The sequence below is a fragment of the Chenopodium album genome, chromosome 16 (genome assembly GCF_948465745.1).
Source record: "Chenopodium album chromosome 16, dcCheAlbu1.1, whole genome shotgun sequence".
Classification (NCBI taxonomy): Eukaryota; Viridiplantae; Streptophyta; class Magnoliopsida; order Caryophyllales; family Amaranthaceae; genus Chenopodium; species Chenopodium album.
The window spans coordinates 46,794,783-46,861,774 of NC_137849.1; the positions used below are offsets into that span (position 1 = coordinate 46,794,783).

The 66,992-nt window shown below is 35.6% G+C and overlaps 5 protein-coding genes across 5 annotated transcripts; 3 read left to right on the plus strand and 2 right to left on the minus strand.

Annotated features, from left to right (window-relative positions):
• Nucleotides 1-3,668: 3,668 nt before the first annotated feature.
• LOC145584433 (cytochrome P450 704C1-like) lies at nucleotides 3,669-6,347 on the plus strand. The gene is made up of 3 exons (XM_081641275.1): nucleotides 3,669-3,836; nucleotides 5,769-6,059; nucleotides 6,159-6,347. The coding sequence occupies exons 1-3, from the start codon at nucleotides 3,669-3,671 to the stop codon at nucleotides 6,345-6,347; spliced, it is 648 nt and encodes a 215-aa protein (XP_081497401.1).
• Nucleotides 6,348-11,908: 5,561 nt separating this feature from the next.
• LOC145584435 (cytochrome P450 704C1-like) lies at nucleotides 11,909-12,701 on the plus strand. The gene is made up of 3 exons (XM_081641276.1): nucleotides 11,909-11,968; nucleotides 12,209-12,412; nucleotides 12,519-12,701. The coding sequence occupies exons 1-3, from the start codon at nucleotides 11,909-11,911 to the stop codon at nucleotides 12,699-12,701; spliced, it is 447 nt and encodes a 148-aa protein (XP_081497402.1).
• Nucleotides 12,702-13,906: 1,205 nt separating this feature from the next.
• LOC145585651 (cytochrome P450 704C1-like) lies at nucleotides 13,907-16,240 on the plus strand. Its single transcript, XM_081642360.1, has 6 exons — nucleotides 13,907-14,221; nucleotides 14,461-14,676; nucleotides 14,754-15,044; nucleotides 15,250-15,579; nucleotides 15,723-15,926; nucleotides 16,022-16,240. The coding sequence occupies exons 1-6, from the start codon at nucleotides 13,907-13,909 to the stop codon at nucleotides 16,202-16,204; spliced, it is 1,539 nt and encodes a 512-aa protein (XP_081498486.1). The 3' UTR covers nucleotides 16,205-16,240.
• A 327-nt stretch (nucleotides 16,241-16,567) lies between these two features.
• On the minus strand, nucleotides 16,568-19,378 carry LOC145585652 (uncharacterized). The gene is made up of 5 exons (XM_081642361.1): nucleotides 19,188-19,378; nucleotides 19,006-19,067; nucleotides 17,484-17,698; nucleotides 16,929-17,055; nucleotides 16,568-16,847 (listed from the first exon to the last, which is right to left on the minus strand). Exons 1-5 carry the CDS (start codon nucleotides 19,348-19,350, stop codon nucleotides 16,710-16,712), a joined length of 705 nt encoding a protein of 234 aa, XP_081498487.1. The 5' UTR covers nucleotides 19,351-19,378; the 3' UTR covers nucleotides 16,568-16,709.
• A 1,052-nt stretch (nucleotides 19,379-20,430) lies between these two features.
• On the minus strand, nucleotides 20,431-44,964 carry LOC145586743 (BEACH domain-containing protein C2-like). The gene is made up of 32 exons (XM_081643651.1): nucleotides 44,755-44,964; nucleotides 42,352-44,389; nucleotides 41,011-41,798; nucleotides 40,177-40,908; nucleotides 39,609-39,743; nucleotides 37,571-37,675; nucleotides 36,232-36,345; nucleotides 35,751-35,827; nucleotides 33,347-33,428; nucleotides 32,218-32,535; nucleotides 31,424-32,043; nucleotides 30,784-30,868; nucleotides 30,436-30,630; nucleotides 29,154-29,699; nucleotides 28,915-29,058; nucleotides 28,313-28,792; nucleotides 26,898-27,043; nucleotides 26,361-26,430; nucleotides 26,165-26,248; nucleotides 25,976-26,032; nucleotides 25,811-25,879; nucleotides 25,622-25,708; nucleotides 25,422-25,538; nucleotides 24,966-25,115; nucleotides 24,393-24,477; nucleotides 24,186-24,306; nucleotides 23,959-24,055; nucleotides 23,734-23,847; nucleotides 23,027-23,396; nucleotides 22,089-22,873; nucleotides 21,844-21,966; nucleotides 20,431-20,868 (listed from the first exon to the last, which is right to left on the minus strand). The coding sequence occupies exons 2-32, from the start codon at nucleotides 44,330-44,332 to the stop codon at nucleotides 20,794-20,796; spliced, it is 8,952 nt and encodes a 2,983-aa protein (XP_081499777.1). The 5' UTR covers nucleotides 44,333-44,389; nucleotides 44,755-44,964; the 3' UTR covers nucleotides 20,431-20,793.
• Between the last annotated feature and the right edge of the window lie 22,028 nt (nucleotides 44,965-66,992).

Below are 66,992 nucleotides of genomic sequence, written 5' to 3' on the forward strand. Positions count from 1 at the left end.
GTCCGGACAATAACTATTATATGGACACTGGAGCCACATCTCATATGACGGCCGATCAAGGTATTCTATCTTCCTATATTAATTCGAGCATTAAAAATCAAAACATTGTTGTTGGTAGTGGTGATTTAGTTCCAATTATCGGTCATGGTAGTGCTACTTTGCCTTCCCCGTACCCTCCATTTACCCTTAAACATGTATTGCATGCTCCAAAAATAATAAAGAACTTGATATCCGTCCGTAAATTCACAACTGACAATATGGTTTCTATTGCTTTTGACCCTTATGGATTTTCCGTGTATGATTTACAGACGGGGGCCCACCTAATGAGATGTGACAGTTCTGGTGACCTATATCCTATCTTTCCAACCAATCAAGCCAACTCTTCAGTCCAACATTCTAATTTCACTGCTCTTTCTTCCGATCTATGGCATAATCGACTTGGTCACCCGGGAGATGTTGTTCTTAGCTCATTAAGTAGTCAAAATTTCATTGAATGTAATAAGGCTTGTAATTCTTTTTGTTCTTCGTGTCCATTAGGGAAACACGTTAAGTTACCTTTTTATGATTCTATGTCGCACACTGCTTTACCTTTTGATATAATTCATAGTGATCTTTGGACTTCCCCTATTGTTAGTTCTTCTGGTCATTGTTATTATCTCTTGTTTCTTGATGATTACAGCAAATTCTTATGGACATTCCCTATTGCAAAAAAATCCGAAGTCAAACATTTGTTTCAATCTTTTCATAAAATTGTCCAAACTCAATTTGAACGTAACATTAAGACCTTTCAATGTGATAATGGCACCGAGTATGTTAATGGCACTCTTAAAACTTTTTTTGATAACCTTGGCATGCTCTATCGTCTCTCTTGTCCTCACACTTCTCCTCAAAATGGTAAAGCTGAACGGCACATAAAATCCATAAATAATATCATTCGGACCCTTCTTGCCCATGCATCATTGCCCCTTTCCTTTTGGCACCATGCTCTAGCCATGGCTACCTATCTTCTAAACATCTTGCCAACTAAAGTCTTAGGTTATAAATCTCCAACACAAGTTTAATACCAACGTGATCCAATTTATTCGGCATTACGAGTCTTTGGTTGTCTTTGTTTTCCTCTCTTCCCTTCCACCACTATAAATAAATTGCAAGAACGGTCCACTCCTTGTGTCTATCTTGGCCCCGCGCCAAATCATAGGGGCTCGAAGTGATATAATTTGTCAAATGGAAAAATCATTATTTGTAGGCATGTGAAATTTATTGAAAACGAATTTCCGTTCTCAAAATTCCACACACCGAAGATAGATGATTATGATTTCTTGGATTCTTCTCCACTAAATCAACTTCAACATTTGCGCACCACTCAACCCATTCCAGTCCAGCCCACGTTCCAGCCTGGTCCAACTCCAGTTCCGCCCCCTTCTCCCACTTCTGGACCGTCCAACTCGGCCTAGCACTCTCCTACTTCTCCCACTTCTGGACCGAGTCTTACGTCCAGCCCAACTCCTTCTCTTTCCCCTGTCACACTTACACGGGTGGGCTCACCTCAGACCGAGGCCCAACATACTCCACTCCTCAACCCACCACTGTTTGACAACCCCATCCTTTCTTCCTCACGAAGTGAGGATACTTCTGCCACCACCAGCAGTCACGCCCCACCTTCCTGCCCCACCTCTGCCACCAGTCAGCCGGCCACCGCACCTCACCCTATGACCACTAGAGCTAAGGACGGTATTATTAAACCTAACCCAAAGTATTTTTCCAACCTAAACACAATGACCACTACTACCATCTCTCCTATACCAAAGGACCCGGTTAGTGCTATTCGTGACCTTAATTGGAAAAATGCAATGTTAGATGAATATAATGCTCTTATTGATAATCATACATGGGATTTGGTTCCTCGCCCTCCTAATGTCAATGTTATTCGTTCTATGTGGATATTTCGTCATAAACGAAATTCTGATGGTTCTTTTGAGCGGTATAAGGCTCGTCTTGTGGCTGATGGTAAGACTCAGCAGCAGGGTGTTGATTGTGATGAGACTTTTAGTCCGGTTGTCAAACCGGCTACTATTCGTACTGTTCTTAGCATTGCTATTTCTCACTCTTGGCCGATCCATCAGTTGGATGTCAAGAATGCTTTTCTACATGGTAAGCTCAATGAAACAGTTTATATGCATCAGCCCATGGGTTTTCGTGACAAAAGTCACCCTGATCATGTGTGTCTTCTGCGAGGCTCCCTCTATGGTCTCAAACAGGCTCCTCGGGCTTGGTATCAGCGGTTTGCAGATTTTGTCACCACTATTGGATTTACTAACAGTAAATCTGACACTTCTCTGTTTATTCTTAGAGCGGAGATCCGTTTCATATTGAATCACAACCATTTTCCCTCTTAGGAAAGGGCTCGTTCCGGGGAACTACTACGGACGAAAAGAAGGGGAGACCTTACTTTCACTTTTTACAGGGATCTGATACTTGCTTATATTCTGTTATATGTTGATGATATCATTCTTACTGCATCTTCAGACCGTCTACGGACGCATATTATGGGTCGTTTGAGCTCTGAGTTTGCGATGAAGGACTTAGGTCCTTTGAGTTTCTTTTTGGGCATTGTTGTGACTCGTAATGCTAATGGTATGTTTTTGTCTCATTGACAAGGCAGGCATGTCTAACTGTAGTCCTTGTCCCACACCTGTTGACACGAAGTCTAAACTTAGTGCTTCTCATGATGCTCCATATGAGGATCCTACTAAGTACAGGAGCCTTGCTGGTGCTCTTCAGTATCTGACTTTTACCCGACCTGACATTTCATATGCGGTACAACAGGTGTGTCTTCACATGCATGATCCGCGCAATGCGCATATGGGAACTCTGAAGCGTATTATACGCTATTTGCAGGGCACTTTGTCTCACGGTTTGCATTTGTATAAGTCTTCTATTACCAAGTTGGTTGCTTATACTGATGCGGATTGGGGGGGATGCCCCGACACCAGGCGATCTACTTCAGGTTATTGTGTGTTCTTAGGTGATAATTTGATTTCCTGGTCTTCTAAACGGCAGCCTACATTGTCTAAATCTAGTGCAGAGGCCGAGTATCGTGGGGTTGCCAATGTAGTATCTGATTCTTGTTGGATCAGGAATTTGTTGCTAGAGCTCTATTTTCCTATTCGAAAAGCAACGATTGTTTATTGTGACAATGTGAGTGCAATCTACCTTTCAGGGAATCCGGTGCAACACCAGCGCACTAAACACATTGAGATGGACATACATTTTGTCCACGAAAAGGTCGCTAAAGGCGAGGTACGAGTCCTACATGTCCCTTCTCGTTATCAGATTGCAGATATTTTTACGAAGGGTCTTCCACGGGTTTTATTTGATGATTTTCGTGCCAGTCTTAGCGTTCGTGATGCTCCCGCTACGACTGCGGGGGAGTGTTAGAATATATGGAAATATATTCTTGTTAATATTGTATATAATTAGTTTGGTAATTGTATTTATCTTTGCCTAGTTTATAGCTAGTTAGTTTCCTAGTTTATCTCTTGTAATTGTGTATTTATACTTGGCATTATTCAATGAGAAAGGCAACGATCATAATCTTTCACAAATTGTTTGAAAACAAGCGGTTTCATAAAAATGGAGAGAGAAAATACCACCCAATTGGTGGGACCATGATTCATCACCTCATTAACTTCAAGAAGCTTCATCATTACATGACTCATCTTGCTGCCAAATATAAAACTTACAGAATTATTACGCCGTTTCGAAACGAGATTTACACTTCTGATCCTGCTAATGTTGAGTATATTCTCAAGACCAACTTTGATAACTATGGCAAGGTATTTATCACTATTACCAATTCTTTTTTTTTTGGGATAATTTTGATTTAGCAAAGTATTCTTCTTTTTATTTTTGGATGCTTTTTACTTGGAGTAATTTTTTTTCTTTTTGGGACGATTTTAATTTGGTGATTTTTTTTTTTTTTTTTTAAGGAAACTTTAGTACGGAGTACTGTTTTTGTTCTGTTTGCTTTGTCTAGGGGAAAGTTTTCATCTGGTCGTGGAATCAAACCAATTAGATGTACTCTATTCGTTTTTTAATTTTACGTCTATTTCTTTCAATTATGTGAGTAATAAATAAAAGAAATAGACATATAATATTAAGGACGGATGGAGTACTTTAGAGTGAGAATTTCCCAGCCCTTCTAGCCTTCCTCCCACTCCCAAAGAGGGTACTCCTAGCCCGCTAATTCGGACCGAATGGATTTATGAGTGGTTCCTGCTTGATAAGGGCATGCTAGTTATTACTCTCTTCTCATTTATAATTATTCCGTATAGATTACTCGGTCTTTACCATTTGCCAATAATTGGAGAGTGTCCATCTTGTATATATGCTTTCTTATTGCACTTTATACTTGATATTGTGGTTGAACAACTCTTAATTTGTGGACGTGTGGTGTCACAAGTGTGTACGAACATAAGAGACTGAATGTCTATTATATATTCAGGTGTATTTTATAACAATGCTTGAGAGGACTAATGAAATCGGTGGCCTTTGGTAATTAATTTAGTTTAATGTATGATGTAACTATGTAAGTTGATGATACTAAACCGAATATTTTATAAGAGAAAGAAATTATAAAGTGAACTAAAGTGAAAATAAGTTGAAGAGAACAGACCCTTAGACTATCTCTAATGGTGAGAGTTAAGTGAGTATTTTTAGGAGAGAGAGTATTTTTTGCAATGTATACAAATAAGTTGGTATCTAAACTTAGCAACTCCAAAAGAAAGTTGCTAAGTTTAGATACTCAATTTTGAGTCTCATTTGACAAAAAATGTGGGCTCCTTGTCAATATTCTAATATATTTTGTAATTTATTTAAGTTTACTTTTTTTTTTTTTTTTTTTTTTTTTTTTTTTTTTTTTTTTTTTTTTAATCTTACAATATTTGATATTAAAAAAGAAATGGATTTGGTGGGCCATAAATTGAAAGTGACATTTGTATATTTTAGAGAGTCTCACCGTTGGGAAATTAGACTTCACATGAGTTGCTAAATTGAGAAGTGGGTATGGTATCACCATTTGTGGTAAAAAAACAACTCATTTTGTATTTTAATACTCAAACTTGAGTCTCACGTCTCACCATTGGAGATGGTTTTAGGACTTGTGTTTTTCCCTGATACCACACTGTTTCCGTTTCTGAAACCTGAGCTGTTTTCATGCTACATAGTACATAGATACTTAAATAGGGCTTAGAACATGTAGCAATTTTTATAAATATTGATTTGGAATAGGATTTTTTACAGAATGGTTTTTCCCCCATTGCACAATACAATGTTGGACGGTATAGTTACAAAAAATGAAGGTAAGGGGTCTCAGAGTCCTCAGGGACTTGTGAAAGTCATCTAAACCAGTAGCCAGGCTATATTGCAGAATTTCACTATTGTATAATATTCTTGTAAAAATTACAGGGGGATTACAACTATGGACATCTTAGTGATCTACTGGGTGATGGGATATTTTCGGTGGATGGGGAAAAATGACGCAACCAAAGGAAAGTATCTAGCCATGAGTTCTCTACAAGGGTGTTGAGGGATTACAGCAGCAAGATCTTTCGGACAAATGCTGTTAAACTAGCAAATATAATCGCCGATGCTGCAAGTGCTGACCAAATTATGGACATCCAAGTAAGATGGATGATGTATTAGTAAAGTGTTTTTTCTGATAAGATGAGCTGCTTTTGAAGTATTTAACTAGACAAAGCTTTGTGTAGGACTTATTTATGAAGTCAACATTAGATTCAATTTTCAAAGTTGCATTTGGAGTTGAGCTGGACGGTATGTGCGGCTCAAGTGAAGAAGGGAGGGAGTTCAGCCAGGCTTTTGATGATGCTAGCGCTTTATCCCTGTACCGGTATGTAGACATCCTTTGGCCAATCAAGAAATTTCTCAACATTGGTGCTGAGGCTAGACTAAAGAAAAACATCAAAATCGTAGATGATTTTGTGTACAAATTAATCAGTAACAAAGTGGAGCTAATGAAAAGTCCGCAAAGCAATCTCTCAGTAAGCAATTTATAACTAGTTAAACCTTCTTTAAGTCATATCAGTTTAAGGGATCGGTCATTTATGTGTCCTTTCCATGTGAATTTGTCTGTGGCACAGGAAATTCAGATTAAGAGGGATGATATCTTGTCCAGATTCTTGGAGCTGAGAAACACTGATTCTAAGTATCTGAGAGACATAATTTTGAACTTTGTGATTGCTGGCAAAGTGTCACGGTCCGAGTGTTTTGACACTGGATCGTGCGGCGCGCGCTTGTCTATTGACGACAAGGACGCAAGCCTATCTTAAGGGAGGTTCGTGAGCACACAGCAACATGGACCAAAGGTGTCTTAAAAGGGCACACGATGACAACGAGTGCGGAGTCGGGGCTTGTGACGGCCGATACTTCGAAGCGGGCACAAGCGGAACCGACGAGATGAAAGTGTATCTTGGGTCTCTTGGTTTGGTGGGGATGCTTTAAAACAAGGCAAGCACAATATCTATAAAGGCTTAAACAACACACAAGTCTTAAAGCAATAGCAACGGGGTAGGGAGCTTAGATTCAATAACCATTCGCTTAGAGCTTTATATGGTATTACTAGAGAAATACAAGTGAACGTTGAAATGACAGTAACACAATAATTCTCCCTAGAGCCAAGAAAATAAAAAGAAAGACTTAAGAAACAATACATAAGGGAAAATACAAGGAAAATAAAGGAGAATACATAACTAAGAGGTTGGATTCTAACATCCTCCCCCACCTAAGCTGTCGACGTCCTCGTCGACTTACAAAACATACTCTAGAGATCCTAGCAGCTTCAGTCTTCTGGAGTGGCTCTTGTTCTTGTCCTGATGTTGGCGCGGTAGCTAACGTTGCGGTTGCTGTCTTCGGGATCTGGATGATAAGGTTTGAGACGACTAACGTGGAAGACGGGGTGAATCCTCATCCACGCAGGCGGTTCCACCTTATAAGCATTCTTCCCAATCCGTTTAGTAATACGGATGGGGCCTTCGTATTTCCGAATCAGACGACGATCTCTGCCTCTTAGAAATTTCAACTGTTCTGGTAAGACCTTCACCATCACCATATCCCCAACTGCAAAATCCACCGGCCTTCTGTTTTGATCAGCCCATTTCTTCATCCGACGCGAAGCTCGCTCTAGGTAGGCTTTTGCAATGTCGGTGTTCTGTTTCCACTCTCTTGTAAATTCCCGAGCTTGAGCGCTCCTTCCACCTTCCCAATCAGCCACTGTGTGCGGAAGGAGAGGTTGTTGACCCATGATCAGCTCAAAGGGGCTTTTGTTGGAGGAAGAGCTCCTTTGAGCGTTGAAGCAAAGTTGTGCGACGTCCAAAAGTCTCACCCAATCTTTCTGATTAGCGCTCACAAAGTGACGCAAGTATTCTTCAAGAAGCCCATTGAATCTCTCCGTCTGTCCATCGGATTGAGGGTGGTGGCTTGACGACATGTTGAGATCAGACCCCATCATTTGGAATAGCTCAGACCAAAATATGCTCGTGAATCTGGTATCCCGGTCGCTCACTATGCTCTTCGGCAATCCCTAGTACTTCACAATATGTTTAAAGAAGAGCGACGCCGTTTCTTCTGCTCCACAAGCCTTCTGCATGGGCACGAACGTTGCATATTTGGAGAACCTGTCTATCACCACCATGATAGAAGAGAGCTGGTCCACCTTCGGAAGGCCGCTAATGAAGTCCATTGATACACTCTCCCAAGGTCGAGTGGGAACTGGGAGGGGTTCTAGAAGACCTCCGGGTTTTTGTCTGTCAACCTTGTCTTGCTGGCACACAAGGCAAGTTTTGGTGTAGCTCATCACATCTTCCTTCATTCCTGGCCAGTAGTACCCCATCGCGAGTAGACTGAGGGTTCTCTGCCAGCCTGGGTGTCCCGCCCATAGCGTGTCATGGCATTCCTTCAGCAACATTTTTCTCAATCCTCCTGCTTTAGGGATGAAAAGCTTTGTCCCTTTAGTGAAGATAAGTCCGTCGTCCAACCAGAAGCGTCTAGTCTTCCCTTCTTCAATCAACTTCGTTATGGACTTTGTCATCGGATCATCTGGGAGGTAGGCTCGAACTTGATCTCTCACGGACGTGGCAATGCTGCTCGCATTCATTGGCGCTAGCTTGTATAATGCAGCAAGATCGGCACGCCTACTCAGGGCATCTGCCACTCTGTTGCTGGACCCCGTTCTATAGGTGAACTCCACGTCGAAGTCGGCTAAGGCCTCTTGCCACCGGGCTTGTTTTCCTGTCAACTTGGGTTGGGTGAGAAAGTGACTCGCCGCGGTGTTGTCTGTGCGGACGGTGAACTTTGATCCCAACAAATATTGTCTCCATCCTCTTAGGCAGTGCACAATGGCTAGTAGCTCCTTTTCTTGTGCCGCATACCTCCTCTCAGCGTTATTTAACTTCCTGCTTTCGAATGCTATGGGATGCCCTTCCTGGAGGAGCACTCCTCCTAGAGCAAAATCTGAAGCATCCGTCTCGACCACAAATGGTTTGGTGATGTCTGGAAGGGCAAGGACCGGCTCCTTCACCACTGCTTCTTTCAACTTCTGAAAAGCTTCCTTCTGTGGGCCTGACCATTCCCAACGACTTTCTTTCCTCAATAGATCGGTGAGCGGACTTGCGATCTCTGAGTATCCCTTGATAAATCTTCTATAGTAGTTCGCTAATCCTAGAAAGGATCGCAGTTCGGAGGGGTTCTTGGGATCTTGCCAATCGCGAACAGCACATATCTTCTTCGGGTCCATCCTCAATCGACCCTTCCCCACAAAATGCCCAAGAAACCCGACTTCTTCTTGCGCAAAGGCACACTTTTCTCGCTTCACAAACAGGTGATGTTCTCTCAACTTCTCGAAGACCAATCTGAGGTGCTCGAGGTGCTCTTCAAAAGTCTTGCTGTAAACAACAATGTCATCAAGGTACACAACCACAAACTTATCTAAGTATTCTCGGAATACTTGGTTCATCAGAGTACAGAATGTAGCAGGCGCATTCGTCAATCCGAAGGGCATGACTAGCCATTCGTACGCCCCGTATCTTGTCACACAAGCAGTTTTTGGTTCATCCCCTTCGGCAATGCGAACTTGGTGGTACCCAGACTTCAAGTCTAGCTTGGTGAAATACACTGCATCCCCTAACTGATCGAACAGATCCGCCACCAAAGGAATAGGGTAGTGATTGCGCACCGTAACCTTATTCAATGCTCGGTAGTCGATGCACAATCGAAGACTCCCATCTTGTTTTTTCTGAAAGAGCACAGGGGCCCCGTAAGGAGCCTTTGATGGGCGGATGAAGCCTGACTCGAGCAAGTCCTCTAATTGTCTCCGGAGTTCTGCCAATTACGGGGGAGCCATGCGATAAGGGCTTCGCGCTGGGGGTTTCGCCCCTGGAACCAGCTCAATCTCATGGTCCACCGCTCTTCTAGGTGGGAGAACTTTTGGTAGATCTTTCGGGAGAAGGTCCTGGAATTCTGTTAGAAGCTCAGCAAGGGCAGGAGGAAGGTCTCCGCTTACTTCATCTTCCTTAGCGGACAGAGTTGCGAGAAACGTGGGCTCGTTCCTCTTCAACCCCTTCTCTAATTGCATTGCTGAAAGGAGGGGCCCTTTCGGCCCTTTTCCCGGATTGCAGGTTCTGAGGAGACATGGTTGTTGCCCGGGCACAAGTATAGATCTAAGGTGCGGCATCGGAACTGCCTTACTAGAGCGTAAGAAGTCCATGCCGAGCACCAAGCTGAAGTCATCCATGGGCGCCACGGTAAAGTCCACCTGTCCGCTCCAATCTCCTAGCTTCATTGTCACTCTCTTAGCAACGCCGTGGATTGGTTTGGCAGCCGAATTTACCGCTTTCATACTACCTCCTTCTGGTAGCAGCTTCAACCCCAGTCTTTTTGCCTCCTTTTCTGAAATGAAGTTGTGGGTAGCACCTATATCCACCATGGCTTGAGCTTCCTTGCCATTTACCAACACCTTCACATACATCAACTCAGAGTTTTTAGGTTGGCCTTCAGAGGCCTCTCTTTCCATAGCACACATCATACGAATGGCACCCAATCTTGAATGTTCCCCTTCACTGGGTTTTATCTCATCAGCTTCTTCAACCTCCGCCGCTTCTAAGGACATCGAGGAAAGTTTCTTTTGGAGGTTGTCAATTTCTCCCTTGTGTCGACATTCAAACCACTTGTGCGGTCCCCGACAAAGGATACACGTCAATGGCCTGGCTGCCGAAGATGAACTAGGTGTGCTTCCTTTACTAGAGAAGGAAGAAGCTCCACTCTTCCGAGAGTCTTCTCCCCCACTCCTGTTATATCTATTGTTTGAGTTGTTGGAGCTCACTTGTGAACCATATCCCGAGTTTCTAGGAGGGTTCGGTGTCGGACCACTATTCCCTTTCTTCAAACCTTGCCCTTTCTCTGATGAGTAGTCCATCAACCTTTCAGCTGCGGCGATGGCTCCCGATAAGGTATCAATCTTCTGGCGCCAAATTTCTCTTTGGGCCCATTCCTTCAGACCGCGCACAAAATTAAATAGGCGATCTTCCTCCGACATGTTGTGGATCTCCAACATGCACGCTGAAAATTCTTTGACATACTCCCGAATAGAACCCTTATGCTGTAAAGCGGCGAGCTTGGTGCGAGCAACAAACTCGGTATTCTCGGGATAAAATTGGGCCATAAGCTCTTTCTTTAGATCCTCCCAAGTATCTACCGACGTCCTCTTAGCTTGGATGTCGGCGTACTTGGTGCGCCACCAAAGCTTTGCATCATCCACCAAATACATAGTGGCGGTATCGACTTTTAACTCATTCTCCAACTGACAGACGCGGAAGTATTGCTCCATATCGAAGATGAAGTTATCGACTTCCTTTGAATCTCTCGTGCCATTAAAGGTTCGAGGTTTGGGAGGTTTAATCTTGGCACCTCCACTTCCCCCGAGCCCTCTCTGGGCACGCATTAGGGTTGCACATTTGTCTTATGCTTCATCAGCAACGTTTTGCACGAAGTTAAGCTGCTCCGTTAACCCATCCACTGTTGCTGCAAGCCTCTCCATTTGTTCGGCTTGTTTTATCACAATATCCTCGAGCTTGGGCAACCTTTCTTCGAGCATCGCCCAATGTTCGGACTTGCCTTCAAGCCAAGCAAGTCGTTCCTCAATTGTATATTCATGCATCTCTCCTTCTTCTGCCATATCTGTGGCAAGCTCGGCTCTGATACCAACTGTCACGGTCCGAGTGTTTTGACACTGGATCGTGCGGCGCGCGCTTGTCTATTGACGACAAGGACGCAAGCCTGTCTTAAGGGAGGTTCGTGAGCACACAGCAACACGGACCAAAGGTGTCTTAAAAGGGCACACGATGACAACGAGTGCGGAGTCGGGGCTTGTGACGGCCAATACTTCGAAGCGGGCACAAGCGGAACCGACGAGATGAAAGTGTATCTTGGGTCTCTTGGTTTGGTGGGGATGCTTTAAAACAAGGCAAGCACAATATCTATAAAGGCTTAAACAACACACAAGTCTTAAAGCAATAGCAACGGGGTAGGGAGCTTAGATTCAATAACCATTCGCTCCCTAAAGAGCTTTATATGGTATTACTAGAGAAATACAAGTGAACGTTGAAATGACAGTAACACAATAATTCTCCCTAGAGCCAAGAAAATAAAAAGAAAGACTTAAGAAACAATACATAAGGGAAAATACAAGGAAAATAAAGGAGAATACATAACTAAGAGGTTGGATTCTAACACAAAGACACCACAGCATCTGCACTGTCATGGTTTATTTACATGCTTTGCAAACACCAGAAAATTTTCAGAATTTGCTGTTAGTTTGACTGAAGAATCACTTGAAAGAATGCAGTATCTTCATGCTGCATTGACAGAGACTCTCAGACTCTATCCAGCAGTTCCTGTGGTAATTTTAGTCTCATTCAGAAAATCTTTACCTGTTCTCATAAAAGTCCTACTATCCTTGCTTACGAAAAGAAGAAAATAAATGGTTTTTATTAGACAACGAAGCCTAAACAAACATAATTCTTAGCAAGCTTATATTGTTTGTTCTTCTTTTCTCCTTTTTATGGTTTTGTTTCCTGTTGTAGATGTCATGAAATAGAAGTGAGTACTAAGAATGCTTAATATATTGATATAACCTCAGGATTCGAAGATGTGTTTTTCCGATGATACACTCCCTGATGGTTATAGTGTGAACAAAGGAGACACAGTGGCTTACCAACCCTATGCAATGGGAAGGATGAGTTTTATTTGGGGTGATGATGCAGAGGATTTCCGGCCAGAAAGATGGCTTAGTGAAGACGGCGTCTTCCAGCCAGAGAGTCCGTTCAAGTTCACAGCCTTTCAGGTTGGATTCAACTATTACACGCTAAGCCTTTTAGAGTCACTAAGATTATATTAAAGCCTCAGTTGAAATTCTTAGTCTTGTATTTTTTTTTTCCCGGTATTAACAGGCAGGCCCACGAATTTGCTTGGGTAAGGAATTTGCTTACAGGCAGATGAAGATCTTTTCTGCAGTTCTGTTGAGCAGTTTTATCTTCAAACTCAGTAATGAGAATAGTACAGTGAATTATAGGACAATGATAAACCTTCATATAGATGGTGGTTTACACATTCGTGCTCTTCATCGAGAATAAGTGAGATTAAGGTAAAAGCACCGTCCCATCCCCTCTCAAAAAAAAAAAAAAAAAGTGTATACTACATTCAAAATGTAATGTCAAAATTCAACCGTGAAAGTTTATGTTATTTCTAAGTAAAGATGGTGTATTGTGTATATGTCTCCTACTCAACTAAAATCCTTCTTTTTTAAGGTTAATTACATCTCCACCTTATTCCAGAAAGGTAAAAAATGTTATTTTTATTTGCAAGAGGAAAAGTTTGACTGCATTTTGCTCTGTTAAGTGAGAATTTGAGAAGCCAATAGTTATCAGGCTATCAGCAGCATTACATAGCACATTAGCAGCAGCTATCATCAATCAGCAAATTGGGCAGTATCCATTTGGAATGAAGGTGAATTTGCAGTATCCATTTTGTTTTGGGCAGCAAATTGGCCTCCCGAGTTTTTTGGAACCCTAAGAAGTGCCTCGATGCATAACCTTATTGGACCGAAAATGTTATCTAAAGGCTATGTAATACACAAAATTTGGCCATTATGGAAGATTTAAGCCATATTGATCCTTAATAAAATTTTGGTACTTTTCGTCTAATTGTAGAAGGTGTAGGCTTAGCTGATTAGCTCATTTTATTTTATATTACCAGTAAAATTGTTCCTTCATTAAGCTCATTTATGTGATTACAAAAATTAACCCAAACCGTGATTAATCTAACCCAAAATTTAATACTAGTAAGTAGTAACTAAACCAATTGACTCACTACCTTAAAAAAATAAAAATAAAATCAATTCTTTTTTGAACAATGTGTCAACTTCTAACCATTATTTTTCAACAACAAAAAAAAACAAAAAAAAAAAAAAAAAGAAAATCACATTAGGCTGGTGCATTTATCCACAAATGGTATTGTTGTAGACAGAGCACAACCTTGGGGATTAATTTAAAACCGCTCAAAACCCAACATTTTTCTCCTCTGAAGATAATAGACAGTTAAGCAACCACGCATACATCTACACATATTGTAGTGATAATCTCTAAATTAGTGCAAAGTTATCAAATAAATGAAAACTAGCCTGCTTCAATGAATTGATATAAACGACAAAACATGCCAAAAATAACAGAAGGTGGAGATCAATTATTGAAGACATTCATACTTTATATATACTGTATTTTGTTAAAGCAAAATCCTGTTTAATTTCATACGACTTATCAAAGCATAAAACTTTATGATAATGGAAACTTATTATTCAAATTTCATGTCAATTACTCTGATATTCACAGCTTTTTCAATCTTGGTTGTTGTCTTTACTAAATTATTTCTTAAGAATAAGTATTTGAAGAAACATGGAGAAAGGAAATACCCCCCAGTTGCAGGAACCATTTTTCATCAGCTTCTAAACTTTGACAGGGCTCATCATTACATGACTGATCTTGCTGCCAAGTATAAAACATACAGATTGTTGGCTCCGTTTCGACATGAAATTTACACTTCTGATCCTGCTAATGTAGAGTATATTCTCAAAACTAACTTTCAGAACTATGGCAAGGTATATATATATATATACATTGCGCGCATTTGTTCTTTAATGAAATTTATACATTGCATGAACTTGAGGATGTGATCAATAAGTTTGTGAGATTGTAAACTTCTGTAGTTTTTAATTTTTGGAATTTTGGGATTGGTTTTGAACCAGCAGCACCAAATATTAGACCTGATTTTTTTCTGGTTAAAATCCTTAGTTTTATGTGTTCTGTAAAAAAAATTGGCACTAATGGAAACTTTCAGGGGGATTACAACTATGACAATCTAAGCGATCTACTAGGTGATGGGATCTTTGCTGTTGATGGAGATAAATGGCGCAACCAAAGGAAAGTCTCAAGCTACGAGTTTACAACAAGGATGTTGAGGGATTTCAGCAGCAAAATCTTCCAGGAAAAAGCAGTGAAACTAGCAAAAGAAATCACTAATGCAGCAAATTCTAATCAAATCATGGACATCCAAGTAAGATGCCTAATGGATGTATTTGTGCTTTGAAAACTTTCATGTTCTTTGTACAGTTCTGATATTGCGCTCTGCAGGACTTGTTTATGAGATCGACATTAGACTCCATATTCAAGGTTGCATTTGGAGTTGATCTAGACAGTATGTGTGGCTCAAATGAAGAAGGTAAAAAATTTAGCCAAGCTTTTGATAATGCTAGTGCTATGTGCCTGTACAGATATGTCGACATCTTCTGGCGCATCAAAAGATATCTCAACATTGGTTCAGAGGCAAATCTCAAGAAAAGCATCAGAATTGTTGATGATTTTGTTTACAAGTTGATTAGCAACAAAATTGAGCTACTGCAGAAGTTCCAAGGCAATAACTCAGTAAGTGATTGCTTACTTAAAACTCCCAAACAGGAGAGACCGAGAGATTATGAGTAAGAAGCCAAATATCTAATGACTTAATTTCTCAGGCTATTAAGGAGATTATAGCTCTTCTATGACTATCAATTTCTTGAAACCAAGCTTGAGTAGCTTGTGATACGAGCAACTAGGCTCATCATTGATGCATTGTTGAAATATGACACAGGAGATGCAGATGAAAAAAGATGACATCTTGTCCAGATTCTTGCAGCTGCACACTACTGATCCAAAATATCTGAGAGACATAATACTGAACTTTGTGATTGCTGGAAAAGACACCACTGCAGCTACTCTTTCGTGGTTTGTTTACATGCTTTGTAAACACACAGAAGTGCAGGAAAGGGTTGCGGAAGAAGTAAGGAAAGTTACAGACACAAAAGGGGGTGAGAACACTGCAGAATTTGCAGCCAGTTTAAATGAAGAATTACTCAACAAAATGCAGTATCTACAAGCAGCATTGACTGAAACACTCAGACTCTACCCAGCAGTTCCAGTGGTATTTATACTGGCCATCAGATAATTGTCACTCATTCACATATAATTATACAGTCCCCTTTTACAGAAAGAAATATGAAAAAGGATGCTTTTCAGATGATAGTATTATACACTCACAAGATGGTTAATTTAATTCTGCTGCAGGATGGAAAGATATGCTTTTCAGATGATACACTCCCTGATGGTTATAGTGTGAAGAGAAGGGACTTGGTAACTTACCAACCCTATGCAATGGGAAGAATGAAATTTATTTGGGGCGATGATGCAGAGGATTTTAGACCAGAAAGATGGCTTGACAAGAACGGTATTTTCCACCCTGAAAGTCCCTTCAAGTTCACAGCCTTCCAGGTCAGATTTTACCATTATTACATGCCTTCTTAAAAATTCCAATAGCATCTATGATCTTTAAAATTCTCAGCACTTTTGCATATCCTGGTTCACAGGCAGGTCCACGGATTTGTCTCGGAAAGGAATTTGCTTACAAGCAAATGAAAATATTTTCTGCTGTGCTATTGAGGTATTTTATCTTCAAACTCGGTGATGAGGAAAGTGCTGTGAATTACAGGACAATGATAACCCTTCATATTGATGGTGGTTTATTTGTTCGGGCTATCCCTCGAGAATAAGGCACCCATAAAAATTAGAGAATTTCAAACCCCCTCCCCTCCCCTCCCCACCCCCCCCCCCCCCCCCACTACCCAAAAAAAAAAAGAAAAAAGAAAGCACTCCTCTTCCTACGAAGATCCGTGATGTAACACCAATAATTCGATAGTAAAAGTAAACCTAATTTCAGCTAAGGGGTTAAGAGGGTGAGTAGTCAAGTTTCAATTTCCAACTAAGGTCTGTCTGTATTAAGTGATCTGAATCCTCCATTGTAATGTGTAATGTGTTTACTCCAGAATCTTAATCATACTTTCATGCTTTCATTGTTCTACAAGTAGGTGAATCAAAAGGCTTAACTGCTTAAAAGACAGTGGATTGCTGCACAATAACAAAAACAAAATCTGCATTTCACTCAGTAATGGAAGGCACTTACATGTTCTATCAGAGACTGTAAAAGTTGTCACAATACAAAAAGTAAAACTGGAGCTGATAAGCTTTAAGTAAAAAATGGCCTATCTAGAGCAGAAATCATAACAAATCTGGGGATGTGCTCACAGGAGGAAGGTGAATTCCTGGTCTGTTAGTCCATCCTTTACGTTTTCTATAAGCCTCAATAGCCTGTAATCGTAGCCTCTCATTTGAAGCAGACATAGCTTTTCTGAATGCCTGCAAAAGCATAGAGATGCTATGGGTCAATAGATGTAGTAACATACACACTGCAAAACAGGTAGATTAGATGCTACGTACAGGAATAATAGGCAACTTCGGGGGAGCTTCAGCAACCTCTCCAAATTTAACTATATCATGCTTTGGAAGATCAAGAATCTGCTCTGAACTGCCTTTCTTTTGTTTCTTTTTCTTAGCCTTTAAAAACCTGCGTCAAAACATGGCTTAATTTATACGAGTTCATACGCACCAAAAGAAAAAAGCAAAAAATCAAAGTAAGAGCATCCAAATCACATCAGTGATCATTTAGCTCTGATCCATTACCCAGGAAGTTGGTCTGCTCAATATGTGAATAAATCTTCATTTCAGCAATATAAACTTAATCTCTTTCCACTTCAGAGTTTCCCCTTTCTTTAATTTATTTTTTTAAGTTTTGTTTGTGTTTGTGTGTGTGTGTGAGTGTGTGGAGGGGGGGGGGGGGTCTCGAGGGAGGATAAATTGACTAAACTTAATCCTATTATGTCCAACACTAGATGGTTTTCTCTGACTCAACCACTCGTAATGACAAATACAACAATCCAACTCTGTTTGACTACAAAAACAAACAAACAGAAACCAAAAAAAAAAAACACTTACTCTTTCTTCCGCTGCTTTCTTGTTGAAACACCATCCAACTTTTCCATCTCTGCTTCAAATCGGAGGTCATTTGCCTGCTTTCGCTTCCGTTTCTTCTTATTTTTCTCTTCATTTGCATCAGTGCTCACTTTTTCTTGCGGCACAGTTGATTTTTTCACCTTTTCTCCTTTGGTTCCTTTGTTTTTACCGTCCACCTCAGATTTTGAGTGAGGTTTCTGCATATAAGTTCGATAATTAAACTCCAAATTTATAATTAACAATCATTATACTTGGCACATATAAATGAGTGTACTTAATTAGGCTTAAAGACCTTATTTCTCCTATCAGAACTTTTTTTTTTTTTTTTTTTATTGTGGAAATCTTTATACAGTTTCATGATCAGCACATTTAGAAAATAGTATTATCTGGGGTGAAATGTAAAGCTCCTTCGGATTTGTAAATCAGAAATACAGAACGCATAATTCTATTTGAACATAATGGTAAGCCAAATAGATATAAGAACCTCCACTAATCAACCTAAGCTACCATGTCTGAGATTTCATTAGTAATGTGATAAGCTTTCCTTTTTTAAGATTATGTACAGATAAATATTGAAGTCTTTTTAGTGGACATCTAATCCAGATCTTCCTAAACAATGCATATCGAAGAGTATGAGGAAATGTCTGATATTTCATTAGTAATGTCAGTGCTTGCTACCAGGATTAAGACCCCAGTGCTATCCCACTAACAACATAGCAAGCAGCTAAAATCAAGTTCTAGACCCCATTAAGTGTAGACGAATACTGAAGTAGCCTCTACAAATACTCAAATTAAATAGTGCAGACTTCCTGGATGCCCCCTATCCTTGCCCTTGCCACCATAAATCATTTAACTATCTCGGTCTAGGAAAGAAAAGTTGAGCAGAAAGGGTAGTAAATTTCCAATAAGAATTGAAAAACTTCTTAAAATCCAAACAAAGTTCTTGTCTTTCTGTCCAAAACGTTTTATAATAATCGTAAACTTCAGCCATAGAACAGAATTATAACTAAAAGTCATATTCTCAATTCGTTCATTTACAGCGTACTTTTGAAAACCCAAGCCACTAACTTCCCCTTGTTACAAAGTTCAACAATTACTCACCAAAATTAAGCCAAAAACCAATACATGAGCAGATTCAGAGCACTTAATACAAACAACAAAAAATTCAAAACCCTAATCAAGGTATAATAGGTTGCTGCGGACTTCTAGTTTCGAAACGGTATCAAACAAGGAAACCACACAAGCTTAGGCATCCAAATCAACCATATACAAACAGCAAAACCATAGTTACACAGAATCACTAGTCCTTTATACAAATTATACTCCTATAATGCAAAATCGTTCAATTCTATTAAACCGTAATTTGAAGACAATATCATCAAATTCAAGCTAAAAGAATGTCCATAACGCATTAATAAAATATGGGTATAAACCAAATGCTCAAATTTCTTCAAACAACCATAAAAATTACAAAAAGACTTAAAATTAGCAATAAAGGGCTTACATTTTGAGCATTATCTACTTTATTGCTCTTCCTTTGAGTAATTTTTGAATCAATCGCAGACCCTGAAAATATAATAACCCATTAATTCAAAGTATAATAAAACAAATGTGAAAAATTAAAAGAAAAAAAAGTAATATTAATAACAATAATAATCGTAAAATTAAAAAGGAGGGAAGAAAAACCTTGATTAGCAGGGACGGGAGAAGAAGCAAAAGACAAGATTTTGCGGAATTTAGAAGGCAAAGCGTCGATAGAAGAAGTGTTGGGAGGTGGAGGGAGGCGGTTGTTGCCGCCATGAGCAGCTAGATAGTTTTTCTCTCTCCTCTTCTTTGCTTTCCCTCCCATCTTTACTCCCTCTTTCACTCTAATCTAGCGTTTCAGCTTCTGCCTTGGTTAAATGCTACGTTAAAAAAAAAAAAAAAAAAAAAAAAAAAAAAAAAATCAAAACCAAAGTACTCAATTAACGAGGCTTTTATTAATACTCGTAGGTCTTTTAGGACTACAAATCAACTTTGCTTTTTTGGTTTGAAAAAAAAATGGTCAGGTATTCTTTCTGGATCCCACAACACGCAGGAAGTCATTTGAATTTTCATACATAAAACATTACAATTCAAGGTTACCACGGGCTTTTATATGACCAATAATTAATCATATGTTATTCCAAACAATATTATATGACTACGTGAATTATATCAGGTCCCGAAACCTCCAAAATCGTGAATTATATCAGGTCCCGAAACCTCCAAAATCATGAATTATATCGCTCAATTTAAAGCAAATTTGGAATTTTTCGGACCCGATTGACAAGAGTTTGGTATTTTCTATAAACCCCACAACATCCTAAGAGACTAATTGTGTTAGGTAAAATTATCCGCTTCGTCTTTAAACAATCAATATGGCTGCTTTTTTATGTGCTCTACTATAGACCACCAAAGGCCTTCATGTGAGTGACTAATGCATGATAATAGTTCAAAACAAAATTATGTGACCTATATGTACATACCTTATGAATCCGTGTGTTTTTTACATCATGTCCTGAAACCTACTAAATTTGTCAAATTTTGGGTATTATATAGCCATCAAATTTGGCAATTAGAATATGTTTTTTTGAACCACCAAGTTGCTTTCTGAGGTTCCCAAAGGGGCTTCTAAATCAAATGGCATCTAGTTATAGTGTTTAAATAATGTGAAGTACTGTGTTCACGTGTGACCATATATATTTTTTTTTTCTATCAGTGTATTCCGTATTAAAATAAATTTCAGTGTATAGTGTGTGCGAATAAAAATTAAAACTGAAAGGGCATGATATAAAGATATAGCACAATCCTAAAAATAGTAAAATGGGTTTTAGATATGCTATTGTTTGAAGAAACTTCTAATTTATTTCAAAAGAAAAAAGCAACTACAAAAATTCTATCAAAAGAATAAAGCAACTCCAGATTTTATTATGTAAAAGGAATTGGCAACCGTAGATTTGTATTCTTGTATAACTGAACAGAGGGTTTTACAGCCTAACCTGTATGAATACCGAAGAATTTACAACTCAATCAAGTCAAAAATGTACCTAACTAGCCTTTATCAAACCTATTTTCGTAACCTCGTGTTGATACATAAATACATGAAGATGATTACATACAATACAAACCAAATTGTTATTGTCAGATGAGAAGTACAAAAACAGCATCTGAAGTCTGAACAATTTGGCAGTCAGATTACAAGGATATAACTCCTGTTTACCTCTTCCACAGAGACTTCCAATAGTTTAGATTCAAACAATACATGGCCCAATCATTTTATGAGAGGGCTAAGTCCATCGCCTTCCCAACCGAGCTTCAGCATTTGATCCACCACTTTTAAGCTCAACTGTAAGCAATAAGCAATAAAATTATGGTTAGCCAAAGATCAAACCCTTAAACCATATTCCTTAGGACCGTAAGCAATAATATAAGATTTTCATTCCTGAAAGACAATAACCACCAGACTTACCAGATTAAAGGACAGAACAAAACAACGAAAATAAACATAAGCATTATGAGCAAGACCGGTGTCTAGGGAGTTTCCAACCAAGATTTCTAGGGGTTGGGACTAGTGATCCTTATTTGGTTCAATATAATTGAAATCAAGACTGCGCTAAGAATTCAATACAATTTATCATACAAAGAAACGCCAAGAAAGATTACAATTCAAACGTAATGATATGATGCTATTACTAGGTAGCTTAAATGCATCACTGTGAAACATGTACCACCTACAGACAAAAATTGCATAAGCTTTCTAGGAATAATCCTGCTTTTTTATTAATGACATCCTGCTATAATCCATTGGAGAAGCTGGTCAATCGATCACTGGTCGATCCAGATTATAATCAATTTTGGGATGTAGTCATACAGACAATACAATCCTGTTATTAAAGTTACCAAGAGTTATGTTTTCCAATAAAAAACATTCCACAAGTAAGAAGCATGAATGTGTATGTTTTAATGTTGCACACGTGTGCATTACAGCTGTAAAGAGGACAGCCTCTGCATTACTGAAGTATGGAATTCTACATCTGACCACTGAATCACTAATTCACTTTAGGGAGCACTGTTCAAGAAAGTAAAATTTAACAGTTGGAAAGAGATTTTTCTAGTCCAAGTATCAAGGCAGTCAGGCAAGTTATCTTGTCAAACTTCATGGAAAAAGTTAACCCAAAAGTCCCTATTAGTGTAGTTCTTTTCTACTCCGTATTTTTTTATCATTAAGAACACAGTAAAAATCTCCCACAAACAGCAGGAGAAAATGAGAGCCGTAATCTGTTTTTGTAGGTATTAAAAAACTAAGTGAATTTCAACTTACAGCTGGATCGGTGAATATTATCAATTGCCTATCCATCGTGGAGACCAGAAGATTAGTGTTGTCCTTGTTTAAAGCTATGGCTGTTATATCCTGCCCAGCTTTAAGATTCAATGTATGTACAACCTGTCATTACAGCCTTGTTAGTAGGTAAAAACTTCTGAAAATCGTTCATCAGGAATTTATGATTCAACATAAAAATGAAAAAGAAACCAATAAAGCATGTGAACAATAGAATTTGTGCATACCTTTAAGGTATATAGATCGAGAAAGCAAATTGAAGGTAATGCTATATCCAACATACAATCTTCCTGTTTCTCATCCAATCCCGAGGAAAGGGCTTCTGTTTCCAGTTGCTTTGACTTCCAAGACCTGCTGCTGTCAAGAGATCCTTCCTTCTGAGAGCAGTTCACCCCAACCAAAGCAGTCTGTCCATCAAAAGAAATTTCCATGCAGCTTATGCTTCCAGAAAAGGGAAGCTTCACTCTAGCAACAACAATACCATTCAAAGTGAAGGTGCTGAGCATATGAAGAGATTGATTCCAAGCCATTATGATGCCATTAGATGAAAGGCAGACAGAATGAGCCTTCCCACCATCTATTCTTCTGAGCAAACGGCCCCTTCGAATAGAATGCAGCAGAATATCTGGTGATTCAGAGCAAGAAACAACAACTCCAAGATCTGAGCTAACACAACAAGATATAACTTCAGCAAGGTGACCCCGTAAGACATGTATGGGTCCTTCAATTCGCCGCTTCCTGCTTTTGTCTATTAAGATACTTGCCGAAACATTACTGCTGTTTGAAGGAGTACCAGAAGCAGTGGAAGATTCGGAAATACTGGAAGAATGAGATGTAGCTGTACGATGTATCCTCCAAAGCAATACGGTAGTATCTCGAGACCCAGTCACAAGGTAATTGCTATCAGATGATAGACCCAAGCATGTCACAGGAGCACAGTGCCCTATGGCCATCTCAAGGGTCTTTGCCCCATCTGCTGATATTATTCTGATACTGTTATCAACATGCCCACCTGATGATGAGATAGATTCAAAAGGGGTAAGCAAATAGCCTCACTTAATAAACTCTTGTATAAGAGACATCACATGAGTTAATTTTTAAAAATAATTAAAATAAAAAAAACCCACTACGATCGTATAAGAGAGTACAGCAGCAAAACACATACCAGTTATAATTTCTTTATCACTGGTTATAGCAACTATAGCCGAGCTTCTGATTCCTGAAGTAGGAAATGCCAATGCTTGAGGAAAATGCCAATCTTCGGAAACAGCTCCAGTTTGCCCTTTAAACATTCGCATCAAACCTCCACCAGAAGAGCTGGCAGTGGCTTTCCCATGATGGAAAAGAAAAGGTGCACCCTGGCCATCAGGTGTATTTGGCTGCCACTTGTGTTGTGCCACAAATGCAGCTGGAGCATTTATATCAACAATGATAACAGAATCCGAGGAAGCATGCATTGCAGAAGCAGGTAAATTGCAGCGTTCAGGCATTGGAACAGCATATGGTTTGAGTTCTTTTGGATTCCGAAAAATTGTCTGATAAGCACATTTCATATTAAAATGGTATTAATTATCAAAGTGTGCAATAACTGAAAAACTACAGGATATACTCATATAGTCATATATTGATGAAATTGCACATGCATAGTGTTAGTAAAAAAATAAATATATAAATAAATAAAAGAGCCACTAGGCAAGGAGAAAATTGCTATTCTTGCACATGAATTAGGCAAGCTCAGGAGGAAAGTTTAGGAGGTGTTCACGCAGAGCCATCCTAAGAGACTACAGCAGTGGATCTTGGATTTTATATGTAGTCAACATAAACGGATTAAAAGGATAAAGTAATAATTAGCTTAAATTGTAACCAGGCTACCTGCAACTGAAGCACCTCAGAGAGCGACATTCTTTTTATGTGGGGAACAGTCAAAAGCTGAGATGGGGTTTGCCCAAAATAAGCAATCTGATCCTGAGTGGCACGTTGATGTACCTTAAATTCACAATCAAACAAAAATTGTGCAGGTAAAAGAAAATGTCAGTTTAAATTGGACAATTCAGTATCCAAACTGGAAAACAAAAATCACATGGAACATTCTCTTACAGGATCGGCAATTTTGTCAATATCAACTGTTCCTTCATATGTTATATAAAAGAAAACATTGTTGGCTGTTATAGCCTCCCTCCCCCGTTGTTTATACCTACACAATCAATTAATCATTTCATGTACTGATATTTACATATAGCCAAGTCTTTGAGAAGAATATGGCTTTGCATGTTTTACTCAAATGAAAGATTAAATGAAGAAAATAAGCAATTAATATAAATTACCCAAATATGAGGTCAATCCACTCATGTAGATGAGCAGAAACATACTCACTCTCAAGAGCCATCCTATGCTTATGAATAAAATCAACAGGATCTTTAGCCCAAGCAGGAAGCTTAACTGAATCTGGAAGAGCGCATAAGGTAACATATTAACTCATCCTCTCTAATGCACAAACTCAACAATGTGCAAAAAATCTGTTAGGGACATACCTAGCTTTTGACCAAGTTGCGTGGTACCAAAATCAATGGAATTCTCATTAATCAATGTTTCGGGGAGGTAAAACAGCTCCGGAACCTAAGATGCCCAGACAAGAACTAGTCAAAGAAGGGGAAAAACCCAAACCTTTGAATAATTTCATAACTCGGGACATGTTCTCTTCAACTGATTTTTACTTTACTCGGTGAACTGAAATTATTGAAACAAAACTGGTTTTCATTTATCAAAATTGATTATCCCTGTGTTTTTTTTTTTTTTTGAAAATTTACTCGCCCTAAAAGGCACATCCCCTAGGATGGAAAACTCAGCCCTTTAGACTGATAACTAGGCAGATTCCATTGAAGGAAAGTTGATTTACCTGATTGAAATTGATTTCAGTTTTGATCAACAAAATTTCATTTCAATCAGGTTAAATTTAATTTCCTTCTGGGCTGTATTTATCTGTCAAAGCAGATGCTTGCTAAACTCAACTAATCTAAACCAAATAAATATTTTTTATTATTATATTTTAAGAGAACAAGACCCAAACATATTATGTATAGGAACTTCTGGACTGAATTAATTACCAATTCCTTCACATCACTCATCTCTTCAAGAACACTCTCCCAAGTAGCAGCAATATCAGCAAACATCCTGTCTGCATGGTCAAATTTACCACCTTGTAGTTGAATAGAGAGAGTGGTGAAAGGCTCCAGTCGAACAAGATAATAAAGCACCTAGTAAAAAACGTAATATACGAATCAACAAAATTATTAAGGGAAGATCATCATTATGATAGAGATTTCGAAATTAACTTTAGCATACACATTATAATTAATAAAATCAACAAATTCATGGAAATGAAACAATGTATATGCTAGAGACTGAATAATAAATTTTAAAACCATATGATCCAAAACCTTCAACCTCTTCAGTTCGCAAACTGGCCAGCTGCTTGTTCATATGTTTAAAAAAAAAATGCCTTCTAGCAAAGCCAAAATATTTGATTCACAAACATTGTCATGGAAAAGAAAGAAACGTACTGTTCCAGCACTTGAATAATGTGAGCCATAATGGAACTTTGGGATTACAGGATCATCAAAACTGGAATACCGCTCCTGGAATTTTTGTAGGCGTTCAGGATTTAGAGCACCAACAGGCTGTGAGAGGGGACAATTAGTTATAAGAACTGGTGCTTTGATCAATAATAACAATAATATAAAAAATAACTTGAGTTACTCACCTTTGAAAGGTCTCGATAAGAAGAAAGATTAGAAAGATCTAGATTCTGTGAAGTATAATCAGACAAAATCCAAGGAAATACTGGATACTGCATCAAATAAGGTAGAAAAAGAAATGACATCAACAACTATGTAAAGTCATAAGCAAATATGTAAGAAAAATTCAAATATTGTAGCAGCAGAATGAAAACCTGAGTAATATCATTATAACTACGCCCAGCCAGTGTGTTGAGTTGCATTAGGTATTCAAAGTTACTGATCTGAAAATAAGCATACCATTCTTTTAGATCATTTTACTGAGAGACAAAGTAAACTTTGCTTAAAGAGCTCTACAATCCCAAGGATGATGCCTTTACCTCCCATCTAGCCCAACGCTCCATCAGTTGAGTTCTTTTCAAAAGCTGATCAGGTCTCTACAGGATATTAAAAACAGACAAAAGGACTATGAAGCGGAAATAAAACAGCAACGGCAGAAAAATTTAAAGGATCCAAGTCACTAATATCCTCCAACAAAAGATGTCAATCAAAAAAGCATTAGAAGAAACCTGAGTCGCTAGATATATGTTGTTCAAATGAGGAGGGCGTGCATTAACAATAGCTCGGTACGCAGTTCTTCTACCTTCACTAGTCTACAAAACCAATATAAATTTGACAGATTAACAAAAATTTGCCAAAAAATAATGAATAAACAAAGGTTTCATAATATAAAGGAAATAAATTGCAGATGCCAAGACCAAATACCCCAAAATCAAAAAAGTAGTTAAAGCGATCAAGCATAAAAAGCTCCAGTGCACTTCTTCTCAGAAGATATCTGCAAATACAAATTCAAGTGGTAAACATTTCAAAATTGAAATTTTATTTTAACTCAATGAAAATTGAAGGTATATCAAACTGGACAAAAAGAATTGCAAAACATATACAACCTCCATTTCACAATAGATGCACCATTTTGACTTTGTGCACTATTTATCTATCAACTTTGACTAAACTTTTTACATACATATGAAAATTAAATATTTTTATGTAACATAAAAAATATTGTGGGATCTCAATGCATAATTAATTAATATAAAATTATAAACAAAAATTAATAGTAAATGGAATGTCAAAATGTTGCATCTATAGGGAAACGGAGGTAGTACTTGACAGGGGAAAAAATATCTTCAACAACAAAAGAAATTTTCACCAAAAAAAAAAAACAACAAAAGAAATCAAAGAAGATCCTAGCTTAAATATATGACAAAATAAAATGGCTATGATCATCTCTCACAAACTAACCTTCTGCTATAGATTTGATGCAGGGAAGATATTAACCAGCAACGATTCTTTTCTTGATCTCTATTTTCTGAACTATGATCCAGTTCAATCCCTGACGAACTGGTCTCGCTATTATCGGCTATAAAATTAATTCTCTTTGTAGTTATCTGAAATCAACAATTATTTTGTAAGACAGATTACAAAACTGAAAACACATGCTGAACTAGCAGATGTATAGTGACTTTAGTCTTTACAATAAACTAGAAGATAGTTGAAACTTAAAAGTACACGGAATGTAATTATTACTTTCAAGCACGTGTCAGATGATCTTGTCAAATAATGAGACACATTTATCTGAAAGCGATAGGTTTTTAAAAAACATATATATTATTGATACTGTCTTATCAAGCACTACCCAGCATATAATTATATAAATATTGCTGCATAAAATAGCTCTTTATTAAAGCAGCAACACAGATCAAAATAACTGAAGCATTTGTATCTTGTTTAATGAACACAATCAGTCAGACAGTCTTTTACAAACAATTATGTTGGAATCCTACTACTCTATTAGTGAATTTTTCACCTTCATCTCCTTAGAAGAAACTAGAAAGTTCTCATTATGGTTCAAGCTTTCATCTAAAACACTGTTCACCAAATATAACACACAAAATAGTAAAGTGTGATTCATAAAACAGTCTATTGTCATTTGAAAGAAAAATAAGCATTTCTCTTATATTTCCTAGTGCTTATGCTGTTTGAAAAAACTTTTATGAATGTTCTTATCTAGAGAAAAATGACCATGAATTTACTGCAATCTTCATATTCTACATACATTCCACTTCAAGCAGGGCTTCATGAGGCTGAATTAGATGCGCGGTTAATATATGGGTGAACTAGATATTAGAGCTTGTGCTCAATCAGGGAACAACAATTCCCAATAGTTATTTTAAACAGAACATAAAAATCCTTCTTAAGTCTAAAATTCCTTCAATTAACTTACAGTTTCCCTAAGAATATGATGCTGCAGAACACAAATATAAGGAAAGATATTTCTTGAGTGAAAACTTTCATCAGTCAAGTGGAACAAAAATGCCTATGTTGCAGGGAACAATTTAAAGGTTTTGGAACTTGTAAACAGTAGTACTACGCAAAATTGCAGGCACTACTACAGAGTCCTATCTATCCTTTTATGATCTTGATTTGTCCAGTTAGACACTTATCAATGTTAGCATCTAAACAGGAATGAATTTTGAAATACTTTCTACTTTATATATGGACATTTCCCTCAACATTTTGAAGATATTGAAAGGTTCCCTCTAAATGACACTTGAGGATATTTCCTTCAACATCTGACAGAGATATAACTACATGAAGGCAACTAGAAAAAAAATATATTAATGAATTGCAACCAGCACAGGTCACACAAGACTTACTTGAAAGGTTCCTCGTACAACCCTCAGCGGCCTCACCATCGAGCAAGGAAGTTCAAGCATAATTCTCTCATCAAGCTCACTAGGAACATACCCAGGAGCAACTGCTGATGTATCCTCTGTCATGCCTTGGCCACTGGTAGTTGGTGCATCATTAGCATCTGATGACACTTGCATTCGAGATTCCGGTCCAACGGACTGCCTTGAATGATTTTCCTCATGCTGCTCCCCATCAAAGTCAATACTCATCCTATTATTGACATCAGCGTGCTCACCATCTTCATTTAATGCATCAGCGGAAATTGCTTCAGCTGCCAAGACAGAAGCATTTGTTGCACTTATGTCCCTCGGTTGATCTTGTTTAGAAGCATCGTTATCTTCATAATCAGCTGCAGCACCAACATGTGATGAGCCTCTGTAATTCCTCCTTAAGCACATCCTCATCCTTGAGGAGCTTTCCATGAGGTCTAGCTTCCAGAAAACCTGCGAGATATTAAGACTAAATTTTAGTACTCTATTGCCTAAGACAACCAGTAAAAACAAGTAATGTGTCCGGTCCATTGTCAAAATTTTACATAGCATGGTGGAAGCAATTAATTACATACACATTCAGGATTGCATAGATGGTCACCAAATGGCCCAAAGAGACACTTCATCTCTGTCAAATAATGAATGAGTTTCCTCCAAGCACGACTTCCAGTAGCTTGACGGTGGCTAGCCAACATATCTACTTGAGACCGCCTGTCAATCTGCGATACAAAAATTTGCATGATGGCTGCAACAAGGACTCGAATATATATTGGTATAATGAGTGAAAGCGTCAAAGATGAGAGTCAGCACAGACCTCAGATCGCTGGATGTTTCTAGCCAAAGCAAGACTTGCAACAAGTACTGCAATATATTTGTAGGAAAAAGCGTTAAAGTCTTTGCCATAGACTGATTTAGTATCAACTGGCTGCAAGCACTCCCTCCAAGCTGTTCCCATGGCCTCTGAAAGAGTCCATCTCTTAACACGTCCCATGTCACTTGCATTTCTTCGCTGACCAGAAGTAGCCATCGCAACAGCACTTAGGCCCCTGCCTGAACCAATTTTTGCATTACGCTCCAGGTCACGGGCCGCAGCTAAGGCAGCAGCCTTTGCAGCTGCTTTATCCTTAAGAGCAGCTGGAGATCTACTCGGAGTTTCTGGTGGCTTCTGAAAACTTGAAAATGTTTGTAGCTTAGCTGCTTTTCGCTCAAGCAACGAGACATCACGCTTAAGCTGTGTTGTTGATGCACGTGTAGGAACATCCCCTCCAGAAGCACCAGCTGCAATCATAGCCAATGCCATTGCAGCAGGTGGAGATGCAAATGCAGCAGCCCAGGCTGGAGATACCATGGCAAGAGCTCCCTGAAACCACAACAACAATTTTTTATTATGTGTGCAGTAAACATCAAATTACACAATTGGGCATATATGAATGTATAGTGTTGTGTGATCTTGTTAAAAAAAGTTCGAACTGACAAATACATTAGACTTAAAAAATGGGCATCAAACATATAAAGACTTTAATATATGTGATAGATACACACACAATAGGTTTTAAAACATGCGACAGGACCACCAACGGGTCACAAGTATCCTAAAAAAATTAACAAATGCAGACGGCATCCAGCCTTGACCTTCTCCCCAGCTAATAAAATATTAAACATATTAAAAGAATAGATTCTTAGTCTCTTACGACTTGCAACTGTTCAACGATATTTTACAGGTAGCAAGAATTAAATCTTAATCCTATTCATATAAAAAATTTTAAAAAATAATAAAATAAAATAAAATAAAAAACAGTTTTATCCATATCAGCAGCAGGGAAGCCAAAAGCATTCCCCTTAACCATACACTGAAATGGGATAATCCAGTGTGATGACAGGGATTGACAGGCATGCATATAGCAGTTTGCACAAAGCACTTTCTAGAAAACTTACTCGACTAACAAGTGCATAGAGAGATTTTCAGGAATATATTGAAAAACACATACGTGAAACAACCTTCAGCTTTAGCCTTTAGAGGAGCAGCAGCAAAAATGACAAAGACCATAGGACAGCGGAAAAGAGAAACAGCAATAATATAATTGTATAAAACTTACATCTATAGGAAGAGCATCTGCAGCCAATGCTCGGTCATCAACAACCAGAGGATTGAGACCATCTGCAGTCGCAAGTTCATGAATTCCAGCTAATAATGGCCGCCACCGCCGCAGAATAGCAACAAATGGAGGTACTATAGCCTCCAGGTATTGTTTGCGCAGAGGATTTCTATCCTTTCCAACGGCATGCCACATCTGAACCAGACATCCAAAATCAAATAATTAGAAAGGTACGGACAACAAACAACTTGAAAGGAATCTGTTAGAGATATAACAGGACTAAATAGCAATTTCAGAAAATGACAATTAGATATTTTAAGAATGTAAGTTGAATCTCAATAAACTAACCTCAGAATACAGGACGCAGGATGCAACCAATACCCTCTGCCTTTTGGACTCAGATATGGGCATATTTAGAACAGGTGAAAGCACACTGCACACCATTTTCAAGAAAATTGTTATGCATTTGGCCCACAAATAGAGGGGGGGGGGGGGGGGAGGAGCAAAAGGCAAAGTGGCAATTAGGGAAAAACTTAATGCAATGAATCAAGAACTAGTCAAAAAACAGCAAAAAGGCAACAGAAACTAGAGCCTGAAATAAGTCATTTTCTCTACATGTTATTATGGCATAGAGTAGAAGGGCACAAACATATATATCCAAAAGTATACTGCTTTTCTCCACTATTTCCGGGGAACTTGGGGGGGGGGGGGGGCGGTGGATGAAAGAAAAGATTAATGTTAGGCCCTTACTATATCCAATAAAGATGTGTGTAGGGTGGTAAAAACGCTATAATATAAATCAGAAGATGCAGAGATAAAAACAAAGTTTTAACATAGTTTGGCATCATAGTTGAAAAACAAAGCAAGACAGAAACTAGGCAAACTAACAACATGCCATCTGTAAAAAAAAATACACCGGCAGGATATTACAGTATTGGAAGTGAAAAAAAATAAGGCAAAAGTGTTCGGAATAAAGCTATCCATATACCTCCATAACAATGCAGATCTAGGTTTTCTAGTAGACAATCTAGTGTTATAATCCATGGTCATGTTCCCAGCGTGTCTATGTATCATGTCTGATGATGCATCTTCAAAATTCAAATTTCTCATAAGCATACTTTCATCACCAGTGTCTTCTTCTCTCATGGAAACAAGCACCATTCGAAGCATGCATAGGAATGGTTGATCGCTATCCAGCAACTGGTAAAGAGCTGCCATTCCTCCCATTCCTGTACCAGATCCTCCGCCGATGCCAAGACCACCACCAAGTCCCGATTCATCAAGCAACAGAGCTTGCAGCATCGTAACAGATTTTTTTATCAAAGCAAGCTCAATCCAGCAACCATTTTCATCCTTTTCTAAAACAGAGTTCCAAGACTCCCAACCACTGCCGCCACCACCAAATGCAGTTGACTTGGAAGGAACACCAACACCATACCAAAGCCGGCTCCTGAACTTCCATCCCTCTGCCAAATCTTTTGCACAACTTCCATAAGACACAAAAGCACAAGAGACAGATTCATAAGGTTCAGCTGCAGCTGCAGCAGTTAGTCTTTCCATAACAGCCGCAGATACTTGCCCATTTACATCAGCCATTGAAGTAAGGATCTGAATCATAGTTACACAGGTTATGCACAAAAGGTATTAAATTGGTGTCATCACAAATAACACAGAAATATATGTTAACAGTTAACCTATAAGGCTTATGAGGTATTGTCAGATAAGACTATTTGCAGAAATGCACAGTAAATCAACTATAGCAAAAATAACAAATGCACATACATCGAGGGGTAGTCCTCCAGTGTCGCCAGACCATGATTTACGGTCACCCAAAACATCCTTCTGCTCTCCAGCAGCCACAGTTGATGAATGTGATTGACTAGCTGATGAAAGGGGGGGCACAGCGCCACTAGCATTATGACGAGCACACCATATTTTGCTCTGCAAACGTAAATGATCCTCAACTAGCATCAAAATAACAATGGCATTCTCTACCAATGCCACTGAAAGCTGAGCAGCATTCTCAGCTTCCACCTTGGCATTTTTTGGTGTGGAAAATTCAGCAGCGATGCCGGCTGCCGCAGCAGCAATGACTTGAGTCTGCTCAGAAGGAAATAACAACACAGGTAAGAAGCTTAACATAAGTTTGCACCTGTGTTAGAATTTTTTTTTAAAAAAAAATAAAATAAAATAAAAAAATACACTATTACAATTATGGTAGGCAACAGGAGATCTCCAAGCCCCTTATATCTCCCACAGGCTACAAAAGATCTTATTTTATTAGACAGAAACATATAACAGCAGGCCCTTTCACATTACTGCAAGGACAAGTACACAAGGGCCATCGCAACGATAACTGCTATGGGCTTATAGCTTATACTCCGTATAATGCAAGTTATCGGCAAAGACATCCTGCTCCTACTTATTCCAACAGCAGGTTTTGGATTATACTTCTCTTTCAAAATCAGAATTCCATAGGATTCACTATATTATTCTATAAACCAGGCATCTTAGAGTGAACAGTCATTATAATTGTATTAAGAATCCTCCGCAGCTACTAAAAGCATTTAAAGGTATTTTAATGTGTTTTCATGAACCAGATGTCAAATTATAATGTAAAGGCTAAATCAAATTTCAAATTTTCAGTTTTGAACGAAAGAGAGATGGGGAGACCATTAATTATTTGTCATTCAGCTTCCTACCCAAACTTTGAGTTAGATTGAGTTATTCGCAATTTTAGGTTTATCAGCATTAGACTGCATTCAGGGGTGATAAGAAAAGGTTCACCAATAAGGTTTAACATCCTTTATTCCACAGGGGTGAGACCGCGAGAAATGTCAAAACAAAAGAAACTAAAGCAATGAAACAATCTCTGCACACAGAACCTACGTTTCAGAAGAACATGTAGTACCTGAACCTGAAGTTCCCTAGCAGAGAAGTCCAGCAAGCTACCCAGTAGTCTTCTTTTGAATATAGGCAATGATTCCTCACGTCTTGAAAACATGTCAATAAAAATCAACAATGAGCTCTATTGAGGTTAAATTGAAGCAAATTTTTCAAGACATGTAGTAATAAATGCACTTCCCTTTAATCCAGTCGGTTAATTATTTCTTACAAAAAATTATAGATATAGAAATTTCTACAATCTGTCAGCACAACATAACCTTCAGTTTTGAGGCACCCAAAGTTAGGTAATAAGTACTGACCCAAGAGCACAGAAAAATGAAATTAACACATTAACCCCCAGAGCTCAAAGTCACACTGCATCATATGAACAAACCCCTGTGACCTACCTAGCTGCATGCCTGCATACACTGACAAAGAAGCAAAATAAATATCTCCACCCCACAAGCAAGACAAAGTAGCACCGTTCCGAAAACTTAAACAGTACTTCCTAAAAATAGAGCCAAAAGAACCACAAGAAAAGCATTTCCAAGGCGCAAGACTCAGACCAGCCAAATTTAATGCTCCAGAAATTACAATAATGTATAATGTAAATCCGATATCCAAGTTGAAAACTACTTGAAAGTTGATAATGCCATATGAACTTTACGTATTCTATACTCCTTACATAACACACAAATCACACAATTTGGTTCCATTTGGTTTTTTTGACTTGGAATTCAATATACCCAATCTAAAGCCAAAACTCTCTCCTTGGGGTCTTTATTTAAATGATATCCAAAACATTGAAAATTAGAAAAGCTTCTCTTCTATAATGAATCTCGCTCTTTTTTGTTTAAACTGCAGTCTGCAGCTAGAGGTGTCAAAACCACACCCGACCCGACCCGATCCGTAACTGACCCGAAAAATATACGATTCAGATTTTGACTCGCGTGAACATAATAATTTAACATGACTCAACTTTAAAAATTGACCCGACCCAGACCCGATCCAACCATCCAAATTGACACCTCTAACTGCAGCTATTGAAGCTAATGTAGCAACTATTGCTATTCGCCCGTACCAATACCCCAAGCAGAGAAGAGGCTGCATTTGCTGCAAGCACAGAGTAGAAATTTTTTTTAAGCTGTGAAAAAAGAACTAAGGATTTTCAAGCTGTTCAAGAGGGTGATTGGTAAATTATCAATGTAAACCACTTGTAAATTGCATCAAATTTGGGTTTTAATTCTGACAAACGAGTGATACCTAAAAACTCAAACATGTAAGCTAGTGTTCGCTCTTAAATAAATTCAAAGTCTATCATCTCTCTCCTCCTCACTCTTTTCTCTCTCCCCACGGCAAGGCTGATGTTCTCTGCTCCATCCAGTCCTTCTTTCTGCTGATCTATGCTTGCTCATCCTTCTACCTTGGGAAGTCCCTCCCTCTTCTCTTCTTCAATTTTGCTCCTACCTCCTTTAGGAAGTCATAAATCATACCCGGAAGGCCGGAACCAACAGTTAACCCCTTCCTCTTCAACTGGTGATATGTCCTCCAATTTCAAGGCATTTGATGGTAAATTATGATCATAATATCTCTCTGCTAAACATTTCTAAAAGGCAAAAGCTTTTTTAAAAACCCTTCTCAGTTTTTGCATGGGAAAACATCAATGATAAGAATATTAAGATTTGCCTTAACAATGACCTAAGATGCAATGTGCCTAGCAAACCAAAGTATATGTCATACGGAAGAAGAGTTTTTTTTTTTCAGTTTTTGCTCTTCCATTCTTATGTTTGTTTACTTTGGCACTTATCATAAGCCTTAGTTGGGATGAGCAGAAGGAAGCCTATTCTGCAAATGACGTCATTGTGACTTGGTAAAAAACAAATTAAAGTTGGTCAGCTAAAGTGAAAAGAATAGTTCTGTTGGCAGTTTAGTAGTGTGCTTGAAAAAAAAGAAACCAATAAACTAGCGGCTTTTGGAGGGCAAAGATTTCCGATTCGAGTTCTTTTCCTTAGGCTATTGTGTAGCTGGAGTCAAGGTGATAGGTTCTAAGGGATCCCAGACATTTTTTTCATTTTTATGATAGTGGCTAGACAATAAGACGAAAGCCCCCAAGCATGAGCATTTTGTCCAAGAACCCATGATGTCTTTCTTATACCTTTAATGCTTATCCAAAAAAATAAAGAATCGAAAAGATGCCAGAAAAGGTGTTGCCTGTCAGGGCCATACCCAAAGTAGAAAAATTAATTTTCCTTACTGGTTATTCTGGTTTAAAAAAACCATGATATGTGATTGACTAATCTTCGCAGTTCAAACCCACAAAGGCAGCCAAAACAACTAGGAGTAAAAGACTTTTTACCAAAACTATCCAAAATGCTCTATCTCATATTAAAGCCATCAAACTTGAATCGAATTTAATGTTAAGGGAGTACCTTATACGTTGATCTCCAGAGCTAGATCCACCTACCATAGAGAGCCACTCTGCACAATGAATTGTCGCTTCAATATCCTGTGCAAAAGAAATAACAGCAATGCCATAAATGATACTATTGCACTCAACAACCAGGTATAAGAAGATAACTTGTTGGCCAAATCATTAATAAAGTGGTTAACATATTAAGTTATAACTTAACTCTATTGATCAACAAAGTTATGAAACAGACTGATACCCAGAAATCTCACTCAAGCACAAAGAAGAAAAGAAATAGAAACAAAAGCTATCTTTTTTCGTGTATTTGAATAATAAATAAGAGGCACACTGAAGTGAAACATATCACAATTAGACAAATCAACATATTTAACTAAACATCTTTTTGAAGGTATGCTGTAGACAATCCCTTAAGACATTTGTAAAAGTTTATATATTATATTCCTGCAATAAAGGTAGATAATTACTGAACCAAGTAAGCCCACCTTCCATCCATCCTTCTGCCGCATTGAATGTTCTAACATGATGATCATGAAACTGTGTATAAGATCTTCTACATCTCCCAAACTTGAAGAATTCAAGCTTTTCGCTGAAGCTCTCTGATCAAACAACAGAACAATAACGTCAGTACGCAAGTGATTCATACACATACACAAAGCACGTGGGTTAAATATCTCCCGTTTCTAACGATAACCGTAAGTATATGTCAAATTTTGTAATACTTTTTCATAGCTATGAAGCACAGAATGGAAAAGAGGGTGGCATTTCCTGTTCCTGAAACATCCCCTGTATGCACGGGTAGGACAGGATAATACGAGGAGTAGCAAGTATCGTCAAAGACCATTAAGGGAATGTCTGAAAGCATCTTGAGGACAACAAACTTCGTTACAAGAGTGTCATGCCCACTATAACCCAAAGCTGACTTAATAAAAAAATTGTGAAAAAAAGAAAAAAAAATTTTAAAATGTGACAAAAGATGGCTCACTATATTTCAGTGCATCTTAGTTCTTACAATCACCTCTCCACCAACCTTTCTCCCTGAGCCAAATCGACCACCATAGCAGGACTATATATGGGTAGAGACTAACAATATATCCACAGCTTGACAAAATTGGACCATCAGCCTTTCCAGATGATAACACAAGCAGCCATCACAAGTGATGTCTCCTTTTTCTCTCCCAACTCCCTTCAGAGTCTCTAGACTCTCTACATCACCAATCTTCTCTAAAGCATCTTCTCTCTTTGACTGACATAATCTCGCTCAATAATCTTAGTTGTGTCTTATGTCACAAGCAATTACGCTTTGATTAGCCATAAAAATCTAATTAAGTTGGTACAACTCCTGGATCTCCAATTCACTCAAATATCCATCACACGCCCCCCAACTACTTGCCCAAGGATTAACTTCTAGCTCTAACCTCTAAAGCCTGGGAAGTAGGAGAGCCACCACTTGGCTGCTCCCATTGTCAAAGCCTTTGCTCTAGAATGAATCACTGGAACTTTCTCTTCTACTCTCTATCATAGGAAATCACTAAATGTGGATTTTATCTAAATGTCTAAATTTCAAATTGTGCCATGTGATTACTTATAAATAAAATTTAGCTTAGGGTTTCTAATTGGAATAAACAGAGGATTTTCTTTTCATTGAATCATTGGGAGTATAGAAAACTGATTCCTGATTTTTCAAATTACTGCTTGCAGCTTTGTTGCTACACATGTAAGTTTTTCATATTGGCCATTTCCCATTTCCATTTACACCAATTTTCACCTCCGTGCAATTTATTTTCAAATTACAGACATTTTCAGAATGAATAGAGACACTACCTCATAGTTTGATATGAGAACCTCCAAAAGCCACTCAGGCCATTCCTCCATTTGAGTTAGAAAGCTCCGGTTATCTGGATGACTGCAAGCCAAAAACAGAAGATCCTGAAATCATGTAGAAGGCAATTTAGAAACCTTAAAAGTTTGTGTAAAAAGCTGCATTAAACTAACAGCATTATGTAATTTTTTTTTTTTTATTAACAATTACTGACAGCATGATATTAAGAGGACTTAAGACTGCACTCCATGAATTGAAAAGCAAATTTATGATATTGCTGGTTGTAAATAGACAGACAAATAACAATTAGGTACAACCACTATATAATTCAAAGAACATGTTAGATGCGCAGTATTGCGCACCTCAATGCTAATACATAAACTTGAAACAAAAAGCCTCCCAAGTCTGTAGATCCTTTCACACCTAACCTAATGCTACATGCAAATAGTACTGGTCACTCCTACTGGGTGAAATTACCCTCCTAATTGTATTTAAAATAAATAATAATATTTACTTTTTAAATTTTTTTTAAGAAAAAATAAGGTCACTATGAACAACAACAAAGCTATAGTATAGTGCAAATCTCTCGCCTCTCCTCTCCTCTTCTCTCCTCATCTCTTCTAGGGTTTTTCCAAAATCTTGGCCGTTTAGGCCGGTAATAGTCTAATTTCTTCGGAAATTAGACTATTTTCAACCCTTTTCCCTAAATTTTCTTTAGTTTTGCAATTTAGGTTTCAATAAATCTACACGAGTAAGTGTAGATACGTCCGTCTCCCTATGGTGGAGTGTCTCCCTATGGTGGAGTCGTTAGTTTTTATTGGTTTAGTTGTTTGTTTATGTTTAAGGTTTGTTTGTATGTTAGGATTTATCAAAAAAGTAATCATCTTTTGCCCTATTGTCAGTTCTTTGGTAAAAATTTGTTCGAGATCGCAACGGTTGTCAAGTTTTCAAATGCGTTCAAGCGAATCAGATGAAAATCATCCTTACGGCTACAACAAATCGTTAAACCGTCTCTCCGAAAAGGCTGTATATTCCAGCGATGTGTGCGAGAGACGTACCACAGTGCAAGATTTTTTCAACGATCGTAGCTTTGATGAAGGAAACCCTAATTCGATTCAATTTTATGTATTTGTTAATGTAGATTCCATTTGTAGATGCCGGATGGCTTTTTATTAATCAATTGATTTGTAAAAAAAAAAAAAAAAAAAAAATGAACAACAACAAACCTTAAGACCCATATGGGTCGGCTAACATGAATTGTCATAAGGAACCATCCGAGATCTGACAAAGAAAAAAGGAAATAACAAGATAACCAGTTGAAAAACTTTGAAAAAAAAGGTGTCTAAAGTGAGAAAAAGAAAGAGCATAGTAAAACTTAACAGAGTTTTAAAAGAGTAAAAAGAATAAAAATTCTAAAAAGTTTTAAATGAGTAGTAACAACATGCGAGTAAAAAACATAAATGGTTTGAGAAAGGTCACTATGAAAATTTTACAAAATTACAAGTATACAGCTCCCAAGATAACCCAAAAGTGCGAAATCATGTGAGACTAAGTACTATTATAACAAATAAAAAACATTTAAAAAAAAAAAAAAAGCAAAATAATTTTTTTTAAAAAAAAGGTCAAAGGGCCAAAACAAGAATGGGAATCTCTACAACTTCTCCTCCTGAAATCCTTTGGTATTCTATCCTTCCAAAAAAACGTATCCTTAGGTATTCCTTCCCTTTTTTCACATAGAAGTAGCTACTGTTAATGCCTAAATAAGAAACAGTTAAATCTTATCACCAAAAAATAAAAAATAAAGAAGAAGCAATTATAATTTCAATTGTCAATAATATTTATCTTCTTTCAATCGCCACTACCTCATTTTCTTCTATTCAAAAACTATAATGAATAATTTCAAGGTCCAAAACCCAGAATCCCAAAAATGTTTTACGTTGACCTGTATGGAAAATACCTATTAAAACTTTTATGGGATTCAATTCTTCAACAAGACAAACATATAGTATTAATGTATTACAAAAGAGTGGAGAGCAGTACCTGGAGCACTCGACATTGCAATGCTGTAGATGCGTAGGGAAGTGACCTTAAGAGAACCAGCAAAAGCTGTAAATGTTCAAATTGATGTCCAGAATCATACAAGTTCAAACCATCTTCAGTCGAAGTAGCATTAATCTGAAAAAAATAAGACAAAATCCATGTCAATAATTTATGTGAAAACTTGTATGAAACAACAGCAGCTGAATTTACAAATTGTCTATGTGGCGTCTTTGGAAGAATAACATAATACGACTATACAAGCAGTGAAGCAGATGAGCAAAGAAACTTGGGAATTACAATCATAGAATACTAATCACCCAACTTGAAATATCGTATCATAAGAAACATTTTTTTCATGGATAATGGAAAGACTTATCAAGCTATCTACTTATCTTCTGGAAGCACATTCCCAGAACTGACAAAGAGACACATTATCATAACCTAAAGAACACTTTTTTCTTTACTCTAGCAGCACAAATTCATTTAGTAAATCCACAAACTGAACAAGACTAATGAACAAACAGAGTAGAATAATATGAATAAAAAAAAAATTAAAGTAATGTCATACCGAGGCTGCCAGTAAAGCTGTGTACACATTAGCAGTCATAAGTCTTCTTGGGGCTGCCTGGAAAGCCTTTTGCAGAGCAAAAAGTAAAAGAGAAACCTTATCATCAAACATAGAGCCACCTGTATCAGGCAATCCAGAACTGCCGGTAACAACTGACGATGGGGCATTGGAATTAAATTTTACATGTCCTGATGCAACCAAAGTACCCAGAAGTTTGATGATTCCAACAACACCACCATCGATTTTGTCAAAATTATAAGCATTATTCCTGGCATTATCAGCACTGATTGATAGATTAATTCCACCCACATTTTTGGCAAAAAAATTTTCTGAAGCAGATGCCATTCTCTCCACAGACCTCCGTGTAGATAGATCCCCAGTAGTGTTCTGTAATTCAAGGTCCACCCCATTTTTACTGCTAAGGGACTCGGATCCCAGCTCACCCAAAGATGCAAGTTGCTTCTCTTCTAATGATTCAATATTTCTACCATCACTACTTTCTGATACTCCATCATCATGAGCCACTTCAGACCCATGTACGGACGAGCCCTTCTCATTGTTTTCAATAGGATATTCAAACATATCCTGATCACCAGCCTTTGCTTCATGCTGCAGAAGAACAAGCAGTGTTTCCACCCCACCACATGATATAAAAGCGTCAGCAAAGGTCTGAGCACGTGATGCCTTTGGTTGAACCACCAGCCTATAGATTAGGTGCAAAACCCTAGCAACCTGGAAGATTAGTGTAACAATCAACTCCTGACCCAGTAACACGTACCCAAAAAAAAAAAAAATTCGAAAACTTAAGATATAATGCTAGAATCACAGTATTACCTGATTGGGCTGGGGACAGTCCACTAGAAAACAAAGCAAACAACGCATGTCCTCTAATGCTAGTGTAGGTGGTGCTGCTACCATTAAAAGTTCAATAACTACTAGAAGTTCATCAATCAAAGCATTCACTTCGCCAATAGGACGAGTTTCCTCATTTAGAGAAAAAGTATTGACCGAGTCCTTTTCGCGAGTCATCCAGTAACATCTTCTGCATGCATCAAGAAGCATTTGAATAGCATTGGCATCCCGCATTACAGAAGATTCAGTAAAAACCATATCAGCCAAAGATGACAAGAGTTTTTTCTGCAGTCCATAGTTGCACAAGCTCCAAATCCTAAGATCCAGTAAAAGCGTACTGAAAAGCTGCACCTTGAGCGCATGGTTATGTTTCTGAGCTTGGCATAGAGAAACAACAGCAGCAACAAGTTCCTCATCTCCCACGCCATCATGATGTTTACCATCAGATGAAGACAATGACTGTAGAAGATAATTCAAGATCCTAGACAAAACCTCAGGACCTCTTGCACGACCTATTTCTTCATTGTTTTTAGGGTGTTGCATAGCCATGGCAATAATTCTAAATATTGGAGCAGCTAGAGCAGCAGTGGCCAAGGATAAAGTAAGGTTCCCTGGTTCAGGCTCCAAACTATCATAATTTACACTGCAAACTGTTAGAGGAAGCAATGACATTGGACCACCATACGCCAATGCCCATAATGCATCCACTGGCCGTATCCTCGAAGCAACATGTACTTGTCCAAGCACTTCAGCTGGTCTGCGAAGTGCACCTGTAAAATACATGCTACACTGTCAAGACATCTATTGTAATTACCCAATTGCAGTGAGGATAATACTACTGAGGACTAAGGAGAAATTAATGTCAATAACTTAAATTAAATCAAGCAAGCCAGATAAGTTGGGTTAAAGGTGCTGAGCTAAAGAATACCACTAAAGGAGATACTATTTAGGAAAAAAGAATGATCCACACAAAGAGCGCCTACAATAGTGGTCTAACAATTATGCTTTAGGTTCACTGCATGAAGACCCAATTAAAGTTCTGGTCATATATGAACAATCCATGCACTAATTCCCTAGAGCTGAAAGTTATGATTGTTAAATGAGGAGTGTGGCAAGCCAACTACTTCAGCCTTTTATATAATCAGGACAGCAACAATGATCTACAGAATTCATGCTTAGACAAAAAATGAGCAACTAATTGTATAGCTTCAAAACATAAAAAAGCTACAAAACATATAAACTCTGAGAAGAAATGTGATTTCAGGTGCTTCTAAAGAAGTGATAGATATTAAATTACAATTAATATACAATAAGTTTAAGGACCTGCAGCACCACTTGGAGAAGCATCTGGACAATATCGTCCATTGAGCAACCTCGGGTGATAAAGAAGATGTAGCAATCCAGCCAGCTCTGCATCCAGTAGCGAACTTTCTTCTGCCAGGTTTTGCACATGGTCACTCATTGCCAGCCAAGGTAGGCCAACCCCACTGCCAAAAGAGGGTAGGACATCACCTCCCCTAGTAGCCAGACGAGCCATTCTATCAGGTCCAATTGGTTCCTTAAATATATAAACAGGTCCCATTTCAGCGAAAAGGGGGCACTGACGACGACGACGTTGTAACCCTGCCATTGTAGGAGGTGGATTTGTCCCAATGCAACAAAATGCAAGTGGCTTAGAAACACGAGGAAACTCAAAAGGGCGAGTTTCATACAAAGACCCATCAATGTACAATCTCAGCTCACTCTCTGCCTTGCCAAGTAAACCCTGTTTGCAAGTATGCTCTAAGCCAATGAAATACCAACATTGCGGCTTAAAAGCATGAGTAAAATGCAGTGAAGCCTTTTTTCCCCTGCCAGTACCAAATTCAACCACCAAAAACTGAGCATGAAAATATGCCTCCAAACCCTGATTATCAGCAGATAAGAAACTAAAAAGCCTTGGCATGTGTGCTGTGCCTTCACCAGCAAGTGCACTTGCAGCAGCCGCAGCAGACATTGGCGATGATTTTCCAGCTGTGGCAGCAGCAGCAGCAGCAATTGCAGCAGCTGCAGTTGCAGTATTTACTGTGTCTGCAAATGACTCAACATAAATCCATGTTGCAAATGCATACCCATTGGTGAATGGCCAACGACTTTCACCAGGACCAAGCAAACCAGAGCTCTCACCATCAAATTCAAACGTGCTAGCAGGACCTCTTGATTCCTTTCCTCCGATTGCCTTTTCCAGGGAAAGCATTAAATGAGGAGCCCATACAGTAGTAAGAGTCCTAGTGATAACCTCAAGCCACTTATGCAAATCAACCACACTTAGAGAATGACCAGCCAAATACTGAATACAATAGCATAGAGGCATACCATCCCAATCAACCTGCTCCATAGACTGACCCTTCGACACAAAAATTCTCTCGGCGGATCTTAGAAGAACACCAAGTAAACCAGCTGTCGAGCACATTGCTCTGTTTCTTGTGCATGACCGTAATATAGCCAACAATCCTCTAACCATCCGCGTTCGAGGGGACATTACACCCATACTATCACCAGCACAAGGAAGCCAAGGTATCAACTCGCCTGCAACAATGGCAGCCCTAGAGTTCAACATAACACTAGGGGGGTTATTACCTTCATCATCTTCAAAACTTTCAACACCGCCCATCGTAGCTAGAAGTGAATCAATCACCAGCAAAGACATTGCATCACTATCCTCATCACTAAAAGCCTCAACACCAGTGACAATATTCTTAAGTTTATCCAAGCTTTCAGGCTTTCCCATGATGGCAGAATCAATTAGATGCAATAGCTCAGGTGACACAGTGGACATAGAACCTTTCGGCCTTAATTTTGGCTGCGACACAATAGGTGAGGATTCAGATTCAGTATCTACATCATTTTTAGTAGAAGAGGAACTTCTCATATGACCAACACTTGAACTATCAAGTTCTTGTCTCAACTCTACATTATCTACAAAACTTCCATCTAATACTTCCTCGGCTTTCTCCACCCCACCAGGTGTACTTACCACATTGTCAGAAGCCAGTGACACACCTGAATCCTCACGATCACAAAGTCCACTGTCACTATCCTCTTGATCGTTTAAAGCTACTTGCTCAAACCCCTCCTCTTCAACACTCAATGCCATAAAGCTATCAGATGTATGACTCACACGATCCTGACGGAACACACTATCATAGTTAAGTAGAGATGGCGATGGCTGTGCTTCTTCACCTCCAATTAAACCACCTGCATTTCCATCTAAATCTAAGTCCTCCTCAGAAATATCTATATGTTTGAGTTCCTCTTCCTCCATTATATCACTATCTTTTAACCTAACAATCACTCATAATTATTAATCGAAATTGCATACCTGAAAACCAAAAGATCATGTTATCAATTTACTTCCGGTAAGCTGCACTTCAACTTGCACTTTTTAATTACTTGATTTGAGATAAACAGGATTAGAATCACGAAACAGTGCTATGCAATTGAAATAACAACTCAAGTTCCATGAAAAATCCAAATTCATTGCCTAATTTGTCAAATCGAAGCTACAAAACTTCTCAATTTGAAGTCAAACTCATAAATTACTTAAAATAGATATACATCATCAAAATGTGGACCAAATCCAACACAAAAAACCAAAAAAAAAAAATCACAAACATCAAAACCTAACAAATCGAAAAATGAAATGCATCAAAGTAAATAATCAAAGAAATTGCTTGTAACTGTTACCGTTGCAAATGATCCGGCAATGTGAATCCGATGATGAATTTGATCGGAAAATCAAAGAAGACGATGAATCGATCGGAAAATAGGAGAGAGAAAATGAGCGCGAGCGAAAGAAGAAGAAATTATAAGGTGCAACCGAAATGAAAGGGGAATGCGACGAAGTGGACCTCCACGCTCTCTGTTTTTTTTTTTTTTTCGTTATTCTCTTTCAGTTGGGTAGCTTTTTTTCGTGCGATTTGAACAAATATTAGGAGGTGCAAGAATAAGTTTTACCAGATCAGGGGAACCAAAACAAAATAAGTAGCTAAATCTAGACTCGATGACAAAAGTTCTTGGGTGGACCTGGTCCACAATAAATTTATTGTGGACCAAGATGTCTCACGTGCCACAAAACCATTTCCAGTCCAATTTTACATACATCACGAATAATGCATTATGATCTTCATAATTTCAAAAAAATTTCACTCTTCTCTCAACAAAAATTTAGATGGTACATGGTTACCTTTATACATAGTAGAAGGGATTAATTTGATATAGTTATCTTTATGATCACATAGTAACTTTTATGTACTCTATATCTTTTTCTTAATTTTTATTGATCTTTTTTTTTATAATGATGTTGATCTTAAAATCTTAAATGCAAAATAACAATCTCTACTAAAACTTAAAATTTTAACATAATGACCTTAATTAAAACATAATGTCCTTTTTGATATTATAATGACCTATAAATATAGATACCCTATTATTAATATAGTCACCTTTATTATAACATAGATACCTTATTAATTCTTTTTCTTTTTCTTTTTTTTTAAAAAAAAAAACAAAAAAAACTCTAGCTCTTTTTACTACTCTTTTATATTCTGGAATGTAGTATTACTAGCATTTATGTCTTGAGGTGCCTTTATAGCCTTCTTTTTCCTCTCTTCAACGATTCAACCTCCTTCTTCTTCATCTCTTCACCATTGCCTCAACCAAATATGAGAGTGGATACACTGAAAGTCTGAAATAAGAAATCAAAATCTTAAATAAATTAATTATATAGATAATTCTCATAAACACTGAAATTGAAATTAGTTACAATTAATCACGAATTGGAAAAAACTTGAAACCCCAATTTGTATATACTAGATGAAGGTAAAAAGCAAAAAAAATACCTTGTAAAAAGCCGAAAAATCAACTTAAAAAGAAATTAAGCAACAATTGAACAAAATGCACACACATATAGAAGATCTGGAAATCAAATACGAGTAAGCAACTACTAATTTATGAAATCAACATCAAATTAGAATGACATAACTATTTAATAACAAAATTTAACTTAAATACGAATAAATACATGAATTGAACAAAATGAAACCCTAGATCTTCACAAAATCTTCAATAAGAAACAAAATTCAAACAAAAAATCATGCAAATAGCTTCAATTGAAAAAACGGCAATTAATCAGCATAAAAGTACAGAAATCAACTCAGAAACAAATAATGTACCAGGAATTGGTTGATTATTGCAATTTGCGTCTGATAACCGAAGGCCTCTTCTACTCATACACGTTCCACCGCTTTTGTTTTTGCCATTGAAACAGAAATTGAGCATTATTGAAGTTATTGTTGTGAATTGAAGAGAGAGAATTTGAGCTATGAAGAGAGAGAATTGACTTATGCTTAAAAGAGGGGAAAAAAATAAAAAGAGACGTAAAAAAGGTTGAAGGAGGAGTAATAAATAGAATTAAGTTGTCTGAAATATTGTTGCCTCTTCCACACGCACGTGAGAGGTAGTTGGTCCACAATAAATTATTGTGGACCAGGTTTATTTAAGAATTATTATAATAGTATTGGATTCGATGTTTTAAGATAGATTAGATGATTTAGGAGGTTATTTTTTATTTGTTGGGTTGGGCACTTGGGCAACTAGGCTGGATAGGATAGGAAAATCGGGCAGGGTACGAGTGTAAGATATGGATTGTCTGTTGGGCAGCAATTGGTATGGGCTTGGACCGCTTGGTTGGCCCAATCCAAAATGTGATCTTAAATACTCCCTCTGTCCCTAATTGTTTGCCCCAAACCATAAATCCACTTTATTAAGGCTTTGGACAATAAATGGTGCACATGGATAGACACAAATATCAATGAGGAGAGAGATAGAGATAGTGCAAGTGGGAAAACATGCCAAAAGTAGTATGGGCAATCTTTTAGGGACACCTTAAAAAGGAAAGTGGAGCAAACAATTAGGGAAAGAGGGAGTAAGGGTTTTTATCACATATGTCTTGTTTAGTTCAACTTAATTTTACTTATTTATAAAAAAATAAAATAAAAAAATTCAAATCAGATCAAAAAAAAAATAAGTTCATATCAGAAAAAATAAGTTCAGATCAAATCATCGTTTTATATGCAATTTTTTTATCGCTAAATATCTTTAATTTAGTAATGAAAAAAATTATGAAAATTACATATTAATAAAATACACATTATTACGAATCTAACAAGATTCTACTTTATACATTTTTTTCTTACAGATAATCGTACACTTAAGGTCAAATTTTAGTCAAACCAGTCAATAAAATCATATCAGACTAGATCGGACCATACTAGATAAGATCGGATCAGACCGTGTAAAATAAAATCAAATCAGATTAGACCAGATCACATAAGTTCAGATAAGCAAAAATAAGATGAACTAAACAAGCCCATAGTGGGTATTTATTAAAGGTAATTTTGTCAAAAATCTCCTTTTGAATTCTTGATTTTGCGAAAAATCACTTTTTAAAAAAATATTGTAATCAACATCTTTTTGGAAAAAAGAAAAATTCACTTTAATAATCCCATCTTTGGGCGATTTACTTTGAATAATCCTAATTTTTTATATTATTTAATAATTCAAAATTGACATGTGTTTTCCTACAACAATCCCAAACGATCATCAACCTGATATATCAAGTTACTTTGACACGGTATCATCATGTGAATGGTCCAAAAAAAAAATTTAAATAAAATAAATAAATAAAACCTCCACCTCTACCAGCCATCCCGCCTCCCCCTAGCCCAGTTGGAAACCACCCCAACTTCAGCTAAAAACCTCCCCCTTCTCCTACCACCCCACCGAAAACAACCCCCTCTCCAACCCCATCATCGAAATTTCCCCTCTTCCCCCCCCCCCCACCCTCGAAACGACCTATAACCCACCCCCACCCTCACCCTCGTGAAAACCACCACCTTCCCACCCCTGCTCTTGCGAAGCTTTTTCCACCAACCATCGTAAAAGAGAGAGAAGCAACTCAATAAAAAAGAAGGACATAAAGAATAATCTACCACGATTTAGGGGAAGGGGGCCAAAAACAAGGGTGGGCGAAGAGAAGTGGCCAGAATCGAGGGTGGTAGGGGAAAAGTTTTGGTCTGGCCGGTTTTGGGAGGTTGGGGTTAAAGTGGGGATGGATTGGTCATTGAAAAGTGAGACATCACCAAATTAATGCGTTTGTTTTATTTACAAGTGTCGGTCAATAGAGCACGAGAACGGTGAACTGGTAAACTCGGTACATTCTATTAGACTATTTGTGGAATGGTGGGTTGAAAGTTGTGTTCAGGTCCCAAATGACACCTTTGGAAAATTGTTGGATAAGAAGTTAAGGTATTTGAAGTACTCCATATAGTCCATAGTCTGTACTCCATAGTCCATACGATTAGAAGTCAAGGTATTTAAAAGGCTGGGTAGATGAAATTTGAACTTGTGACTGTTGTGTTACATTAGCTTTGATATTATATTAAACGGATCATCTCAACCTAAAAATTAAGCTTATGGTTACTCGATAAATTTTTGTTAGTTCATCTAAGGCCCTGTTCTCATCAGATTATTTTCAGTTCAGTTCAGCTCTAATAAGTTCAATTCAGTTTCTAATTTCCTTCTCTCATAAAATATTCATTTCAGTTCAGTTTAGTTCAGCTCTAATAAGTTCAATTCAGCTCATTTCAGTCAATGAAAACAGGCCCTAAATTTGTCAAAAACTTTAAATTTTTAAAGTAGTTTTGTGATAAAATAGCCCATAGTTTAACTTTGTGAAAATTCATTCACACAACACAAAATCTTTCTTTTTTTAAAAAATAAAAAGGACAATAACCCATAAACATGACCACACTGTATCTTTTTTTTGAGAAGTTTAATTAAGTATTCCGTAATTCTGTATATGAACATTCTTAAATTTTTTGACAACGAAATTAAAATACAAGATAATTTGGCCAAGCCTTTTCTCGCTTTCCTCGCAAGTAAAGATGGGCAACGGGCCGTGCCGTGCCGCGGTGGTGGACGTGCCGTGCCTAAATTTGGCACACCCTAGCCCACGGCACGGCACGGCCCACGTGCCTGGCGGGCCGTGCCACTTTTTTTTATTTTTTTTATTATTATTATTATAAAAAATGTAAATAAAAAACGATATATATATATATATATATATAAATAATGTTATTAATTTAATGTTAATATATTTTGTTTTGAACAACTTTATTTTAATTAAGGTTATATAAATTATTTATCTAATTATGTTTAAGTTTATATAAATAATTCTATTAATTTAGCAAAAAACACAACAATACATATAAAAAAAAAATTATAAGTGTCGTGTCGGGCCGTGCCGTGTCGGCGTGCGGACCCACGGGCCGGCCACCGTGCCGCCTGCTGTGCCTCGTGCCGTGCCCGTGCCGATTCCCAAATTTTTGTTCACGGCACGGCCCACGGCCCACAAGTGGGCCGCCGTGCCGTGCCGGAATCGTGCCAGCACGGCCCGTGCCCATCTTTACTCGCAAGGTCTTGACTCGTGGGTTATTTCCTCGCATTCGTCGCAAAGGCCGTGGGCTCTTTCTAATTGAAAACCTACTTACTACGAGTCTACGAGTACCTAGGCAATGTAATTACTTGTAGAGTTGTAGGTTAGAAGCCCACTTCCTTACGTCACTAATTTCAACATTAGATATAGTACTTTGTATTTTCTAGAGCTTTAGGCTCCCTTTTTTATAAAGTGATTTTCCTCTATCTTATTTTTCTTTTGTTTGTTTTGACACAGTAAGAGATGGAAAACGATTTTACTAAAGAGGGAAAATTGCATTTGAAAAAGGAAAACCGTTTTCCTTTGAAAGGAAAAGCATGCTACGTTTTCCTATCCATTCTTTACTTCTCCTCCATCCTTCCTCCTTTTCTAACTTCATTTTTCCGTTTCTTCTTCAATTTTCCTCAAATTAAACAAACAAAAGAAAACTTTCTTTAAAATAATATTTTCCATTAAAAAGTGATTTTTCACTACAATTGTTAATCCAACTATTCAAACCTCAAAATCCATCCATATTAAACCCCCCTTTTTTAAAAAAATAAAATAAAATAAAAATAAAAAATTAGCACATTGAATAATCCGATAATTTTCTTACACAACAAATACGAGTATTTTACACCATGTTAATACTTCCTCTTTTTTTTAATCTAACCGCTATTCACACGAGCATTTTTGTCCATCAATTAGTAATTTACGGAGTAGTTGTTAGGTAGTAATCCTTCCGTTTTATAATAATCATTACGTTAGGTGTCAAATAAACAATAATCACATTTATTTATTTATTTATTTTCGGAATGATGATTACTACTCCGTATTAAATAAAATCAAATCATTACAGTATTCACAAACCATCATAACTGACTAATTAAATGTTAACACTAATTCTACAAATAATTACATGCTGTCTTAATCAATGAAAATGGACTGCCCAAGTCACTAGTCTAGCTAATAAGACAGAGGTATTTAAATAACTAGTCCTCTATCTTTGGCTCTGGTGGTGGCTTTCAAGATTCTTGAAACCATATAGGTCCGGTGTTCAACTGTTCAATGAATGGTTGAAAGCCAACAGTAAAGTACCGTACTGTAAGTCTGTAAGTATAAGATGAAAAGATCAGAGCCAAGCAGCAGCAGATACGCCGTACAAAAAAGACTTGCGTTGCGAGCTCTAGCCACTAGTAGGAATAAAACGAGTTAAACGAGTAATGTACGTGTTCTGATTTATGTGTTCAAATTTTACCCTAAATCTTTAATTATAAAATTCGCTACTCAGTACAGAGTATATATACGAAATACTAACTAATCTATTAACTATTACTAAAATAGAAGTTGATGACGTCACCATTATTTATGTGTCGCTTTCTCAATAAAAATTTTCCCGCTTTAATGCAATGATGCATTTTTTTTTTTTTTTTTTTTTTTTTTTTTTTTTTTTTTTTGTAGAGCTATCATATTTAACATTTTTGAAAATTAAATATTGAAAGCTTCTACGACATTTATTAACTAGTACTAAAATAGAAGTTGCTGACGTCACCACTGTTCATGTGTCGCTTTCTCAATAAAAAATTAGCCGCCTGAATGCAATGAATTTTTTTTATTTTTTTTTATTTTTTTTATAGAGCTATCATATTTAACATTTTTAAAAATTAAATATTGAAAGCTTCTATGACATTACAACTAAAACCTATCAATTTATCGTAGGAAATTAAAACAATTTTAAATAGCACACTAATAAATGACCTCCTACAGAACTATGAATTAGACAACATTGAACAGATACTATATCATAATTTTGATGAAAATAAAAAATTTTAAAATTACAAAATATACGAAATTCTTATTTATATTCATGTATAATAGCGATTTATTTTTAAAATGTATAAATAGGTTTTATATAAACCGTGCATCGCACGGGTTCTAACCTAGTACGAGTACTAAAATAAAATATTGCTGACATCATCAACTCCTAAACTACCCTACATGCCATATATCTATATACTAAATTAACAACCACTGATGTCACCATTGCTTATGTGTCACTTTTTTATTTAATTTTTTCCCTCCAAAATGTACGGATGATGTCTTTTTTTTTTTTGCTTTTTAAGCTACCCTATTTAACATAGCTTGGAAATATATTCTATTTGAATTTTTAAATTTTAAATTTTGGGTTTTCTACACATGTTATGCTATTTGGTTATTTACGAGTTGTTAACAATAGTTAATACGGAGTAATATAATTTAATTGAAATTTCTTAATTAAATATGAAAATTATGCACTTTCGGGAATTGTATATTCTTATTTAATTAGAAATTAGTTAGGAAAAATGAGGAAGTTGTTTTCTTTCAGTACGTGTTAAAAAGTTTATAATTCAATTCTTATTTTAAAATCGTGAATCGCACGGGGTTAATGTAGTTCTCATATTAAAAAATTTCCCCCATTTTTATGAATGATGTCATCATTTTTTTTTAATTTTCACTTTACATTTTTTTAAAAAAATAAAAATTGCCTCCATTTTTTTTACGCAAATGATAGAAACTATACCTTTTTCTATTTAAATCGTGCAATGCACAAGTCTAATCTAGATATAAACATTTACTACGAGTATTAAAAACTTTTACTATAAAATAAATATTTTTTGAGAAACTATAAAATAAAAATAAAAATTACATGAATAAACATTTACTATTAAAGATTAGGCTTAAAATATACTATTATGAAATTACAAAGTATTTTTAAAACAGTACTTTGTATTGTTTAAGATTGTTTCTCACATTTCATTGAATATATTCATAGTCAAATATGTGTATTGAAAACAGTAAAATTATAAGCGTACAGAATAGAGGGAATTCGATCAATAAATCAGACCCACAATACATTAACTTTTATGGTATTTTCTTTTAAAATGAATCTTGCTAAAATGCTAACGCAGGCCTCCACAACATTAGATAAACATTTAAAATATGAAGCATCATAGACATAGCCCTTAGGATTATGTATAAAAAAACTAAAAAAAGAAAATATTAAGGAATAAATCAACATTAATTACACCGATCTACACATAATTTTGTCAAATTTTTCCTAAGATGATATTAATTTGGAAATGCATGTCGTTGATTACATTTTATTATTATTATTATTATTATTGTGTGTGTGTGTGTGAAGTACAACTTATGTGAGAACGGTGAGAAATAACATTGACCCTTAGATATATGATCCTACGGCCAAGATTAAAAGTATCACTACTTCTATTGTTTCTTCAACTATTACTCACTAGATTAGACTCGTGCGTTACACGATTTGATTAATTTTTATTATTATGCATTAAATAAAGTTTTATAATTTTTGTAAAAAAGAGTGGTAATTTTTTTTATTAGAATAATTAAATTAGTCCCGTGCGATGCACGATTTTAAAATGAAAAATGAATTATAGACTAATTAGCACATGTTGAGAGAAAACAACTACTTTCTCTGTAGTACTTTCTAATTAAATATAAAAATACAATTTCCAAAACTCCATTATTTTCATATTTAATTAGGAAGAATCAATTAAACTATATCATTAACTATTTTTAACAACTACTTGTAAATAATAAAGCGTAATATGCGTAGAAAACCTAAAATTTAAAATTCAATTTGAATTTAATTTTCAAAACAATGATAAATTGGATAGCTCAAAAAGGAAAAAAAAAAACAATATGACATCATCCTTGCATTTTGGCGAGAAAAAATTTAATAAGAGAGTGACACGTAAGCAGTGATGATGTCAGCGGTTATTACTTTAGTAATATTTATAGAAGATGTATAGTAGTGTAGAGATTAAAAAAATAAATTAAATGATGACGTCACTCATTGGAAATGGAGGGGAAATTTTTAATGTTAGAATGACACGTAGAATAATTTAAGGGTTGGATGTCAGTAATGTTTTGTTTTAGTATTAATTAATAGATAATAGATTAATGATTCAGCAAGCATCTCAGAACATGCTCTAGTTCGTTCTCGACATCAAGCTCTCGCTACCACCATAAACTCGACCGGGGGGGGGGGGGAGGGGATGAAATTGACAACTCCATATTAATTAATCGTTGAATAGTTTGCCAATTCATCTATTTCTTCTCCTCTGGCCTCAGTTAAACTTACCTTTGTGGTATTATTGACGATAATCGATCGGCACAACAAATTTCAAACTTAGATTGTTATGTTTTTCTTCAACTCTTCGATTGTTGTACGGAGTAACATATTAGATGAATTCTGTTCAATTAATCTTAATTATTAATTAATGTATTGCAATTTGTATGTTACTCCTGGAGTACCATGCACAAGGTACTCCACGTTTATAAAATTTAAGTTATTTTGATGTTAACTTTTTATTATTTTAATATATATATATATATATATATATATATATATATATATATATATATATGTTATTTTGAAATAAATATATGTTATTTTATATTTGCATTTTTTTTCCATATTCAACATCGATCATTTCAATGTACTCCAAGTTTATAAAATTCATGTTATTTTGATACGAGCTTCTTATTATTTCAATTTGTATATATATATATATATATATATATATATATATATATATATATATATATATATATATATATATATATATGCTATTTTAAAATAAGTACATGTTATTTCATTCTTGCATGTTTTTTTTTTTTTTTATACATGTTGAAGTATATAAGTAAATAACATACTATTGTAGCAAAATAACACAAGATTTAAGCAAAATAACATAAAGTTTAGGCAAAAAAACTCAATCATAATTAGTATGGATACATGATCCATGAGTATATAATACTAACTCACATTATCTATTATCTAGAACTTGATGTATTTGAATGTATTAGTTGATGTATCTATCTTGGCTTCTCAATGTATTAGTAATTGTAGAGCTAAGGTAGTGTGCAAGATTGCGATAATGGAGGTTTGATTTGATAAAATAACAAAAAAAAAAAAAAAAAAAAATGGTGCACTTTGATTTAGAAAAAAGGTTGACTACTTTTAATTGCCCAGATCCATTTATATAAGGAAAGGGAATTGATGTATTTTTAATGTATTTCTAATGTATCTGCAATATGCCATCAATGTATCTCCGGTGTACTTACAATGTACATTGGCTTCTCACATTTCTCACCTTAAACATGCTTCTCACCGGATCCTAACTCCGTTTCTGAAAATTCACTTATTTTATATTTGCACGGTCTTCAATCTGCTTCTTTGACTATTAAGATCTTTTCCATATATAAGTGAAAAGTTATAAAAAGTTGATATTTGGAAAATATAAACTAAGATGAATCTAATAAGATTCTCCATGATAATTTATTTCTTTTGAATAAATCATAAAAGTTGGTCAAAAATATATATATATATATATATATATATATATATATATATATATATATATATATATATATATATATATATATATATATATATATAGTAGGAAACCTTCTTCACGAGGGGAATTCCTAATGCGTCGGAAGAAAGGATGGGAAATAAAGAAGAATTATTACAAGGAAGTATATCAATATATCACTAACTAAATGACCAACATTTGATATCTAGTCCGCTGCTTGATTTGCCTCCCGAAAGATATGACGAATGCTCCAGTTATCGAAATTGTTAAGAAGAGAACAAATGTTTTTAACAATATGATCAATTTACCATGGTGTTGACCAGATACCCTTAACAGAGTTGATTACTAAAAGATTATCACCTTGAATTATAATAATTTTGATCCCACGCTCAAGAGCTAGAAGAATGCCTTTAACAGAGTTGATACTAAAAGAATGCCTTAGTGGTGCCGAGGTTGAAAGCGCGAGCTCCTAAAACTATCCCACTGCTGTCTCTGAGATATATATACAACACACACACACACACACACACACACACACATTTAGTATTTGTTTTTTCTTTTTTATAAAAAATTACTCGTCTTCTTTTTTTCTTTCATGGCTAAGTAAATGTCAATTATTGTAGTTGGTTAAAGCCTTAAGATGGTACGAAGTACCAGAATCAAATTAGATATTGAATCAAGTTTATACTGAGTATAAGTGTTACCTTCGTTTCTAAAAGTTCGGCTCACTCAGTATTCATGGATAAAAATATATAAAATAACTTTAACCACATTTAATTATATGATTTATACAATAGAAATAAATTTGCATGTGTGATCTTATTAAAAACCTTTATTATGAATTTTTGAAATATTAACTTTTTATAATTTTCTTTCACACATAACAAAAATATATTCCATGGTTTAAAGATGTTCATAAAAAATTATGCAAATGCAAAATGAGTTAAACTTTCAAGAATGGAGGAAGTATATCATAAAGAGTAACGAAAGAGGGATAGTATATTTACTCTCTCTTATTCTACTTAACGTTTTCAAAGTCGAAGGGAGTATATCTACTTAACGCTGTCTTATTACACCTAACGTTTTCAAAGTCAAAGGGAGTATATTTACTCTCTTATTCTACTCTCTCTTACTTCTTCTACCTAACGTTTTTAAAGTTGAATATTTACTCTCTCGTATTCTACTTAACTTTTAATATTGTACTTCGTATATCATACGGAGTCACATAATATTATTAATAGAGACTTAGAGTATAGTGCAAATCCTTTAAAAAAAAAAAAAAGGCACACTGCAACTAGAAGGACGAAATTTAAATTTTCAAAGTCGAAAATGTTATTATTACAAGTACGTAGTATAAAATACTCAAACTGTGAAATACTTTGAATCCGCCAAACTTTGCATAATTGCATTGATCTGAAAAGATAAACACGAAAAAACTCTCATCACGTGCCTTTGAATGACCCATTGCAGTCTGCAAGTACGTAAAAAGTATAAAAGATTCTTGCTTTATAAAAAAATATATATATATATATATTTTTTTTTCATTTAATGGTAAGGAGAAGGACCCTAATCGAACTTAACTCTTTTCCACCCTCAAAATGTCTCCGACAAAGATTAAACCTTCAAGCTTAAAGTTAAAAGGTACAATATTTTTCACTAGATCAAGCTTAGCTTAGTATTCATATGGGCATATAGTACATAGGACTATATGAGTATATCATGATGTACCAACTACTCGTATTGTTGTATAAAGTTTAAATAGAGTATACTGTTTTTGTCCAAGCTAAGAATAATTGATTTGCAGTAATTTTGATATTTTTTACAAAGTACTCCCATTGTTTTTTAAAGTGGCCCATAAACACATACGATGATATAAAACTTTGATCAATAATTTGTTTAATTATCAATACAAATGAATTATTATAATTGAGACAATTCAACAAGTATGTACCCATAACACTTTTTTCTTCTTTAAAAAATAAAATGATATGATTAGATCAAATTAGACCAAATCATATCTTAACTTTTTTTTTTAATTTTATTTGTGTGCATTTATTTATTTTTTTATTTTCATATTTGAAAATTACATATTAATGCAGATACAATAGCATCTCGTTTGATGTTCTTTTATCTTACAAATTATTGTATATGTACTAATTAGGATAAAGATTAGTTAGATCAAAAAAATCAGATTAGAGTAGACTAGATCAAACCAGATAATTAGATCATGTGAATTGAACTTAACCAAATTGAATTAGAAAAACTGTAAGGGTCATGGTCTAGTCAAGTTCCTTCTGATTGATTACCTTACCAAAAATTGTCATGCATTATTTTTTATAAGTGTTAAATCTTAGTCCCTTAGTTTTTAAATAGTTGCTCCACTTTACATTTTCGGGCGTTTTTAATACTTGCTCTATTTCCTTATTTGGAAAGTTTTTACTACAATATTTAATCCATTTCTCTCAACTAGTGAATCCAATCTAAATCATACTTCCTCCGAATCTTTTTAGTTGACGCATTCAATTTAGACATGCGTGTTAAAGAAATTAAAGGAGAGAGAAAGAGAGAGCAAATAGGGTACATTAAAAAAAAAGAGTATAAAACTTATTCAAAAAGACAACGTGTCAACTAAAAATAAACTTCCTAAAAAGGAATACATATCAACTAAAAAAACAGAGGTAAGTATATTTTATTAATTTCTTATTCTTTCTCATCCAATTCTCCCAATTACTTTACTTTTTATATTTTTTATTTTTCTCATTTATTCCACTACCTCTATATTTTATTATTTTTTCAATTTAAGCTCAAATTCCGCGCATAAAAAAATGAAACAACTATTTAAAAACGGAGAGAGTAATTCATCACCACCCATTGGTCCTCTCAGTAGTATTTAATCTGCAAAGTATCTCATATTTTCTCCAAACTTAATCCTCAATATCTAAAAACTTCGTAGTCAATTATATTAGTCTCCCTCGTTGCTACGTTCAACTTCGATTTTTTCATCGTTGGTTAGCCTTTATTCTCTTGTTCTTATTCATTCATTGCTACAAATTTACTTGTTTTTAAAGTTTAAGTGTATTGTAGTAAGTTGGGGTATAAGGGTTAATTAATTGTCTTACTAACCAAGCTTTGAAACTCGATCTAAAACTGTATAAAAGAATTGTCATTTTTTATTTTTGATTTGTGTACTGCTTAGAATATTTACATAACAATATTATATCTAGGTTATTTATAGTCACTCCATATTATATTATTCCCTCCATTTTTTGATATGGTATACTATACTCATTCCATTTTTGTAAAAACGGACGTATTAATGTTGTCTTATACGTCAACCGTTGATCAAGGTATGAACTAAATCAATCAACAATAATTTTAGTGTTATATTTCTATTTTTGACACACTATTAATTACATTTAACAACCTGCATTGTTTTCTCATATTATCGCTCTCTTAGAGAGTGAGGAATAGCTAAACTGATTAAAGCTTCCCTCTCAAATTCAGGTGATCCTGAATTGATTCTCATTGGTCTATCTGAAAATGGCTTAAACTCATTGCATGCAGGAAAATGGACACCGACCTAGTTCCACAGTTTTACCAACCAGAAACAATGGAACAAGTCGTTGCATCCTTTGATGAACAACTAGCTGGTGTACTACTCGGCGATGACGACTTCTCTTATCCTCTCTCAGTCGAGAGCAACACTTTTTATCCTCAGTGGGATATTGGTTCCGACCTCCTCCTCGACCAAATCATTACGCCGCCTTGTTATGCTTCCACTATCAACGACGACGACAACAACAACAACAAGAATGAAAGTGTGGAGACTTTGATAGGCTCGGGTGTAGTCGAAGAGCCGAGATGGTTGAAGAAGCGCAAGGATGAGACCGCCGAGAAGCAAGCAGTGAGTAGTGGAGGTAGGCCGAGGAAGAAAAGACAAGCAACCCAAGTGTATGATCACATCTTGGCTGAAAGGAAGCGACGGGAAGTTCTTAGCCATATGTTCATTTCACTCTCATCCATGGTTCCTGGTCTTAAGAAGGTACTCTCTACTCTCTACTCTCTAGTATTACTTTATTTTGTCCAATCCCTTCTCACTCTATTATATTACTATTGGAGTACTTCGTAAGAGTTACAATTTGAATGAATACGTAAGGTAAGACACGTTTTTTACCATTAATTTATCTATTTACTCGTATTAATTAACAATAATAAGATATCATTAAAGTACATTTTAACTGATCGAATAATACCAAGTATGATACTAACAGTATTTTATCTAACTTAGCTTGTTTTACGAATGTTATGCTATTAGTTAGTTTCATGCTTTCATCTATATGTATGGTGTAGTGTACTACTTTCCAATTTTGTGACTTTATGTAATCACTTTTGTTTTCCCTTTTTGATCCTTTACAGATGTGTGATCTTAAATACATGATCCACACAATAGAAAAACTCATGAATAGTACTCTCTTCGTTTTCGTTTTGTCAAAAAAAGAAGTGTAACACTTATTAACATATGACCGGATTTGATAAGTGTAACACTTATTAAAACACGAAGGGAGAACTTATTTCATTTTTCCATGTGCGGAGTTTTAGGAGAAATTGAAAAAACCTCATAAATAAAATATGGATGTAGTAGAGTAGGTGAAAAAATAAAAAATTATAAAATACAAAAGTATTTGAGAGAATTAAAGGAGAGAGTATATGACATTAATAAAATATGATTTATGATGGATCCACTAGGTTTCTAAATAAGGTAATGAAACAAGTATTTAAAAACGACCAAAATGAAAAGTGAAACAAGTATTTAAAAACGAAGAGAATATAAAATAAATAAAACATAGATTGTTAACATTATAAGATTTTAAACTTATTTCTTGTTCTTGTTCTTTTTTTTTTCTTTTAAATGTAACAGTTTGACTTTTACACTATTAATGTGTTTCACTTTGACGAGTTGTACGTAAATAAAAATGTAGTCATGTGAGATTTTGTTAGATTCGTCTCGATTTATACAATAATTTAAATATCAAATGTTTATAATTTTTACATATTGGTTATTAAATATACTAGTATTAACGATTATAAACATCATCGGCAAGAGTTATAAGAGAATTGCTGCAACTATAAAAAAACACAAAGAAAATAATAATAAATAATATTGGGACAATCATTAAAATATATTTATTTGTTTAGCGTTTTCCAATATTAACTCTTACTAAAGACCTGTTCTGATAAACTAAACTGAATTGAACTGAAATTAAGCCGAAGAGAACATGTCCTAAGTGTAACGTTATATGTATATGTATATTTGACAGATGGATAAAACAACGATTTTAGGAGGCGCAATCAAACACATGAAACAACTTCAAGAGAAAGTAAAGCAACTTGAAGTGGCTGCTGCTCAACTTAATATTACCAAGTCCATGGTGGTGATTAAGAAATATAAATTGCCATCAATGAACGATGACAATGACGACGATGATGAAAATGGTTCTTACTCTACTCTTGTCGACAGCATTAGTGCTAGTGGTGGCAGTGGCAGTGGCAGTGGCAGTGGCAGTGGTGGCTTCAGTGGCAATGATGGTAGTAACAACAATAATGGAGAAAATCTTATTAATAAGAATTCACTCCTAGAAATCGAAGTTAAGATATCAGATAATACCCTTCTCTTAAAAGTTTACTGTGAAAAACGTAAAGATATTATATCTGAGTTGATTGCAGTAGTGGGCAGGCATGAGTTGAGCATTACTAATTGCGGTGTCGTACCATTTGGAAACTTGACCCTAGACATTACCATTGTTGCAAAGGTATTTCTCCTTCTTATCTTTAAGAAAAATCTCTTTTAGAATGAGTTTGGTGAGATTCGACTACTAATCTCAGGCCTGAAAGTCTGAAAAATTATCCAACTACTTTAGCCTCTTATTTTAAACATTAAATGATCAGTGTGGACCTAGTAGTAAAGTGATAATCAAAAATATATGCAAGTATGACATACTCCATCAATTTTCACACTTTCAATAATAAGGCCTTAATGTCGTGGTTTGTTTCATTATTTTTAAATACTTTAAAAAAGTTAAGTCAAAAGTTAATAATTGGGTCCCTTAAACCAAAAAAAAAAAAAGGGTTTAATCATTGGGTAAATTAAGTATGGAAATTTTTATACTTCCTTCGTCTCTTTATTTTTGCCCCATTGTCAATAAGAATTAATATAGTCATGAGTGGTTTTATTAGATTCGTCTAATTGTATATTTTATTAATATCATGTTTTAATATTTTTTACGTGTATGAAAATAGAGATATAAACGTTTTAAACTTTTAATACGTACATAGTCAAATAGGACAATAAAATAGAGACATAAAAAGTACTCAGTACTGGAGTAAATTTTTTCACTCGCGTTACACAATTAAACTTTGTTTGATTTCCTGCTTTGATTTATGCAGATGAAAGAAGGCTTTAGCAACAATGTGAAAGGTTTTGTCAGGAGTCTTCGCTCTGCCCTAGAATCGACTAGTCCCCAATGCCAAGTATCAGAAATTCAGAATGAAGATCGGGATGCATAGCTTGATAAAGTTGGTTCGTCTTTTAAGTATTCCAGGGATGGGCCAACATACCCAGGTCATGGCCCGCCTTATTATGCCCATAAATTCTTAATGTCAATTGAAGCATTTAAAAAAAAAAAAACAAACGGAGAGTGTACTCTGTATTAAATTGTTGTCTTTGTTAAATACAAATTAATTGATCGATTTGGTTTCATTTATCCCCGGATGTTAAGCATGAAGAAGATCGTGAATAATATCTTAGCACTTGCTTGCTCGTCGTAAATTAGTACTACCTCCATTAATGGTTATCTGCAACTTTAACCTATTATTTGTAAGATATAAAAAAAAAAAACAAAAATTACAGATTACCAAGGTAGTATTATGTTCAAAATAAGACATAGGATGACAATGCTAGCATTATGGATAAGTGGATTCAAGCTAAGACTGTTTAGGGTTTAGTTTGTTTATATACTCCCTCCGTTTTTAAATACTTGCTCCACTTTTCATTTGCGACCGTTTTTAAATACTTGCTCAATTTCATTATTTGGAAAACTTTTATAATCTCACTTAATGGACCCAATATAAGTCAAATTTTATTAATTTCATAGTCTTTCTCTTTCAATTCTCTCCACTAGTTTTGCTTTTTACAAATTCCACGCATGAAAAAGTGGAGTAAATATTTGAAAATGGAGGGAGTATCATGCTAGAAGAACAGGCTTTTATATCATTATTTTTCTTTGGCAAACATAAGGACATTGTCGTGACCTCAATGATCGATTGGCCTGGCCTTTGTTATGGTTGATATAGAAACCTATGATTTTGAATGCTCTGTAATCTATGCTGTATATTACTAGTCAAAGCTTTTATTTATCTTCCTTCAATCCTCTAATTATAATTTTAATTGCAACCACTACCTCCGTTATATATTAGTTATAACTTTAGAATATTTTATATTTTATAAATAATACCCAAAGTTGCTTGCAACTAGTATATAAAAAAGGTAGTACAATTTATCATCTTTCGACCCCTGCAACTTTAATTTCTCCAATATTCCAATGTTGGAATTGATTAGGTTAGATATTTACCTTCCCTCGAAAAAAAAAAAGAAGATATTTACCTATTTACTTTTTCTATAAAAGAAATTGCCTTCACAAAAACAGAAACTAGGTTGACATATTGGGCCATTGTGAACAATTTTTGAACCAAGTGTGTTGGTTAGGATTTCGACCTGCCCTTTGAATGGGCTTTTATTTTTGATCCAACAGATAACAAAATGCTACTCCCACCGTTTCTTAATAATCGCAACACTTTTTATTTTCATTCATTTCTTAATAATTGCAACACTTTCTTACGAAGCATTTAACAAGAGCCCACTAATGTTTTACTATTTCTCTCTCTTACCAACCCCACTTATACTACTTGTTTTATTATTTTTCTCTCCTATTTACAATTAAATATATCACTACTAACTATACTTTATATTATAAAATTCCCATTTTAGACTCTATTATGTGATTTTCCTAAAATTTTTTACACACCCTACTATTGCGATTATTACGAAACGAAGGGAGTATTAATAGTCTATTGAAATTCAAAACAGTTTCACTTTACATCTAATTTTCAAGCTCGACTTTTGATTTTGCTTACTTTGTTATTTTAATACTCAACTTGTTTGGCTGAAAGATATTTCCCTTGGATTTCCTAAAAAAAAAAAAAATCCCTTGGAAATGAAAATTCCTAGACAATAGATAAAATATGTTGTGTTTGGTTAGAAATTTCCTAGGAAATAAAATTTTCAAGTGAAATATAAATTCCCACATTGCATGGAAAATAACTCACTAAACCCTCCTGCATAAGTGAATTCCTACAATGCAAAGGAAGCTACGTAATACTAATTCTCATGATGTCAACCAAACACTTTTACACAAATTTTATCTAATTAGCGAGGGAAAAAAACTTTCCATGGTATATATGATTTCATGTGGGAATTTAGGGCCTATTCACTTCAGCTTAATTTCCGTTCAGCTCTTAATTTCCTTTTCTCATAAAATACTCATTTCAGTTCAGTTTATCTCCAATCAGTTCAGTTCCAATCAGTTCAGTTCTGTTCCTAAAATATTCATTTCAGTTCATTTCAGCTCCAATTAGTTCAATTCAGCTCCAATCAGTTCAGTAAATGTGAACATACCCTTATTCCCATGTTGAACCAAACAAGCACTTAGAATATTGACCTATTTCATTTGATGTGGATAATGCTTGTCAAGACATTATTCTAATTAAATACTTCGTACTCCGTGATACCTTTTATTATACACTCCATATTTTTTTTATAAGATAATACCTTTTTATCATTAATATGCAAATACTTGTACCAATTATGTGTTTGTGCAATGGTCATTGTGGCTGCAATTGGTAGAAAAGATCGCGTGTTCGATCCTACACAATAACAATTGGGAAGGAATTGAAACATAGGTAACCATCCAATCCAAAAGTGAGTGAAACACAAAAGAAAAAAAAATGTAAATATTTGTGTAAAACAAAATTGATATTGAAACTATTAACACATTGACAACATTTTAAACTCAAATCACCAAATATGTTATGATAGATATTATATTTTGTCTTCTTTTGATAATTCCTTCAATGCCTCAAAATAACTCTAGCTCTACTCGATATTTTTCATCGAAAATACTCAAAATATACGAGTAACATGACTATACCAATTGGCAATTGCTTATAGTTTATTTTCAGTGCAGGTATTAGTTTATTACTCTTTTTATGTCATAATACATGACACAGTTAATATTGCACATATGTTAATACTAGTTTGACTTTAATTTATATAATTAAATATTAATAAAAATTATATTATGAAACTTTATATTAATAATTGTCTAATAATATATTTTATAGTAAAATATATTCTTAATACTTCGTATGTTAGTAAAAAATTATAGTTAAAGTTAATGCATGAATATATACTCCCTCCGTCCCATAATATAATTTCTGTTTTCCTATTTCGGAGATTCAAAATGTTATTTATGTTTCTATTTTTGGATAGTATGTAAAAACCATTATACCTTCACTTTTTAACTTTATTCATTGTAATTCCTAAATTATTCCTGAATTTTGCACATGTCTTGTAATTTTTTTCAATTTCTCTCTCTAATTATTGTCTATAATTGTACATTTTACTTTTATTAATATACTTCATCCACTTTTTCTTCTTATTTTTTAAATACAAAAAACACACACAATAACTATATTATGGGATGAAAGGAGTAATACTAATAAAAATTCGACTTCTCATATTCAAATTAAAGTTGATATTTGTGCCTGTCAAAGAAAAAAAAAAAAATGATATTTGTGGCTTTAAAATCATTTGCACCGCATGACTTGTTCTACGTATTACAGTTTGCAATGAGAAGTTAAAATAAAATGATCGAGATTTTCAACTCATATCTTTTGGATTGACAAGAAAGATAATGGTGCAGATGATATTAGCCACACTACATTCATTTAATTGGAAATATCTGCAAATGGGTTAAACAGTACACGTGAGATCTACAGTGCAAAAAGCTCTACTAGGGATGCTAATTGAGTTGAGCGGCTTGCGAGCAACTCGTACTCGACTCGATCAACGCTTGGTCAAAATTCGACTCAAGTTAGCTCGACTCGAATTCGACTCGACTCGAGATGTGAACGAGCACGAGTTGAGCTAGCTCTAACTCGACTCGATAAACTCGTGAGCAACTCGATAATATAATATTAATATAGAATTTACAAACAAAGTTACTATCTTTAAACAAATTTGACACTTATTAAGCCTTAATTTATATCATAAAAAAAGAAAGAGTAAATTTTTAATAAAATCTATATATAATAAGAAAAACAATATAAATTGAACAAATAAATAAATAAAGGCATATAATAATAGAAGGACCAAAATTTTAACGAGCAAATTGTGAGCTACTCGACTCGACTTGAAACTTTAACGAGCACGAGTCGAGCAGGTTTTATTTGCTCGAAAGTTTAGCGAGCACGAGTTGAGCACATGTAAAAAGTTTTCAAGTTGAGTCGAGCACCCCTCAACTCGTGATCGACTCGCTCGATAAGCACCTCTAAACTCTACCATTTAAAATCCACACAACTCCCTAGAAAAATTCAAATTTTTTTTTTTAAAAAAAAAAAGTGTAAGTGTGTAACACACGGTGAACCATTTATGTGGAAGAATGTAATTTTCCAACAAATACAATAGGAAGGAATAATAAATAAGGTCCCAAATGATGTTCATTAACAAGAATATACTGTATAAAACGTGTTATAATATTTTATTTTTTGAAAAGAGACACAACTTTTGACGTTCGTTCACAAGAATATACGAGTACTGTATAAAACGTGTTACGAGTACAATATTTATTTTTTGAATAGAGACATACAACTTGAAAGATGTCATCGATCATAAGGGCTAATAACGACAACACTACAATCATTTAATTGGAAATAATTGTAAATGGGTTAAAAATAATGTATGTGCGATCTACAATGCAGAAAGCTCAACCACTTGAAAATTATATACAGTACTTTATTCGTCTTAAAATATGTAAGTGTCTCGTGTTTTTGTATAAAAAATGTATTGATTTGTTTGCAATTATATTTTGTTGTGAAAATGAGGCCCTTTACATTAATTATTTTTGTCAATTTTGAGTTTATTTTGGACACTTAAATGCTCTAATGACTCCTAAAACTTTAACGGTATATTTTTCGACATGTAAATCGATGAAATAATTGAATTGGATTGCAATTTACAATTTATTAGTACTTTTGGGCTGTAATTTGCAATTTTTTTTAAATGGCCAAAATTTACAAAATACAAACTTTAAATAGCTGTAATTGACAAATTTTCCCCCTCTTTTTGATGAGTTGTCATCTTTTTTCCAATTCTTTTTTTAACATTAATTTTCAACACTTTTTCTCTCTATCTTTTCAATTATTCCCAACTACTTTATATATATATATATATATATAGAATTTATAACTTTCTTAATTTCCGCATGAAAATCCAAAGAGACATTGTATTATGAGACGAAGATAACTGATTTTTTATTTTTATTTTTTTGAAAAGAGACACAACTCTTAATGACTAAACAAGGCCTTAAATCTGCTTAACTTTTAATTGATAAGAGACACAACTCTTAATGACTAAACAAGGCCTTAGTTCTACTTAACTTCTAATTGAAAAGAGACACAAAATGCAAGACACAACTCACAAGCTGTCAACCTTAACATAACGTCAAAAGGGTTCACAAATCATAATGTCAAAGTTCCAAAAATAGGCCGTTCCAAAAATGGTATATCTATCACTTAAGCCAGTTTAGGTACGGAGTATAAGAAATGGGTGAGAGTAGTTAGCAGAGGGAGATGATACACATACAATTGTTCTATGTGATCCCAATATACATCACCTATAAAAATTCGTCACATCAGCACTACCCAAAAAAATAAGAGGGAAC

Excerpts from the sequence above, each read along its gene's own strand:
- LOC145586743 (XM_081643651.1), bottom strand. The coding sequence starts at position 44,332 with ATGGAGGAAGAGGAACTCAAACATATAGATATTTCTGAGGAGGACTTA. Across the intron at positions 41,799-42,351 it reads TTCTCCAAGTGGTGCTGCAG|GTGCACTTCGCAGACCAGCT; the intron begins GTCCTTAAACTT and ends TGTATTTTACAG. Across the intron at positions 28,793-28,914 it reads ATCTATGCAATCCTGAATGT|GTTTTCTGGAAGCTAGACCT; the intron begins GTATGTAATTAA and ends AATATCTCGCAG.
- LOC145585652 (XM_081642361.1), bottom strand. The coding sequence starts at position 19,350 with ATGGGAGGGAAAGCAAAGAAGAGGAGAGAGAAAAACTATCTAGCTGCT. Across the intron at positions 19,068-19,187 it reads TCCCGTCCCTGCTAATCAAG|GGTCTGCGATTGATTCAAAA; the intron begins GTTTTTCTTCCC and ends TTATATTTTCAG. Across the intron at positions 17,699-19,005 it reads AAGTAGATAATGCTCAAAAT|AAACCTCACTCAAAATCTGA; the intron begins GTAAGCCCTTTA and ends ACTTATATGCAG.
- LOC145584433 (XM_081641275.1), top strand. The coding sequence starts at position 3,669 with ATGATTCATCACCTCATTAACTTCAAGAAGCTTCATCATTACATGACT. Across the intron at positions 3,837-5,768 it reads ACTTTGATAACTATGGCAAG|GACTTATTTATGAAGTCAAC; the intron begins GTATTTATCACT and ends AGCTTTGTGTAG. Across the intron at positions 6,060-6,158 it reads GTCCGCAAAGCAATCTCTCA|GAAATTCAGATTAAGAGGGA; the intron begins GTAAGCAATTTA and ends TCTGTGGCACAG.
- LOC145585651 (XM_081642360.1), top strand. The coding sequence starts at position 13,907 with ATGGAAACTTATTATTCAAATTTCATGTCAATTACTCTGATATTCACA. Across the intron at positions 15,045-15,249 it reads AGTTCCAAGGCAATAACTCA|GAGATGCAGATGAAAAAAGA; the intron begins GTAAGTGATTGC and ends AATATGACACAG. Across the intron at positions 15,580-15,722 it reads TCTACCCAGCAGTTCCAGTG|GATGGAAAGATATGCTTTTC; the intron begins GTATTTATACTG and ends ATTCTGCTGCAG.
- LOC145584435 (XM_081641276.1), top strand. The coding sequence starts at position 11,909 with ATGCAGTATCTTCATGCTGCATTGACAGAGACTCTCAGACTCTATCCA. Across the intron at positions 11,969-12,208 it reads TCTATCCAGCAGTTCCTGTG|GATTCGAAGATGTGTTTTTC; the intron begins GTAATTTTAGTC and ends ATATAACCTCAG. Across the intron at positions 12,413-12,518 it reads TCAAGTTCACAGCCTTTCAG|GCAGGCCCACGAATTTGCTT; the intron begins GTTGGATTCAAC and ends CGGTATTAACAG.